This window comes from Gymnoscopelus braueri (genome assembly GCF_963280865.1).
Source record: "Gymnoscopelus braueri genome assembly, chromosome: 15".
Taxonomy (NCBI): Eukaryota; Metazoa; Chordata; class Actinopteri; order Myctophiformes; family Myctophidae; genus Gymnoscopelus; species Gymnoscopelus braueri.
Window position 1 is genome coordinate 19486698 of NC_137620.1, and position 72089 is coordinate 19558786.

Below are 72089 nucleotides of genomic sequence, written 5' to 3' on the forward strand. Positions count from 1 at the left end.
TAAAAAAAAACACAGGGGATTATGTAAGTGATCAACAGACTGTCACCTTACTGCTGAGAATACATGTGAAAAGAGCCACATGACCCCACACACACACACACACACACACACACACACACACACACACACACACACACACACACACACACACACACACACACACACACACACACACACACACACACACACACACACACACACACACACACACACACACAGTACATGCTTATTCAATGAACTTGAGAATGGTTACAACAGACATACACATGACATGGACTGTCTGTTCTTACTCAGGGAGTGTTCAGGGAGATTGAGTTGGTGCGTGTTCGTGTGTGCATGTTAATGTGAGCTTGTGTCTACACGTTAGACTTGGCATGTACTGTAGTATTGTCGATCAAATGAAGTGTGTGCTCGCGCGTGTGCGTATGTGTGTGTGTGCGTGCATGCATGTGCGCACAAGTTTGTGTGTGTGAGGATGCACAGATAATGTGTGTCAGTGTGTGCGCATACATGCATGCGTGCGAGCGTTTGTGTGTGTGAGGATCCACAGATTGTGTCAGTGTCAGTGTGTGTGAGCGTGTGCGTGTGCGTGTGCGTGAGCGTGAGCGTGTGCATGCGTGTGTATGTGCGTCTCTGCGTCTGTGTACAAGGATAACATGCGCTATTTGTGCAGGTCAGGGTTACTTAATGGTTGACTGGTGTTTACATTGGTCATGTATTGCCAAGGCTGTGTACTCGGCAACATTTATCGGAATGACCTGAGCAGGATGTGAATGACCCAGGGATGGCAGCTAAAATGATATGACTGTGAATGACTCAGGGATTAACATAAAGTAATTAAGTTACTTTAGTTAATGTACATAGTTAGGAAGTAACCATGCACATACAGTGTTAATTTAAATCTGAGAGTGTAAAAATGTACCGGTAAGGGTGAAAAATATTTGAAAACAGTGAAAATATACTGTATATATTTGGCCCCTAGACATATTTTTTCACAACTTTTGCCAGAAAAATGCGAGCAGATCCGTTTCACTAAGAATAAATGGTGTAAGTGGTTAACCCATTAAAACCGTGAAAGCATCGGTGTCATTTTAGATTTTTGCGTTGGCTATTCAAAAAATAGCAGATTTACAAGCAGATTTACAAGCTCACAGCGTGTCACTTCGTGCCGCGCTGCAAGCTTGTATATCTGGTCCTTTTGAAAAATCGTGAAAGTGCGAGAACTACTGATTTAGAATGCATTTGTAGAATCGGCCTCAGGTCTTAATGGGTTAAGTGGTTAAATACATATTTTTGCTACTGTATATGGCATGTGTGTACTGCACATTATGTGGGACACCGACCTGCACAGTGACCCTGTGGTAGCCTGGTATCCAGCCTGCTTCGCTACGTTCGGCGGACTTTTTTTTCTCTCTTCGCTAGAAGCGAAGAGAGAAAAAAAAGTCCGCCGAACGTAGCGAAGCAGGCTGGATACCAGGCTGACCCTGTGGTAGACAGGTCTTTGTCACTTTTGGCAAAACAAAATGTTTGAACTTCAGTCATGACCTGATGTCCCAGTGAAACTTCTACAGTGGAGGCCGTTTGGCACAGAGAGGACAGAACACTGTACCGCCCTCCCTTCAATTCTTTGTTCTTATGTAACTATTTGTTCTTGTTCTTTTTTATATTTGTTCTTATGTTCTTATTTATTCATGTTCTTATTTAATAGTTTAAAAAAAGACATACGTAAACAAGGCAGACAAACACAGAGACACAGAGATGCACACGCACGCATGCACGCACGCATGTACGCGCGCACACACACACACACACACACACACACACACACACACACACACACACACACACACACACACACACACACACACACACACACACACACACACACACACACACACACACACACACACACCAGTGTTGGAATAGTTACTACAACATAGTAATATGTTACTTATTACATATTACTTGTTTAAAAAGTAATGCAGTTACTTTACTTATTACTCCCTGCCAAAAGTAACTAGTTACTTATTACTTAGTTACTTTTTTTTTCTCGCCCCCAGTAATTGCATCCTTTCTCCCCAAAAGACTGACTTTGCATTTTCAACATTAGCAGTTGTTTTTTTTTCTCTTTTCTGCAGCCTACATTGTAAAATCCTCATTGTTGATTTAACTCTGAAAAGTGTTCTGTACACATGACGGGTCCATTTGGTTCTATTTGTACACTCATTTCAATTATATTAACACTAAGACTTTTACTGTGTATGAATTCATAACTTACAGACTAAATGAAGTAAAAGTAAAAAAAAATCAATCATTCTGTATGACTGCTGAAAAATAAATAAATATATATATATATATATATATTGAAAATAGCCAACCTACAAGCTTACGGCGCGTCTTCATTGGTTAACAAGTCGCTTATAATAAGCAGACATGGCAACACTGTTTGATCCGGTTTAAGGCCCGCCCTTCCGCAGCTGATAATTCACACATAGACAAGTGCGCAACGTTTCCGTATCCGCTCTAGACCGGATCAGCAAGCAGCCTGCATAGCAACTGGATCCCAACCAGTCTACCATTATATCAATTGACCAAAAACAACACAGGATCAAATAAACACACTCAAACCCAGAGTACCACCAAGGCTCGTGAAAAAAAGTAATAAATTACTTTTTGAAAAAAAGTAAAGGTAATAATATTACTCAAAACGTGAAAGTAATTAGTTACGTTACTAGTTACTGGGAAAAAGTAATAATATTACTTTAAGTTACATATTACTTTAGTTACTTTCCAACACTGACACACACACACACACACACACACACACACACACACACACACACAGACAGACAGACAGACAGACAGACAGACAGACAGACAGACAGACAGACAGACAGACAGAAAGCAAACACAGACAGGCAAATGTATATGTAATACAGGTAAACATGTACATGCACATAGGGCACACACAGCACATACAATCAAGGGCTCGTGGGCTCTCGCCAAGCCAATTAGGCTATAATAACGTGCATTGAGAGCTGCAGAAAGTAACGTCTAAACTGACGCCATTTAGCTGCAGTGAAATCTAATAGACAGGAATGAGGAGTTTCTCAAAGGCCACCGCTATACTACCACCTCACTGTGGCTTGGATCTCTCACAGGATCCAAGCATGCACCTCCTCCAGCCCTTATTCACTTGAAGGCAAGGTAATGAAACGTCACACAACAATAATGATACGCTCATTCCAGGCTCTTGTGGCATTAGCAGCTTGAGAACAGTGGTGGAAAGTAGCAAAGTACATTTACTCAGGTACTGTACTTAAGTACAATTTTGGGGTCTTTTTTTATTTTACTTGAGTATGTCCAATTTTCTGTACTTTTACTTGTAATCCACTACATCTCAGAGGCAAATATTGTACTTTTTACTTTTAGTTACTAGTTACTTTACAAAACATAAATTAACCACTTCAGCCCTAGATACATTTCGTCCATTTGAAAATAGACGATCTACAAGCTCACAGTACGTCGCAATGCGACACATTGGGAGCTTGTAGATTGGCTATTTTCAAAAGGTTTTTACACATTTGAAAACTTGTGAAATGAGACATTCGCATAATGAGTACTTCTACTTTTGGTACTTTAAGTACATTTTGATGCCAATTCTTTTGTACTTTTACTCAAGTAAATTTTTTATTCTGTACTTTTACTTGTAACTTGTTCACTATGCGTTGCAATGTGACGCGTTGTGAATATATAGATCGGCTATTTTTGTTTTGTTTTGAAAATGTCTGAAAATGGAAAAAAAGAAAGGAAGGGAAAAAATGGAACATTTACTAATAAACAACGCGACCCAAAATGGGTCCCGACCCTACGTTTGGGAAACACTGGGCTAAGCGGGTAGATAATGGAACAGGGGAGGCCCTTTGAGGCAGCGGCAAGGGGCATCATGTGTAGAGATGTAAAGAGCAGATCAGATGTTCATTGTGTGAGGTTGGCCAGACCTCGTGCAGATGGAAATTAGATGAGCTATTTGAAGGAGTCCGTGACGCAAGTTATTAGGAGAAACTAACTGCAGGAAGACGGACTATGTGTGTCTTTGTGGCGTGTGTGTGTGTGTGTGTGTGTGTGTGTGTGTGTGTGTGTGTGTGTGTGTGTGTGTGTGTGTGTGTGTGTGTGTGTGTGTGTGTGTGTGTGTGTGTGTGTGTGTGTGTGTGTGTGTGTGTGTGTGAGGCTTCTCCACGTGGGACCAATGACCAGTTTCATTTCACCGTTGCGATGGTTATTGACCATTCACAGCTGTGACCATCTGCTTTCCTCATGGACAAAAAAGTTGTTATCATATCTTTTTTAATATCTGGAGGATGGTCTCCCACGTCTTTTATCCCCTCCAAATTAACCCACATTCAATCAAGCCTCGCTCTCGTCATTCTTTTGGTCTAACCCCAAGGTCCATGGGTAAAATCCCCTCTTACTGTATCGAGGGAGAGCTAAAGGTGTTCATGTTCTTGGGACATGTACATGTTTGAGGAAGATGCACTAAAATCCTTTGAAAAACAAAAAAATGTATCTGGCCAACAACCGATTTTGAAATTATTTACAGCTGAGGTATCTCCTCATTAGCATGTGGGGTTCTCCCTATAGTCATGGGGGTTGAGCATGAGGCTTGTACTATTCAACAAGAACAGCCTGGTCACATTTGATTAGAAGTGGGTCAAATTTCCAGGGTTTGCCAAACATGTTTCTAATAAAATATAAATTATTTAATTCTGTTTCTAATGTGGACCCCCTCCACATTATTTAGGTTGGGTTTGGAAGATTGAAGTATATTTATATGGGGAGGAGGGCAATATGTTTGACGATGGATATCTTCAGGGTCCATGAACATATTTTGGATATTTGCAGGGGCATAGTACTAGTTTTGGCCTAGGTTTATCCGGTATATTTTTGGACTTCCCCCAGACCTTTGAGCCATATTATGAAAGCCCTGGCAGACTGTACACAGATGAGCATTATGGTAAACAGTAGTGATGCGTGGGTCCGTTTTTTTTGTAATACTCTTATCCACCCACGTATGAGAGCCAATCCAACTAGGGTTGGGATCTGTTAGGATTATATCGATTCCGTTTCCTCCACGATTGCCTCTTAACGACCTGATTCCTTAACGGTTCCATTTATATAAAAACAAATATATTCGATTTTGACTTTCATTCAAATTTTTGGAAAAAGACGAATTCAATCATACATACAGTATTGCATACATAATAAGTAGTGAGGTCCAGGGACCCTCTGGGTTACTTGAGGGGGTTCCAAATGGATCCTTACAGGTCTGTAACTCTGAGAGTGAACAAATGGAACCAAATGGACCCATTTGTACACTCTCAGAGTTATGGTGAGAGCGGTGTGTTCCATTTGTACACACCATTTGTACACTCTCAGAGTTATGGTGGTCCTTGACATTAAAAAGTTTAACCACTGCCCACTGACAATAAACCGGTTCCGGAAACTGTTCCAAATGTGATGGAACCGATTCCGGTTCCTCAATGTTGGATCCGGCTCCTCCGATTCCTCCGGTTCCGGATCCCACCCCTACACCCAACACACAAAAATATGAGTTAATCAACCACCTGAACCTGACACACAAGTTCATGTATATTGTTCCCTACAGAATGTATCATTATGAGCAATAGGGGTGAAATGCGGTGATGGTGAAGTTATAGCAGCATACGTTATTCCGGGACACTTTGCTTACAGTTCAAGTAAGCTATTCACATAATGATAATTGAGAATAACAAGATAATTTGTTGCCATTTATTACAGTCTGTTATAGGTCAATAGAGTACACAATGAAGGTATGAGATAAAAAATAATATCAGTTGTTTTGTGAATACACAGTCCACTACTTTTTACAACGTTGCGCCAAAGGGCCTAGCCATCTAGAACAAAGTTTGTCTGTATCTCTGTCTGTCCAGACGATCTTCACGTTATCAGCCAATAGATTGGGATCCAAATCAGCACAAAACATCCCATACATTTGGGTCAGTTGGGTCCATCTAGTTGGGTCTATTTGGGTCTTATCAGCCTTTTCTTACGGTTATTCCATGTTAAGGCATGTGCCTGTCACGTGACCTGTCAAAGTCCCAGAAAAGACGCGTTGTGATTGGCCGGAAAAGACGACCTGTGATATCTGGCCAATCACTGGCGCTTTGATTGGCCAGTAGTCACTTTGATTGGCAGTTGGGACGAACGCTCACCACAAAATATGATTTACGATTCTGTGCCTAACGGTAGCCTACATTACTCGGGCCGCGCTGAGTCGGCAGAATCGGACTTCGCAACGCTCGGCGACTCGCTCGGAGGTGCCTCTCGTGGCTCAGGTCCGGTTCTGACGGCGCGCCTCTGTCGTGATTCGATCCCAGGAGGTTGGTGCTGAAAGTCTAATGGTTAGCAGGGCACGCTGCCGAGGCAGGTGCTGTAATGGGGTTTCGTGCTGTATATCAATGTGACGAATCACCCAAAGGAATGGCTGATAACGGACCGCACATGTGTTAACATTGAATCACCGAAAGAAAAGGCTGATAACACCCAAATAGATCCAACTAGTTGGGTCTATTGGGCCCAACTGGCCCAAGTGTATGGAATGATTTGTGCTGATTTCGAGCTCAATCTATGGGCTGATAAGACGCAAATAGACCCATCTAGTTGGGTCTATTGGGCCCAACTGGCCCAAATGTATATGATGGTGCTGATTGGAGCCCAATCTATGGGCTGATATTCTAGGTATCAGGTGGTGCAGCCTCTGTCTGTCTGTCTTTCTTTCTATCTCTGTCCCCACAAAAGTAGACCAATCACAGCAAACCACAAAGTTCAGATCAGTCTACAGTGAACCATGAGGCCAAGCCCTGAGGTAACTTTATTTTCAACGTTAGCACACAAAGCTCATGTTAGCACATCATTCATATGGAGGCATTGTTCAAAAATAAATTCATATTAGTGTGAAGCCCAATGTAAAAAGATGAAGGAAGGCAATTCTCCCTATATAGTAAGATTGTAGGAATGCTTTCAATTGACATTTTTTCAATGCAGGCTATTTATATGTAGCAGGAATCAAGCCAGTTAGCCAGATAACTGCTAATTAGACATCATTGTCATTGTCAACTTAGATCAAGGGGCTTTGCCACATCAAGCACCATCTATTGGCATAAATTGTAATTACGTTAATTTATTGTTGAGCTTTGATGCAGGCCAGTTGAATAAAACATTCCATTTCTGGAGCCTTTTTCACTTTTCAAACTAGAAAATACAGAATAAAGCAGAACACGGATTTCTGTTTATTTTAAGACATTTGACTTTCTACAACAGCATCAATAATTAAATCTAGGCTAAATGAATTTAGTTTGTTTGTTGTTTAAAAAGTTAGAGCTCTATATTCTGATAGTAATCATTGCTATAAGTGTTTGTTCAGTAACAGGGGTCTCCCCGTCTCTCCAGCTCTTTCATAAACAGAAAATGCATTTACAGGTGCCAATTTGATCCAATCAGGAGAGTGTACCCATTTATCAGCTTAAATGTTTTATGTCTGCTATCATCTCCAATTTATTTCACTTGTTTAGCCTGTGTCCTGGATTCTTTTGGAATTGGAGTCCCAACCTGAGAATGTATATTTTCTGTTTACTAAAGAGCTGGGGAGATGACTCCTGTTATAGAACAGACACTGACTGTATATAGCAATAATCTTAAATCGGAATATAGAGCTATTTAACACTTATTTTAACAAAAACATATCACTTCAAACCTTTAAATGTCATTATTTGGCACTGAGACGAGGATGCCTGACAAACAGGGTCAAAATATTTTCTGAAACAGCCTAGGCCTACAAACTTGACTGCCTATCACTATCACTGTGTTGGTGGCACTGGAACTGGTCGCAGGTGTGAGTGACGCCCAATAGATGGCAGTAGAGATCAACATCAGTGTCCAATGGTTGTGCTGTAATGCTGTGTGTCGTTCAGTTTGTTCTGTTGGCAAGAAGAAAGGATCTGTGCTGTCCTTTGTGATGGGTGCTGCACTACTGTAGAACTGTGAATGTAATTTCAGACAATGCAAGAAACAAGTTACAGTTTACAATAATGCACAGCAGCACGCCATATAGCATACAGTGGTGTACAGTAACTACGTTTTTTTTGATTGATTGAATATTTTATTAGGCAAAAAATGTAAAACAGCACAGTTACATTTAAAATACCTTGTCTAACAGGTCCGTTCATAAAAGTCCTTGCGGACTTGTTTCCAATGAGGGCCTTGGTAAGTACATTTAGTCAAGTACTGTACCTATGTACTGTGTCCAATTTTAAGGTATGCAATCATGAAATGGGACATTCTGCATAATGAGTACTTCCTACTTTTGGTACTTTAAGTACATTTTGATACCAATACATTTGTACTTTTACTCAAGTAAATTTAGAATTTCTGACTTTTACTTCTAATACTGCCGTATTGATACTTTTACTTAAGTAAAAATTTTGATTCTTTTTCCAGCACTGATAGCAAATGCATCTAATGTATTTGGGAATTAGTACTCTAGTTGAGCGGCCCCCCTGCAGTATCCCTTAGGACCCCCTAGGGGTCCCGGACCCCCTGTTGAAGACAGACCCCTGGTCTAAGTGCATGTCTGCGCTGTACAGAATATAGACTGTCCGGTATTGTGTACACACACGTAGATCTGAGTGCAAGTATGTTTATTGCATGGGAGAACGTGTGTGTTTGTGTGCACGTGTACGTGCATATAGATGCATGCATGTGTATTCTATCCGTCCATGTGTTTTTGAATGGGCGGATCCTCCAGACTAACAGGCCTTGCCTTGTTCGCCTCTCTTTATACATGCTACCACTCCTCAGGAAGAATCATGGTCAGGTTGGTGTGTGTGTGTGTGTGTGTGTGTGTGTGTGTGTGTGTGTGTGTGTGTGTGTGTGTGTGTGTGTGTGTGTGTGTGTGTGTGTGTGTGTGTGTGTGTGTGTGTAGTACTGTGCATGTGTGCAGGGTTTGGGGTGTTTTTGTGCACACTTGCAAGAGACATGGAGGTCCCCTTTCCGGCGGTCCCAAAAAAAAAGAAAAGAAAAAGAGAGAAGAAACACAATCTCTTAAGGGTGTGACGGAGAGAGCAACCTGGAACGGAAGACAAGAAAGACAGAGAGAGAGAGAGAGAGAGAAAAGGAAGAGAGAGTGAGGAGTACAGAAAGAAAGAGTGACGGGGGTGGGGTGGTGGGGGGGGGTGGGTTCGTTCGCACCATGTGACGGGAAAACTGCCAGAGAGAGGGATCACAAAGAGGTAGATAGAGGAGGGGGGCGGAGGGTCGGAGATGAAGGAGAAGAGAATCCTTCCGAACCACTTTCTGTGCCAAGAAGTGCACTGACCCGCGCACGTGTTATTTTATTCTTTTCCAGGCTGCTCTTCTCCGCCTCTATCCGTCTACCATCCGTCCCTCCACTGTAATGCAGCTCTTCGTCTAATAATACCTGATTTGTTGCATGCCAGTGTCGCACGGCGAAAATACCAGATCTACAAACTCACAGTGCGTTTCAGGTGTGCGGCACCAGCATGCAACTATAGGTATAAGTCACCCTCGTTTCCCCCCCCGGCACCTGCCCCTGTCTCTCATTTCCTAAGGGTTTGTCTCTCTGCCTGTATCTCATGGTCTCCTCGTCACCCAATAAGCTACTCTTTCTCAATTCATCTCTCTCTCTCTCTCTCTCTCTCTCTCTCTCTCTCTCTCTCTCTCTCTCTCTCTCTCTCTCTCTCTCTCTCGTGATATCAGTTGTTCCGTTTGTCTGACTACAGAACCCATAAGTATATCCGTTTGTCTGACTACAGACTTCTTTTGCTATTGTTTACAATGTGTTAATGTTTAAATGAATATACTGTAGTCGTAGGCCATCACTGATCTGCTCTCACTGATGCCAGTGATGCCATGTGCAGGTTGTAGTGTGTCATTTCAGATATTATTATTTGGACCAGTTTCCCACATGATTCAGACATTCCAGAAACCAAACTTTCTTGGAAGCGAGTAGCTTCCTTCCATCTTTCACTACTGCCATTCATATCTTTTGATTCATCTGGAAGCCCCATACGGCAATATACATTTCCTCTATTGCTGTTTCTGTAACAAGGATCTGTTTATTTTTTACGGTACTGGGTTGTTAACCATGTGCCCGACGCCCACTCACCCAGCCCCCAACCTGGAAAACAAGTGGATCGCTCTATGTCTGGCCTCTACCCTTTGACCTGTCCAACTTGGGTGACCCTACTGGGAGGATGCTCCTGCTGGCATAGCTCTGGGGGACCCTGAGGCACGCAGGCAAGATAGTTATTAAAGCAAATATGGGCCTAAAAAAAGTATGTTTTTGTCTTAGGAGTTCTACGTAAAGTAGTAGGGAGAAAGCTGCTCAAGGATCAGCATATACTTTACACGTAAAAAATGTTTTTCTCACTGTAAATGTCCAGAAAAATAGAACCATAAAGCGTGTGATAGACCATTTTATCCCTCACATTGCCCATATACTGTTCACTGCCCAGCCATAGTTTGGTAACCAGAAGGCTCGCCCCCATTTTTTTTCGCGGACCGCTCGCCACCAGCGGTTCTTGTACTCTTGTATTCGATTTGCTGAGGTTAACGGGATATTTCACTTTCAAAAAAACTTTTGGTGATTTTATCATCTACTCAGGCTTTTGTGAGCCCCCCAGACAGTTTTTAAGTTGCTCGATTCAGTATTTAGATATTTGATATTAATTTTATCAGACACGCCCCCTTCCTATACAAACCCATTGTAACTTCAAACTCCATTTTAACCATGTTAGATTCATCAAAAACACCCGTCCTTGGTTCTGGTGACTCACCCTGCCCTCCTAATGCGTGAGGGGGCCGTGTTTTTCCGAGATTATTTTTCATTTATTTTATTTTATTTTTTTATTGTATTTTATTTTTTCATTTTCCCAAAAAATTATAAAAAATAAATGAAAAAAATATTTGAAAAATCACAGCCCCCTCGCGTATTAGGGGGCGGTATGAGTCACCAGAACCAAGGACGGGTGTTTTTGATTAATCTAACATGTTAAAAATGGAGTTTGAAGTTACAATGGGTTTGTATAGGAAGGGGGCGTGTCTGATAAAATGAATATCTAATATCTAAATATTGAATCAAGTAACTTAAAAACTGTCTGCGGGGCTCACAAAAGCCTGAGTAGACGATAAAATCACCAAAAGTTTTTTTGAAAGTGAAATATCCCTTTAAGGTTAACAATAAGTTTAGGGTTAGGCAAAGTTTTACTGAGGTTACGATTAGGAATAAGATTAGTTTTAGGCATAGTTTTACTGAGGTTACGTTTGGGAATAAGGTTAGTCTTAGGCAGAGTTTTACCGAGGTTACGTTTAGGAATAAGGTTAGTCTTAGGCATAGTTTTACTGAGGTTACGTTTAGGAATAAGGTTAGATTTAGGCATAGTTTCATTGAGGTTACGTTTAGGAATACCTGGTGGCGACCGTTCCGAGGTCGCCGGATTTGGCCTGGGGTGAGCCTGTTTTGGGGCGAGCGTTCTTGTATTCCTAGATATCACAGCATTGTTGTCTCTGAGCCGACCTCGGAGAACTCCGTTTCCCTAAAACTCCTATCCAGAAACACAATCACAATCACAATCAGAGGCATGCACGCACATCTATCTTGATGTCTGTAATTACTCTTTCACGTGTGTCCTATGAGTTTAAATATGACACAATGTTGATACCGGGATAAATCAAATCAATAGATTTCAACTCAATTCTGTTCAATTCAGTCCAGTTCGGTTATTTGATGTCACAAGACAGTTCTGCTTATATCTAACCTCATATACCTGTTACTTTTTATGCGTATGTGTATTATGTGTATATGTACATATCTTAGATTTTTCTTTGACCTGTTTCTTTGCTGTGTTTTTCTCCTTTTTCCTCACTCTCTCTGACCTCCTTTCTCATCTGAAAACAATGAACGACGGAGCTGACATAGGAACAAATTTCACCCACTTCTTTACACCTGTAAACCTTGGCGGTGGCAATAAAATGGATTCTGCTTCTGGTTTGTGAATGAATCTATCTTTTTCTGCCTTTCTCTCTCCCTCTTCACTGCTCTCCGTCTGTCTGTCTCACTCTCTCTCTCTCTACCTCCCCATGCCTCTCTCTTTCCTTTCTACGCACCCACTTCTTGGAAGAAAAAAAGCAGGGGGGAGAAAAAAATGCCTGCCTCCTCCTCGGACGTCCGCCCAGGAAACCGTGGCTGACCCCCACCAAAGGGCCATCCTCACGCTGTGAGTAAACACACATAAACGGGCTGACACCTCTGAGGGGGCCCCAAGCCTGGCCCCGGATATGGGAACCCCACACAGCAGGACCGGAGTGGAGCAAGTGCAGCCCCCTTGTGATGCCTGTTGCAATGCTGGTAGTCAGTGTTGTTTACCTCGTTCAAGATGAGGGAACAGCTATATCGTTGCTGTCGGGGTGGAAACCTCATTATGTCCAAAACTGTTACTTTTCAGGATTCAAGTTCAAAAGTAGCAAAAGTAGCAGATCCACAAGCTTGTGGATCTGCTACTTTTGAAACTTTTGTGAGACGCTGTAGTATGATCAAGTAGGGCATTAATTTATGAAAAAACACACACATTTAAAGGTATCATGACATTCATTTTCACTTTTTTTATTTTCAATGTTTTATTTGGGGTTTTATGACCTCAATTACACCCAAAAAACCTGCACTTAAAACATTCAGTGGATTTTCTGTGGTCTGGGGTTTTCTGAATAATTAGGCTGAAAAGTAATCTGAGCTTGGCCCTTCGACAGTGAGGTCACTGTCGAATAATCCCGCCCACTCTCCTCCCCTCCCCTATCCTTTCCTTTGGGGGGGGCGGAGCAGAGGCGATGATTGACAGGCAAAATCCCTCACCAGCGACACCCGCAGGCAAAGATTAATTTTTTCATTGCAGTTGAAAAGGCTTTAGAAATGTGAGACAAAAACACCTACAGTGGATCACTGGAATGGAATTTTCACTTAAAACTTTTTGTACACTTTTGAAGGACCAGGACAAAGACTTTGAATGTGGTGTAAAAGTGAATGTCATTAAACCTTTAAAGTAGAGATAATATAAAAGTTTCTGCCCGACAGCAAAGAAAAAATTCCTTTTTAAATTTGAAAAGGTTTTCAAAAGAAGCAAAAAATAGCAGATCTACAAGCTGTGAGTGTTGTGAGCTTCTAGATCGGTAATTTTTGCTGTTTTGGAAATAGGGCTTCAGTCATTTAACGTTGATTTGACATTAGTGAATAAAAATAAACCTCTACAGAGTGATGAATCGAATACACAGGACCACAATGGAAAAAGCCCTCATGGCTTTTTGTGTTATCCTTTTAGCATTATTGTATAACTACCTCTGTACTTTTTTAAACAGTTAACAAAGTATTCAATCAATCAATCAATGAAAAATGATGTTAGAGGTTATTTTGCATACCTATATAGCTGAGATTATGGTTTACCCTTTGGTGTGCCTTTGGGCACAAAAAGTTTGAAAACCACTTGTGTGAGACTTATTAGCCTTAATTGGATCAAGACAATCATATGCATTTTATCGAGTCTGACATTTGCTACAGTATGATAAGCAAATTTCAGACTCGATAGAACACATCTATGATAGTCTTGATCCAAGGCTGTGGGACTGTGAGTAGGCTGCTATGTGGGCTATACATGCACATGTGTTCAACCCAGGGGACCCCGGGCCCGGGGGGGTTGGGGGGGTGGCAGGTGGGAGGCGAGATTGATGCGCGTGTGAATCCGGGCCAGCGAAATATCGCATTGTGCCGCGCGCCTCAGATGCGTCTGGCCCCCCCACCGCCCCCCCCCGCCGAGCTGCTCATCAAAGCACGCGGTAAATCTGACTCCCCAGTGCCGACAAAACAAACTTCACATAGGGGGGGCATGAGTCTACAGGTTTCCCCTCTAACTTTTCGAGGAAAAAGGAAAGAATGAAAACAACTGTAATAGACAGAGTTATAGGCAGTTATCTGCTATATAGTGGGCTAGGTTGAAAAGTTGAGAGACATTCCACCACGCGTGGTAACCAACGGTCTAAATGGAATTGTTGTTTTGTGTTTTTATTGAATTATTATTCAGGACTGTCATGTGCAGTCCAACACAACCTCAGCATGAACATGTGTAAAGCCCCACGTTTCTCTCCTCAGCAGGCGGACATCATGGCACTACCTCACAGAGATCTGTGCCGACGACATTATTCAGTCACGGCAAAGGCCAACTTTTTTTAAGCCGACGCAAAATTGCAAGTGGCCAAGAAGTTCAAAGCACAATAAAGGCCCTTTATTGTTTGTGTGTGATTTGTAAATACCTCTGTGTTACAGTGAAATAACTTCCAGGCTTGTATCTTATAACCATCACAAAATTTACATGACAAAGTTGACAAAGGCTGAACAGTTGAAGAGCCACACAACAAGGGTCCCATTTATAGTGTACAGTCAGAGAGAGAGAGGGAGAGAGAGAGAGAGAGGGAGAGGGAGAGAGAGAGAGAGAGATGTCGCACAGAGAGGGTAGGTGGGAGGAGGCTGGGAGGAGAGTTGAATTAATGAATTAAAATGTCCTCAAACACAGTGACCGACTGAATACTTTTTGGTTTATATAGAGGAGGGGAGAGACGGCAGGCCTTTGCGCACAGGAGGCGAGGAGGATGAACAAGAAGAGCGCCTCTAAACTTCTTCTTCTCCCCCTGAACTGAACAGAACACAGAGGGACTCAACAAGTGGGGATGCTGCGAGCCGTGAAGAAACTGTCATCTGGTTACATAATGGCCCACTAACGTTCACCCCGAACCAACCGGCACCGCCAGTGTTGTCACTGCGTAATTCTGCGCGTCTTTTGGCTCGATCGATTATTAGCCTGATTTAAAAGCTTGTTTTCTTTTTCTTTTTGATGATTTTTGACCTTTTTCCCTTTAGAATAGTAGGCTAAGATGACAACGCGCAGAATGAGTGTAGGCCTAATTACAAATGCAAAACGTCTCGTCAACAACACGCGCTTGGCAGAGTTGTCAACAAGTGCGCAAATCTCCGCGTCTCCGCGTCTGTTCATTCATTAAAAAAAAAACAGAACTTTAGGCAACAATTGCTAGGCAACACTTGCTTTGTGTTTATGTATTCATCTGGAGCATAAAATCAACAGACCTCGAAGTATCAGAGCTGCATTCTGCGTGAACGCCACAACAAGGTCAACAATAAGGTAAGAGAAAAACCTCAGCACAATTTATCATAAAGGCCTCAGTTTCAGTTTCAGGGCTGAACTCTGTTTAATGTGTAATAGGATTGACAACAACAGCAAACAAAACATCTTGTCTTGATTCAATTGAGAGTGTTTGGCTATATTTCTCTAAATCCTAAACAGCAGTGAACAATCTTTCGGTTGATTCTGATATATAAAATAGGACAGATTGGGACAAAGGTGCACTCAAAGAGGAAGACATAGAAACAAGTGTGATGATGAACATCTTTAGAGAGAGTCTCTTACAGTACAGAAAATCACAGGCCGTTATACACCTGCAGACGTACAGTAGTACACCTTACTGGTTTGTTACTGGGGGCACGCATTCTCTCAAACATGCCCACAATACAGGAGAGTAGAACCACATACTAGTAGGATTATTAGCCAACCTGCTACCTGTGGAAAGACTCGCAACACTCGCAACACACAATGTGCATCATCATGACCAGTGATGGCTGGTGGTGATATTGGGTGGGTGGGCTAACATAATGCATGTTCATAGTCCACACTGCTGCTGCTGCTGCTGCAACAACAGCATCACATCCCAGATAAAGAGTTTTTGACACTATTCACTATTAATACCTTAGCAATTAAGTGCTCTATAACAGTGATTCTCAAACTTTGTCATGTCAAGGATCCACAAATTAATATGTATTTGGCCAAGGACCCCCATCTGAAAATATTTTGTGTCAGGGACCCCCATACAAGATTTGTGTTGCTAAAATGTTTCACAAATATTCAACATTTGCCATATTTCATGATTTAAAAAAAATACAGTACAGTACATGCTCATAACACATCGCATCATGACATGTTGTGAGCTTGTATGTAAACTATTTTAAATAGCCCATGTAGACAGGTTTAAAGTGGTTTCGATGTTGTATCAACTCATTTTGCTGGGGACCCTCTGGAACCCCTTTAAGGACCCCTGTGGGTCCTTGAGGGGGTTCCACTGCTCTATAACAATATAGATAAGTACCCACAAAACTGGCCTGTTGCCAAAAAGCTCTCTCACTCTCTCTCTCTCACACACACACGCACACACACACACACACACACAAACAGCATTTGTAAATTTTTCTCCGCACACATTCGCACGTGAAAGCAAATGATGCAGGATTGATGGAATAGGCTATATGACTGAACAGAATATGATCTATATAATATAGCCTACAATGCCCTACAAAATGTAATACTAACGGTCATTATAGAAGAGATATATGTAGACAGGAGAGGTAGAGACACATGAGTGTGATGATCTTTTAACCACTTGAGCCCTAGCATCCGACACGTTGTGACCTTTTTTAGGTCTGTTATTTTCTGTAAAGAGATTCGGTGTTGAGGGAACAAAGAGCAGACCAATAGAGGGTTTAAGTACAAGTTTTAACCACGTGGGTTCGAGCGAGTCGCGACCGAAATGTTGTACCTGCAAACCTATTTTTTTCTTTTCTCTTTTGCTTCTCAACCACATGCATCCCTAGCATCCCTATTCTGGGCATGTCATAACAGGTGAACATTCAGTGAAAATAGGAGAACATTCGGCAAAAAATCAGCTTCTAGAGCGGCTATTTTGGGGCGAAGAGTTTTGCATAGAGGTTAAAAAAGGAGGGGACCAAGTACAGAGCACTGGGGGGACCCCGTCAACGAAGTATACAGGGCTTAACCACTTAAACCCCATATGGGTAACCGGAGTCCCTCAGGGCTCAATACTAGTGTCTTTTCTGTTTTGGGTTATTGTGGGGAAAACTTTCACGGAAAATAGCCGATGTGAGCTTGTCGATCTGCTTTTTTCTGTGAAAGCCTTCCCCCACAATAAGGATGCTGGGGTTTCAGTGGTTAAGTGGTTAAGTGGTCTTGACATACTGTAACTTATTTGAAGGTAAGCTCAAATCGACAACCTTTCTGTGATGGAAACACGTTAATCACCATGACATCGAAGTCCGGTGATTTGAGGACGAGAGAGTAAATAATCGTTATGCACCTCCTTATGCTAATGCCATTTAAAACAATCGGGAGAACTCTCGCTGACATTTCAATCCATTGACTATAGTTCCACTGATCTAATTGGAGGCATTTGGAGACGGATGATGACGCAATCAGGTCAGCGATTCAAATCATTTATTTCAAACACGTTGTATGAAAAGAGTTTTAGTAGAGCCTTTAGATCTATTTCATCACCCAGGTAAACCTCATTACCTAGAAGTTATATAGCAGTGGTTCTCAACAATGGGTTCTGGGGACACCCAGGGGTCCTTGAAAGGGTTCCAGTGGGTCCCCAGCTAAATGACTGATAGTTTGGGACCAAAATGAACACTTATTGTGTCTGTAACTCAGAGAAGACACATCCTGTGACTTCATTAAATGACACATGATTTATTCTGAGAGTCACATTAAAATACATGCTTACCATAGATCATTGGTTCTCAAAGTGGGGTCCGGGGACCCCAGGGGGTACCAGGGGGTCCCCAGCAAAATTAGTTAACATAGCATCACAATCATTTTAACCACTTTAACCATATTTTATACTTATTCAAAAATAGCAGATATACAAGCTCATAGTGTAGATCTGCATTTTTTTTAAATCCCCGGCACACACATTTTTTGAGATGGGGGGGGGGGGGGTCCGCAGCCAAATACATATCATTTTGGGGGTCCTTGACATGAAAAAGTTTGAGAACTACTGCCATAGATGAAGTCTGATGGGTTCATTTGGGTCCATTTTTACACACTCGGTAGTAGTATTACAGTAGACTGGATGGGGTGAATGGAGTTCAGTGGAAGAGGCACAGCACAGCAGTAACAGTTGTAATAGCAGGGACCGACTCAGGATCCCACCCATTGGAAAAAAGAGGGTCATGCTATCTTTATCAGCAGTGGTACCATGTTTTTGTCTTTTAGTTTTGCCTGGGAGGTGCTCCTGGTGCATAACCATTATGCGTATTTGTATTATCATATCCATTTTTTCATTTATGTATTGTCATTTATTTATTATTTATATCATGTGATTTTGTTGTGTTGTGTGATTGGTGTCCCTGGATGGGGGGGGTAAACAATAAAAATACAGCTTTAAAGATTTTGAAAATAACAGTTTTTTGGATTGTTTTTTTTTTCTCGCACCAATGTAGCACTATTTCAGCAGAACCCCTGACAGTATGTCGGCGTCGCTACTTGCAATAGTCCGGTCTTTCATTCTTTTTGGCCAGGTGTCTAGATTTGGTGCCCATACCCCCCGAGCTTGGTGTCCTGGTCAGCAGCCCCTAAAACCTGTTCACTAAGCCGGGCCTGCGCGTCGACAGTGGTAAATGTCTATTATCGTTGAAAAACAGCAAGGAAAACAAAAGAACAGTGACTTGTGGGTTTGACTGCATGGCCCTTAATTCTCTGTAGAGTTGGAATTAAAAGTCACAGTTGGGCCCCTAAAATGCACTCTGCTACTAACAAAACACCACACACACAGTCTCATTGAGAAATCCCCCAAGTTTCCTTCATCCACACACACACACACACACACACACACACACACACACACACACACACACACACACACACACACACACACACACAGAGAGAGAGTCATTCAAAACAGTAGTGGAGTAGTGGCTTGATTTACAGTATGGTATAAAAGAAGAGACAGATCATTTAGTCAGTGCCAGCTTGGAAGAAGATGCTAAACGTCACGGTTAAATCACCTTCCTGGCGCTAACAGCTGGTGCTGATTGTCTCATGTAGGTCATCACTGTAACTCTTACTGCTACAAACTCTGGCTGAGGATGAAGGAGGATGACTGCCAGACACACGGACACACTGAGACAAACACCTGGTTGCCACGGCTCCCGACACACCAACTTCCTGGTGTTAACGAATATTGTAAATCTTGTAAAAGCCCAGTGCGGCATTGAACACAACATGAAACATTTTATAAGATTGGATTTGTTTTGGGGGGGTCCAGAATCCGTGGTGGGGTTTTGTTTTGCTCACATTGCGTTGCGATGTGACAGGTTGTGAGCTTGCAGATCTGCCATTTTCATGGACTATAAGCATTTAGGCCTAGGTTTCTGAAGAATTTTCACCTACGGTATAATGACATGCCTAGAATAGGGACGACAGGGTTATTGTGTTAAATGTACGGTACAGTATATCCCCACTGGATAGAACTGTAAAGGTTTTCACATACTGTATCCAGGGGCTCTTTTCCTAGACAGTAAAGAAGGGATTTTTGGTTTGTGCATGTTGATTTTAGTGCACATAGCACATGGTGTGCAAGTGCTGAATTCATAATGGCCTTACACTGAATCGCATGGCATGATATCTCAACCTTTGCTCTGGGTGTGTGTGTGTGTGTGTGTGTGTGTGTGTGTGTGTGTGTGTGTGTGTGTGTGTGTGTGTGTGTGTGTGTGTGTGTGTGTGTGTGTGTGTGTGTGTGTGTGTGTGTGTGTCATTGTGTGTCATTGTGTGTGTGTGTGTGTGTGTGTGTGTGTGTGTGTGTGTGTGTGTGTGTGTGTGTGAGAGAGAGAGAAAGAAACACCCACACACACACACACACAACCTGAACGGAAAACCAGCAGTACCAGGAATCCGAAGAAACAGTTGGTACCCAACTGGTTTGGAGTGTAATACACTACACTGGTTTTGAACCTGTGTGTTAAGCTCACTTAAACGGTTTTCAACGGTTTGCAGCACAGCAGATGTCATCCAGTGTGTGTTTGTTGTGTGTGGAGGTTCTGTTCTTTCAGTGTAGCGCTGTGGGCACTGAGTGGGTTTGTTTTGGGTCTGTGGGGTTCCTTTCAACAACACAGTGCTCCGACTCTTGTGGTGTGTGTTGTGGTGGCCGCTGTGGGCACTGTGCATTTTGCGGACAGAGGGCACATGCATTGAGGTTTGTGCTGGGTCTGTGTGGGGTCCTTTCAGAGCACTGTGCAGGGTGCTGGAGGGTTCTTTGTAGATGTGGACAGTGGATTGGGGCGCCGGTGTACAGGCTAACCCTCCTCTGGAATACTAATGACCACGCTTTTGTCAGCAATCGGTTTCCTCTACCTTTATTCCACACAGCTCCTCTCCTCTTTTCTCCTCTCTCCTCTTTTCTTCTCTCAACTTTTCTCCTCTCTCAACCTGTCTGCCGGCTTTTTTTTTTCTCGTTCTTTCTCTCTCCGCTTTCTCTCTCTCCCTCCTCTTATTCTATTTTGTACGTTTTTAACCCCCCCCCTCTCTCTCTCTCTCTCTCTCGTTCATGTGCTCTCCCTCATTCCTGTCTCCTCCTTTCCCCCCCCCAGCCGCCTCTGTCCGTCTTATGCCCCCTCTCTCTCTTTCACTCCAACCAATTATTATTCCCCTTCTCTAACCCCCCCCACAATGTGAAGCATTACATACTCACACATGATCAAACAGGCTTACACACACGCACACACACACATTTTAACCAAAACACACACACACATTTTAACCAAAACACACACACGCACACGCACACACACACACACACACACACACACACACACACACACACACACACACACACACACACACACACACACACACACACACACACACACAGTGACACTGACGTGCACTCCTCTCCCTCTTTAACTCTCTCTCTCTCTGTCCTGCTCTCTCTCCTTCACTCTAACCCAGTCGTATTTTTCAATGGTGGCTTTTGTCCCTTTCGTCTCCGCCTAAACAAAGGATTCTTGTACACACGGGACAGAGGGTTGGAGAGGGACGATGTGACGGATACACAGACGGAAAGAGAGGAAAAGACACCAACCTTGACGTGCGCCGAAAACTACTGAGTGTGTTCATTTCAGTTCGAGAGTGCACGTGAGAGTGACGGCACGCTTCCCCATCCCCAGTGTCTTTTTGGGATGCATTAATGAGTAAACAAGCAATTAGTGATGTAATCACTGCTTGCTCATGGGCACACCTACACCTAACACACACAAACATTGGTAATTTATTATTATCCATACCCACAGATGTGCACGGCCCAACTACAGTATGTGCAGATTTGCCAAAAATGCTAATATACATCTTAAATGTCAGTTAACTCTGAATTGTTCCCTCGTCTTAATGTAAAATGACCATTCAAATAAATCCTCTTCTAATTTTGGTACATTTTCTGCTGTCTGCCAAGACCATAGTCACCATGTAACTATATACAGTAAATGTCCTCGCCAACATGCTTTGATCTGCGCCAAGGCATGACATAATTGCCATTCACCTTTCTTCCTGATTCCTGAGACCCTGGAGCCTGTCCGCTGATTGTTTGTGATCTCTCCCTGACAACCAAGCAACAACCAATAAAACCCACAGCATGGCCGTCCGTCCGGGCTATGGGATCACGACTACAGATCCCATAGCCCGGCGCCCTAACTACACGCAGACTTGCCAAAAATCACAACTGACATTTGGGATAACTTAAAAAAGAATCAACTTCATCTGTTCCTGCCTAATCCAGTGTGCAATGTGCAGTTTCAGATTGATTGGCAAACCCATTGAGGAGACAAATTGATGCAGACAGTGTTCTTAATTGTATTGTAGGATTTTATAGTACGGCTAATAAGATGTATCCTTCTATGCTTTTCATCACAGATGACTAAGATCAGCCTTCAGAGGGTAGTAAAGCGCACAAAATTGGTCCAGGGTTAAGTTACTCTTTAGCATCGACCTTGCTCTACCAGGTGTTCCACTATTAGTATACTGTATACCGCAATGCCCGGTTTCTTTTTAATCTGCAGACTGTGGTTCCGTTTCTCAGAGGAAGTAACCTTGCTTCGGTTTGTTGTTATGCTAAGCGTTACTTTTAAGAGAAGAAATAACTTTAGAAGAAAAAAAACACAACCAGGCGCTCACAGGAGAAGCTTTTAAGTTAAAAGTGGTTAAAAGCATTCGAGGTGCTCCTGGATCAAACAGGATAAAACATGAAAAAAAGAAAGGATCAACAAGGATCAGGCACCCAATAAAAGTATGAGTGCCCGGATCCTCTGTTTTTTCAAGGAAAAACTTTAGCTGCCTTTAACTTTAAGAGCAAGGCCCAAACTATTTCTGCTCGCGTACAGCTACTTCCTCTGAAAACCCTTGCTCAAAAGCAAACTGGCCCCAGCCTAGCATCAACGTGTACAAGTTACTTTCCGCCCAGTGGTGGAAAGTAACGAAAGCCCTTTTATTTTCTGATTTATATACTTTATTACTAATTTTTTAGGGGAAATGTACTTTTTACTCCTCTACATTCATTTGATACCTTCAGTTAATTGTAGATTGAGATCAGCTATATAAAATATTATCAACAAATACTGTACATTTAGGATGTATTATTATAGATTAAGACTAGACTATAGAACCTAGCCTACAACTATACTAATGCTACTTTTACTTAAAGGGCAACTTTGCCGATTTTGAACCCAAACTCTATTTTAATGTTTAGGACATAATAAACATGATGTTGGAGCTGTGTGTTGGATGATGTGTATTCTGTGTTTTGATATTTTGAACATGATTTCTGCGACTGTGACATTATCGTACAGAATGTCAGTTCTTCCTGGACAACAATGGACTACAGCACGTTTCCTATAGTTCCAGTCTCCTCCAGCTGATGTCAATCACCTTAAGACTGCTCTTACCTTGTCTACCAGCACCTCCACAGTGAAGGGCACCATGACACTCCTACAATAACTTTAGAATATATGTAAACACCATACAACATTAATATTGGCAGACACAATACAAATTATTATTTACCTAAGACAGGTTAAAACAAATGCATAAATAACTAAAAAAATAAAAAATAAATAAATTCAAAACAAAAGCCAAACTAACAACAACAAAAACTCCAGTCACACCTCTCTTCCCTGACCACTTGGTAAAGTCTGACTAGGTGTTTGACAGTCTTAACAAGGTGATTGACATCAGCTGGAGGAGAAGGTCTGACTGGAACTACAGGAGGAAACATGGGCTGTAGTCCATTGTAGTCCAAGGAAGGTTTTGAAAGGAAAAGACGTGCAGTCCGTCCGTTCTCTAGATATAATGCGGCCAAAGTATCGCCAGACTGTCCGCCATTTCCTGTCTGGCAGCCAAATCTCCCGATAACTCCGAGACAGAAACGATACCTGCCGCTGTTTAGATGCCTCAATAAAATGATGTGCTTTGCACATCGAAAAGCAAGTGATTAGAAAACAACCTGTGATATGTCTTCTTTTATATTCCTCAACCGATTATATGACAAAGGTCGTAATCGTTCAGAAACAATGTTTGTTCATGAGCTGGTCTAGCCGGCTCCATCCACTGCAATATAGTTCATTAAACTTCCGGTGCGAGGTTTGCCACCCATGAGTGTCATGTCAATATATCTAGAGAATGGACGGACTGCATTTCTTTTCCTTTCAAACCCTTCCTCGTTGTAGTCCAGGAAGAACTGACATTCTGTACGATAATGTCACAGTCGCCAAAATCATGTTCAAAATATCAAAACACAGAAAAAACACAGAACACACTCCAACATCATGTTTATTGTCCTCAACTTCATTAAAATAGGGTTCGGGTGCAAAATTGGTAAAGTTGCCCTTTACGTAAACGCTAATTCCACCACTGCACAATAAGTTGTATGTATTGAGAGGCCTCGGACTCTATACGTTCAATACATGAGCATGTGTTTACTGTATGTGTAGGCAGAGCAGGGACTGCATGGGGTTCAGAGTTCAGCTGTGTATGTGCACGGCCAATCACACGCTCTTCCCCCTAGACCCCGCCTCCCCTCACCCCCCCCCCCCCCCGCCCTCCTTTCACCTCTTAGTATTCAGAGCACAGACATCCACACAGATCTCTATTCATTCACATAGTGTGAGGCAGCTCTAGTGCAGAGAGAGAGAGAGAGAGAGAGAGAGAGAGAGGGAGAGAGAGAAAAAGTGTGGAGGCACAGAGAGACAGAGGGGGATGAGAGAAAATATTTAGGAAAGGGAGTGAGAGAGGGAAAGAGTAAGGAAGTGGGTAGATAGAGAGGGTAATTCGGTAAGCTATAGGAACAGTGAGTGAGTGAGTGTGAGAGAGAGAGAGAGAGAGAGAGAGGGAGAGAGAGAGTGAGCGAGAGAGAGCAGAGCAAGAGTTGGTCGAGAGGAAGGCTCCGTGAATGAGAGAGAGAGCGAGAGGTCAGAGAGGAGAGAGCGTAGCAGAACGCCTTAGCTTTCTGGCTTTTGTTTTAGTCAGCTATAATTTTTCCTATATTGGCTCCGGAAAGCAGAGGCAGGTTCAGACAAAAGGACCATTTAACCAACGCACGAGTAGACAGAGAGAGAGAGGGAAAAGAAAGAAAGAAAGAAGGAGGGATGAAAGAGAAAAGATTAGGGTGAAGTTGCATACAGTATACACCAACATGTTTGATATCTGCTGCTAAATGTCTCGCCTGCACAAGAGAATGTTTCTAGTCTGCTGCTATTTTACCTGCTACAATATTCCTCCACTAGTTCATTTCTGCCTCATGTGATTGCTATTCACGCACAAGAGACAGTGATTCTATACCTGCTGCTATTTTAAATGCCCAATGTTATTGATATGTTTAAACATGCACTTTGCGTATAATGTATCGCCATTGCTCGTATTATATTAGGAATATCAGAATTGTTGTTTCTTTTGTTTTTGTTTTGTTTCTTTCTCTCTCTATTCTAACCCTTTCTTGAAACTGCAAATGTCACGACAAAGAATTTCACCCACTCAAAACAACTGAAGTTGAATCTCAAGTTGAGGACGCACAGAGGATAGCCCTGCAGTGACAATAGGTGTATATATACTGTATATGGCATTCAGGGGACATTTGGTAAAGACACTCTTGACATTGTGCATCCCAAAGACTTTGAACCCTGAGATCCCCTGACACACCAACATATTCACTGTGGTAAAGTGAGCTTGTACTAGACACAGTGTTGAGCTGTTCAGTGTGCAATAGCCCTTACTAGCAGATCAGGATGAACGAAAAATTTAATAATGTTTATGGTTTGCATGAATATATTTCATCAATTGAAAACATATTTTTTTAATGCCCATCATTAAATAGATTTGATTTCACTTGCTGTTGCTGATTCAAACCATAATGCATTTGAAATTCTGTGCACAGATGTTGTGCAGGGGTGGTAAGCCCAACCACTCTGCCACCACAACCACAAATGCAAACAATTTTTTTGGTGAACGGTTTTGCAGATACTATTGTTGTCTTTGCATTTAATGCCTTTTAAAGTGCAGATTAATTTGACAAATCTAGCCGCAAGTAGTCCCCAGTGAAAAGCTTGATTTGCGAACGAAATGAAAACCTCCATGACTATTAACCGTAAGGTTTAGTACAACTTGTCCAAGTGTGTTCGGTGGCTTTTTAATGACTTTGGACAAAATCGAAACAAACATATGACAGCCGCAACCTCTAAAGATTAAGCAATTCATGTAAAATGTGGTCTACTGTATTTGTATGTACAATATGTGGCTGTTAGTAGACGGTGGTCCTTTAAAACAGTGGTACATGTTACATTGGTCATGGAAAGGAGACAGCAGAGACTGCTCCCAGAAGCTTCCATTCAAAACTGAAAGGCCTCCTTTCTTGATTTTTCCCCCGTTTTTTTTAAGGATCATGAAAAAGCCACACTAGTGAACCCCACATCTCGATTCAGCTGCCGTCCTGTGTGTGCAATGCATCAGACACGTGAGTGAGCCGGCAGCGCTGCACTTTTAATTTGAAAGAGCAGCTGTGACGCCTGGCTGAAAGGGTGTCTTTTATTTTGAAAAGGCCAGCTGCTACCGATGAGAGGAGAGTGAAAGGACAACAGGTCTTAAATTGACCACCTTGGACAGGCACAGCACTGCTTCTGTCTGCTTGAAAAATGTTTGTCACTTATAATCCGTCTCTCTCTTTTTCTCTCTCCCACTCTCTTTTCCTCCCTGTCCCTCTCTCTCTGTGTTGTGTGTTATGTTTCTCTCCTACCAAATGCCATTTGTTTCTGTCATGGCGTGGCTTAATGAAATGGTTCCATTCCCTCTATGTCGCTTCATTCATTTCTTAATATCGTGCTTGCATGGTTTTACCATCCAATCTAAACTGCGTTCTTACCTTCTCCTTATCTCCTTTCTTTCCTCTCACTTCTTTAATTCCCTTCCATCCACCCTTACACCCCATTCCTTCCTTGCACCTTTCTTTTTTTCTCTCCTTTTCACCATCCGTTTCTCCCTCATTTCCTACCACCATCTCTTCCTTCTTCCATTCTATTTTCCCTCGTTTTCACCTTGTCCTTTTGTCATTTCCAACCTCCTTCTCTCCTCTATTCCAATTTCCCTCTTCATTGGCTATTGTCCCTCTCTTATTTCCAACCACCATCTCTTTCTTTTTTCCTCCTTCTCGCCTAACTGTCCTCTGCATTTCCTATCACCTTCCTTCCTTCATTCCATCCTTTCCCCATTCGTCTCGCCTACTGTCACTTCCTACCACCTTCTGTACCTCACTTCCTACCACCTTCACTTCCTTCCTTCCTACCCCCCCTCTCCTGTTTTCCTCTCCTCTCCTCCCTCTCCTCTCCTCACTGCTCCAGTCATGACCACGGCCACCCCGCCCTCGTCAGAGGGCTCCTCCCCGCAGAAGGTGTGCCACTCCCAGACGCAGACTGACATCACCAAGCCCCTGCTGGGGACGACGGCAGGGGGGGCCGGAGGGGGAGGAGCCGCCGGGACGCTAGGGCCCTCGGCGCTGCGGAGGCGGCGGCGCGTCCTCTCCAAAGATGGCCGGAGCAACGTGAAAATCGAGCACGTGAGCGGACGCTCGGCGCTGTACATCCGCGACCTCTGGACCACCTTCCTGGACATGCAGTGGCGCTACAAGCTCTTCCTCTTCTCGCTCACCTTCGCGGGGACCTGGTTCCTGTTCGGGGTGCTGTGGTACCTGATAGCCCTGGTGCACGGGGATTTATTGGGTGAGGGTTTACACAGGACTTTAACTCGTCTTCATTCACCCAACCGAGGGCTTGCTCAGATGGCTTTTTGATGAGCTGTTAGGGGTTAAGTGTCTTGCACAGGGAACACTTTGACACATATGTAGATGGGCGAGCCAAAGGTCAAACCAGTGACCTTACTAGACGGCCTCTCTACCCACTCAGTTACGGACGCCTGTGATAGAAAGACAACTCTTTTACTGATAAAGTAGACCCCCCCCCCTAATGCAAAGCGTCTTTGGGTAGTTTAAATTTAAATTTGAGATATTATAACTATTATTAAAACCTGTTGGTCAACAAGTGGATCTGTGAATTCATCTAATGGCGAGAAGTACGTGTTTACTTTGATTCCCATTCTACACTTGTAGCAGCTTCTCTTCCTGGAGTGCACAAACTAGCACTGTATACATTACATAAATAAGACATAAATAAGACAAAAAACTAACATGAGACTGAGACTCTCAACTACATTCAACATGGATTCAACCTATTTTTCGCATGTCATTATAGGCGAAAATGTATTATTTATTGTATGATAAAGTATAATCCCAGAGAGGACCTATTCGTTTGAGGGAAAACAAAAACGTGTACTTCATGTGCACGACAAGGAGGATCAGGATGGTGACAGACACACAGATGCGTAGCGTGTTCAGTGGTACATCATGGTAGATCAGAGTTTAGAGTCCGGTGCCAGAGGGAGAGATGCCAATAGGACAGGCCAAGATGCAACAGAGTCTCAATGTTCTGTGGTAGCTAATTGAATTAAGACTCCCCAAAACCTGACCCTTTATACTTTCACATGCCCTCGTCCTGTACACTTCCCCCGACGAGTCAACCATCTTGTGTTCGTGATAGAGAATCTCGCTTTAGAATATAATAGAATAGATTGCAGAGTTTTATTGTCCTGAAATGTGGCGATCTGCCTTTGGCTATACAGTGGTTGATTCAGAAAATACTTTCAAATGTGTGTGGCCACAGGGCTATGACTATCGATTATTTTCTTAGTGATTTTTCTTTCGATAACTTTTTTTCAATCAGCTGAATAATTGAGAACTGTGTTTTTTAAATAATATTTTTTGTGTTTTAATATATCAACCAGTGAACACCCAAAAATTATTCATCGTACCATGGTGTTGCGCACAAATGACATAAAATAGCTAATGTACAATTTTACAACGCATTGCGAGGCGACCTTTGGAGCTTTGATCTGCTATTTTCTGTATTTTATTTCATTTGTTTACTATAAAAAAACATTCTCCCCACATAATCAAAACCAATTATTTTATTAAAATCTATTCATTTTAAAATGATATATTAAATCAATTAGTTCGACGAGCTGTTGCACCGCTATGGACAATCACATTTCTTTTGTATTATGCCTTGTGAAAATGATGAAATCTAATTTGGTTTGTCCAGAGTTTGACCCTCCGTCCAACCACACGCCGTGCGTGATGGAGGTGAAGACCCTGACGGGGGCCTTCCTCTTCTCCCTGGAGTCCCAGACCACCATTGGCTACGGCTTCCGCTGCATCACGGAGGAGTGCCCCTTCGCCATCATTCTCCTCATCCTGCAGCTGGTCATCACCATGGTGTTGGAGATCTTTATCACCGGGACCTTCCTCGCCAAGGTAACGCTGTGGAGGAGGGGAGTCCTTTGGTTGGACTCACGCTGGAACTTTAAAGTAATGCAGTTCACAAATGTCACAAATTTGTGATTCAGCAACTGAGTTTGTATACAGTATCATGCGTACAATGAGTCTTGAACTACTTTCAACCTAGCGTCCGTATTTTTGGTATGCCATTATATGCGAAATCTTTCAAAACAAATTAAAAATGTTTAAAAAGGTTAAGAAAGTTTCAGATATGTTTAAAAGGTTCAATTATTTGGAAAATTCCAAAATCTTCCAGAAATAGCCGATCTACATGCTCACAATTTTTATTTTAGGTATTTTCTCTTTTTTTTTATATTCTCACGTGACACTGTCGTACGACAAAGTATAAAATAGGTTTGTAAGGTAGGTTTGTATTTTTGAACTGGTGAGTTTCCTGCACACGATGTTGGAAAATAAATGTTTTCTGGTGACTGCCACTAGTTTGGCTTTGCATGCTTTTGACAGTTGTACAGTGAATAAGCAATCATTGGAATAGCTCAGAATGTCACACCTGTATGACAGCACACAGCAACTCCTTGTCAACATTGTATAAACATTATCTCTTTCTTTCTGACTTTTCCTATCTTATCTGTCAATCAAGGCTGTCAAAAGATAGAAGTTATCTACCACTGATTGCTGATCATTACCACAGGTTATGTTGTGAACATTATGCAGTGTGTGACATATTGTTGGCGAACATTAAAGACCCACCTGCCTGCACATATAAGACATGTGACATAAGACACACACACACCCATGCACGGTGCGGTCTGACAGGAGACAGCGAATGCATGCTCCGTTTCAGCAATGCTCTCCTTAGCGTTCTAAACAATTATACTGTACAAATAATCCACGTATTTACATTCTATGTACAACTTCAGTTGTTGGCCACTGTCCAGTAGCTTTTAAGCCTTTGGAAGCCAGTAACAATGGGGTCACCAAAATCAATAGGGTGCATCCCGCAATCTACCTATTGGATCATGATATCTTGTGTGCAAAGGTGACATTTTGGTCTCAGGGGTGGCACTAGACTAGAGGAATGGTCATCACTTCATTAGAACCACTTTGTCAGAGGAAAGACCATGACAAAATCATTAGGGGGCCAACCAACCAGTAGTTTTAGAGATATCTTGTTTGTCAATCAATCAGTCAGTCTCTCTATCTGACAGTGGATATTTTGAGTGAATGTTTCTGTCTGTTTCTGCCTTGTAGGTAGCAAGGCCCAAGAAAAGAGGAGAAACAGTGAAGTTCAGTCAGCATGCTGTGGTGTCCAGTCATGAGGGACGGACCTGCCTTATGATCAGAGTGGCCAACATGCGCAAAAGTCTGCTGCTGGGAGTTCAGGTGTGTGTGTGTGCGTGTGCGTGTGCGTGTGCGTGTGCGTGTGCGTGTGCGTGTGTGTGTGTGTCTGTGTGTGTGTGTGTGTGTGTGTGTGTGTGTGTGTGTGTGTGTGTGTGTGTGTCTGCAAGGAAAGAGTTCCATGCTTTGCACATACGGTCAGCCCATACATATTGTTCATACGGTAGAATGCTTTAGAATGCCTAGTACTTTGCATCAACATTAATAATTTATCAGGATTTCTCAATAAATGAAAAACACATAGCAACACATCTCCGTTATAGGTGTGCAGAGTAGACTGTGAACGAAGCTGCAGAAATCACAATGTGGTGTTCAATGGTGAAGTCACAGGCTACACGGCATCATCTTCACATACTGTACAGTACAGTGTGTATGTTGACAAACTGGCTGCTTGTGGGCTTGGCAACTTGTGGTGATGGTCTACATTTTCTTTGACCGAATGAAAATAGCCTACTTTATAAATTCAAGTAAAAATGTGCTTGCAAGAATAATGTTTTTTCTTTCCCTTTTTCATTTATTTTATCTTCTTTCCTTTCCTTTCCCTTTCCTTTTCTTTTCATTTGGGTTTGGGATCAAACGCTCTATTCTGTGTTATCTGACTCCCACCTTCTGGGCTCTCCAGGTGACAGGGAAGTTGCTCCAGACCTCCTTGACCAAGGAAGGGGAGACTGTCCGACTGGACCAGAGGAACGTGCCCTTCCAGGTGGACACATCCAGCGACAGCCCCTTCCTCATCATCCCCCTAACCTTCTACCACATCATAGATGACAGAAGCCCCCTCAGAGCCTGGGCTGCCAAAGGTCATACATCAACTATTTTGTTACAGTATACTGACATTGACCTGCCCTCTTGTCTCCCCCTTCCATAGCCTTCGTTGTTCCTCTTCTCCCTTCCTTCCCTCTTTCCTTCCTCACTTGCTTCCTTCGTTCTTTCCTTCCTTGCAACCGGTCCACTCCAAACACAAATCCAACTTCCATGTTACTCAGTTACAAATACCTCCAGTCACTCACAGTTGTAGAAGCAAAAGAACAATACAATACAATTCAGAGGTATTCATCATGCTTATAAACCACAAGCGTTATCTCACATCCCACAAGGTAGTCTGCACATGCAGGTGCTTCCTTACAAAAAAACATTTCCCCTTTTTACTTTTTCAGAAACTCAACTTCCGGTTCATTTTCTAAGCCATCTCTGTGTCGTTAAAGGAGCACTCAGTGCCTCGCGGCCTCGAGAGTCGACGAGTGTGATGTACAAGTTGGCAGGGCGTAGGCGTAGTTGATGGAACAGGTTATCAACTGAACCAAAACAAGCGCTCCCCCCATGATCCTTCTGCACGTCTCAGACAGTTACAGTGATTGGGAAGTGTGCGCCTCAAATACATGCAGCGTGTACTTGGAGATGCAACCGCAACTAAAGATTCATAGCCTGTTGCAAAAATGCTAATAAGTACAGCTTAATTTTGGAAAAAGTTAAGAATCTGCTTTGTCAGATCCCTGCATATGCCAATGGTCAATGCCCAAGTGGAAATTCTAATTAATTTGATTCGAGTAACCAACCCACTAAGGAAAAAGTTCACAAATGTGTGAATTCCTGTCAGTCCCTGCATATGCCAATGGTCAATGCCGATGTGCAGTGCCAGATTGATTGGTCAACCCACTGAGGAGAAAAAATAGAAGAATGGACTGAGAACAGACAGACAGAGTTTTCTCTATTTTATAGTAGGATTATAGGATAGTAGGATTTGAGCGTGTGTGTGTGTGTGTGTATGTGTGTGTGTGTGTGTGTGTGTGTGTGTGTGTGTGTGTGTGTGTGTGTGTGTGTGTGTGTGTGTGTGTGTGTGTGTGTGTGTGTGTGTGTGTGTGTGCGCGCGCGCACACACGCTTCTAGCTCCAATCACGTGCCGTACATTTGCCCGCCCATGGATATCCATGGGCTGTGTTGGCACAAGAGTAGAAGAGGTCTCTCTGCATGGAATGTGTGTGTAAGAGATTGCCAGAGACGCCCCCTCATTAGAACACAATGGCACACAGTCCAGGGTGCAGATCTGCGCAGATCCCGTTACAGCACTACAGACATCTCAGTACCAGCTGATGAGTGCTGAATCTGCTGATTGCTCGATTTTCTACCCATTTGCTGACCCGGCCCATTTTGGTTAATATTGCCATTTAGTCTCCGGGTCGAGTTGACTTGACTTTGTGGTCTGGCGCTGCACTCTTCATCCCCATGTGGACCCTTTTCCCAGCTGCCATTTTGACAGGTAAACGCAGCCTGAAGGTAATAATGTTGACTTCTGGGTTTCATTTAGGTGTTTCTGTGTATGCCAGCGTGAGCTGTCCATGCTGGTACACACAGTGTAAATGAAACACACCCACAGTTAATGTCATAACCTTCAGCTGTTTCCCTGTTAAGATATCTGCTGTGAAAAGGATCAGTAGGCTACTCTTTCCCTTGTCTCTTCTTTTCTACGGTACATCTCTCTTCTCTATACACTTCCTCTCATCACCGTCTCCGCTCCTCTCTGTAACCTAAACTTCCCTTTCCGCCCCTCCATCTCTTGTTTTCATTCATCTCACTCCATCTCGCTACGTCTCTCTCTCTCTCTCTCTCTCTCTTCCTCTCCCCGTATATCTCTCTCCACCCTCTCTGCATTCCGAGGTACAGCACACTCGTTTTGACCCTCTCTGGTTTACAATGCATCCCTCTATACTTAATCCACAATTTGAGTTGAATTAGCTGTAGTTATATTAGGAGGGACTGTGGTCTTTTCTCCTGATCGTATCAATGATAATAGCGTCTGTTTCTATACAGTAAATCCAAATCCCTACTCTAATAGTGTAAGGTTTGATGGCATACCACATCTGAATCCCTCTTTTGGTCTGGTTTTCTATTATAAATCTACAATAGGAAATAATGTCGAAAGGACACATTTTGAGAAAGCAGTTATTAACCACTTTCAACCTGGTGTCTCTATTTTGTCATTATACGGTATGTCATTATAGGCAAAAAATATAAATAAAATAAAAACTTCTGCAGTAGATTTGCTATTTTTCTCTGCATCACTGTCGTAAAAATAATTGTGTTTTATTTTTTGGGGGGGGGGTCCCTGGAACAACATATTGAGATGGGGGTCCGTGGCCAAATACATGGGGGTATTATTTTGGGGGTCCTTGACATGAAAAAAGTTTGAGAACCACTGATATTATAGCAACATAAGTTTAAAATAAATAAATTAGGATTTAGAAGACATTTGTAGAATCCCCAGAAGCAAAGATTTGAGGTAAAATATTCGCCTTTGAAAATATTATTAAAAGATTTGCACACATTTTCAGGATTTTTTCTAAAATTGCAGATCTACAAGCTCATAGCGTGGCACTCGGTGCCACGCTATGAGCTTGTATATCTGCTATTTTTTAAAAGCCAAATAAATCTTAAAATTACACATTTAGTCCAACTCTAAATTTTCGATTCCAATATATGCAGGCTTTTTTCACCAAAACGAATGTCAAGTAACAACATCACACATCTCCTGTGGTGGAATTAACACATTATGCCTAATTTTTATTGTGATGCCCCACTGGATGCATTCATAAATGCAACAAGGCTTTCCAAATGTAAACATTCTCTGTGCAAAATAAGAGAATGACTTCAACTTAAGTTAACTAATGAATAAAAACCGATACTGATATTTTCCGATATAAACTTTTTATGTTAGTACCGGCCGATAATATCGGGGGGCATCTCTATTTATTAACATCCTTTACCATGCAGATTAGTTAAAATAATGCTGTATTCATTAAAATAAGCCAGAGATTATAGCTTTAAATACATATTTGATAGAATTGTACCATCTTTTATAAAGTACACGTTTATACAGCAGTTAGCTCTAGGTCAGAATAATACTATAATGCATAATAACCTCAAATTCTAGTATGTTATGTGCTACATGTGCAGTATTATTTATGCAATTCTACCCCTGCAGGACTGCTCTAGATTTAGAAAGTTCCCTTCAAACATACATTTCTGTTTGAGTATGATTTCCTGCTGTGAATGTATTTTGATCATTGTTCAGCAAGAGCAACTTTCACCGGTTGAGCAGCTCTCTCTCTCTCTCTTTCTCTCTCTCTCTCTCTCTCTCCCTCTTTCAAAAGTAGCGAGAATAGTTGATCTACAAGCTCTTGTGAGCTCTTTTTACATGACACTGTCCTAAGAGAAAGTATGAAATAGGCGGGCATTAAGTTATGAAAATACATGAAAAGATGAACTATGGAGATACAAGCTTTCTGTCTGACAGTGATCTTAGTCACAGCTACACAGAGATTCAACCTGCATGGTGTCTCTCTTCGTTACGGGTCGACCACCATCGCTGTACAATAACGCACATTGTAAAATGTTTGATTATTGGGGCGCACTTTGATACTGATGTGCTTGACTGGTCAGAATTCTGTGCTAATCCGATCAGGGGCTTAGCTCTCCTCCTCCCTGTGAAGTTACTCTTATGCTGGGCACCCCATACGGTTGTGTTCTTGTATGGAGAGACTTTTCATCGCTGTTAGGAACATTGAACGCTAGCTTAGTTACACTGCAACCGAGTGTGAATGTTTAGGACACATTGTGGTGAAGTCATTGCGTCAGAATGGCCAGGGGACAGGAGAGAGACAGTCTATAAGAGCGCTGTCAGGGCTATCCAACCACTGGACTAGAACGATAGAACATCACTCTGTCGCCATGCACTGTAACCTTTATCCTTATTTATTGGGGGGGGGGGGGTCGCGGCCTGAAAAGGTTGAGAGAACCATTGGTATATATTTACCTATTCATCTGTCTGTCTCTCTGTGTCTTACGAAACCCTGTGTTTTTGCCTGAATGAGAGGAGTATTGGGTCCGGGTTAGACTAGAGGGCTGTTTGGACAGATGACCGAGTCTGGATTCTGAGTGAGGCCTGTTGATGCAGGTGTGTGTTTGTTTGAGTGCGTATGCCTTCTAGAATGTCCTTTGTGTAATGTGGTGGGTTGTGTGTGATGATGAATGGAAAGTGTTCATGTGCAGCAGAATACATGTAGTTTAGTGTGTTGCCTTTTCCGTGAAGGATGGGGGAGGGGGGACTCATGTGAGTTGGTACGTGGCTTTTTTTTTTGTGTTTTGGAGATTTTGGGGTCAATAGGACAAAAACACCCTGGCAGGGTACCACCCACCTACACACACACACACACACACACACACACACACACACACACACACACACACACACACACACACACACACACACACACACACACACACACACACACACACACACACACACACACACACACACACACACACACACACACACACACACACACACACACACACACACACACACACACACACAAAACAAAACACAAAACACACACAAAACAAAACATTCTGTAAACCTAGTTCTTAAACCACACAAACCCTTTATTTCCATCAAAGTCTTCAAAAATATGTTGAGTCAAGACCAGAGGATTTCAAAGTGGGAGGCGGGCACCCCCAGTTTCAGGGAAAGCTCAGTGAATGGAAGAGAAAGTAAATATTACTGTTATACGAGTTATGATATGAGTTATTACATCATTTATAATAAATAAATAAATTGCGCTCACGTAGAATAGCCTTGTGTGTGATTTGGTTTGTGTAATTGTTCCATTTTATCCACTTTCCCATAGTCAGCAACTAATAGTTGCCTTAAGACAGACCTTTTTTCATGTATTTGGTCAGTGGACTGGAGTTATGTCAGACGGGAAGATTAGTGTCTATGGGATCAAATACCATAATCATGACACCATAGACATCCAGGAACGGACTGAAACAAAATTAAGCGGGGTGAGGGGGTGAGATGTTTTTCAAAACTTTAACTGGGGGGAATAATTTCGCTGAATGTTTGCCAATTATGACATACAAAGAAAAGGGACACTAGGGTTCATGTGGTTAACAGAAGAATAATACGACAGGGGTGCCTAGTGGCTCAGCCAGTTAATGCACTGACCACATGCTCTTTGTGAGGACCCGAGTTTGAATCTGACCCCTGTCACATCTCACGGGTCTCTGACCTCGGTTTCCTTTCTCTCTCTCTCTCTCTCCTCTCTAAATAAACCATGAAATGCCATCTTAAATAAAACTAAACAGAGGACTTTAACGGTCAGATTGTCATACAGATTGCCTCTTGAACATTTGCAACACGCTGGGATCAATAAAGGGTGGGAAAAGCCAATCGCAGTGGCACTAACATGTTTTTTTTTTGCCCTTTTTGAAATTCCCTCTTGGCCCAGGCAGAATTCAGATCCCAGCATGAAACCAGTTGTAAGCCCCCCAAAGACCAGTACGGTTGAAAGACATGAAGTAACATCTTCAAGTGTCTTCAACCAGTGTTGATTTTGACAGCAAATTTTGATTTAGTTCTAGGAATTACTAGTCTTTTGAATCAAATTCCATTTAGTTTTAGGCATATTTTAGTCATCTGAAATGTTTAAATTTTTGTCTAGTTTAAGTCGACTAAATATCATAAGATTATAGTCGACTAGATCTACAGTTGATTTAGTCGACTAATATGTATTTCGGCGGGCCTTGATGGCTGATTTTACACTTGGTTGTATGCTGAAAATAGCTGATCTACAAGCACACAACGCGTCTCAGCGCGACGCGTTGTGAGCTTGTAGATTGGATATTTTCAGAGCGCAACACCCGAGCGCAACCAAACATAAAATGACTTGTCTTAGTTCTACTGGATCTCTTCTCCACTCGTCCCTCACTAACATTTTAGTCTAGTTTTTATTTGTTGACGAAATTGTCAATATATTTAGTCTTAGTTTTAGTCATCGTAGCTTAGTTTTTATTTCGTTTTCGTCAGTGAAAAACGTACATTGTTTGTCATAGTTTTAGTCGACGCAAATGAACACTGTCTTCAACGCTCTGCCTGTGTCCTCTATAGGCGGCGGCTGGACCGACCCGGAGGTGGCCGACTTCGAGCTGCTGGTGATCCTGAGCGCCACGGTGGAGCCCACCTCCGCCACCTGCCAGGTGCGCACCTCTTACCTGCCCGACGAGATCCTGTGGGGCTACGAGTTCCCGCCCGTGGTCTCCCTCTCGCCGTCGGGGAAGTACGTGGCCGACTTCGCCTTCTTCGACAAGGTGGCCAAGTGCAAGCAGCAGGTACCGAGCCCCTCGCCCGCGCCCCGGCGCCAGGGAGTCACCAAGGAGGGAGGCGGCACGGACCCGGAGAAGATGCGGCTTGAGGAGAGCTACAGGGGGGAGGAGAAGGGGGGCAGAGGCCGGGTCAGAGATAGCAGCCCACATAACGTGCGCATTAGCAACGTGTAAGGAAAGACCACGAGAGACTGTAAGAGAGAGAGAGAGAGAGAGAGAGAGAGAGAGAGAGAGAGAGAGAGAGAGAGAGAGAGAGAGAGAGAGAGAGAGAGAGAGAGAGAGAGAGAGAGAGAGAGAGAGAGAGAGAGATGTGATTGTATACTGTATGGTGTGAGTAAAACGAATGCAAAGATGTGTGTTACAGAAAGAGGGAGAAAAATTATGATGTGTGTGTGCGACTGAGAGCAAGAAATATAAAGGCCTCAGAGATGGTATCAAAGTAAGTTTAGCGTGAAGGAAAAGAAGAGGGCTCGTGTTTTTAACAAAGGGAAACCATGTGACTGACATCACATCACAAAGGTGCTGCTCAACTCAAAAGTAACTCGCCCACGCAAACTGTCTGTCTCTCTCACACGTGACACACATGGACGTAACTAACCCCGCCAGCACAAACACACACACACACACACACACACACACACACACACACACACACACACACACACACACACACACACACACACACACACACACACACACACACACACACACACACACACACACACACACACACACACACACACACACACACACACCCCTGCCCTCGCTCGCCTCTCAATCCCCCTGTGGAGAGCGAGGTTACCGTGGGTGATCCATTTCGAGATGAATAAAACTACAAAGTGAACCTGTACATAGTATGATTGTATGTCTTTGGCATACGGCTGACCACGAAGGCAGCGCCGCTATACCGTACGTCACATTATCCATGTGCTCATCCAAGGACTTGTTGTACTGTAAACAGGGACAAAAACGAAGCGAGAGTTGGCGGTCAGAACTGGAAATCATTGGATCATGGTACTGTCTTTTGTTTCCCCAGTTTGGGATCTACCTGTATTGGCGGTTGAGGTTACTGGAAAATCGCCTACTTTTCTGTTGTTTATTTTCCCACGAAGGATTTTTAATGGAATGTATCATTTTATATTATGTAAAAAATAACAGTTTCTAACGATCATTACTTACTGGTTCGAACACATTGTTGTGTTGGTATGCTCTTTTGACGTGTATGTCTTCACTGGAAGCTATGTTTTTATGAACTGAGGGTAGATATTTAGCAATGTTACTAAAAGCACTTTAACTTTACTGGGAGAATGGTACTTTATCCAAGGAGAATAATTAAACTAACGTTGTTACTTGCATGTATGCACTGTATCAAATGGTGAAGCCCTCACAGTAAAATCCAGAGTGTTAACACTCAGCATTGAAATCTAATTCTGGGTTTTGCTGTGTTCTGGCTGTGTTTGGGAGGGTTTGTAATGTACGTTAGTCTGTACGTATGAGTGACCAATTGTTGAGAGTGTTTACACTGTAATGTATGTGTTTTATGTGTCTTTGTTTCTTATACATTCTCCCCTTCATTCTCCACTCATCTGTGCCTTCTCATTTGGTGAAACAACACTACCTTTTCAATATCTACAACCACACTGATAGCTTTTAACGCGCAATGTGATAAACGAAGGCTACTGTAAAATACAACCATCAAGGTTTTTCTTAATTGCTGTTTTTAGACTCATGCAGAGAATAAGGAAGGCTTTGTTAGTTGTGCCAATAGATAATGTCTATAATCGACTGCCTATTCTTTGTCATGATGACTGGAAGTGTTTTTACCTAATGACATAGTCATTATCCAAGTGACTGTTATAAAAACTAGTGCAGTGCCATTCTGCGCCTGGCTGTTCGAAGCATGTCCATTCGGAGAGCGTACACATTCGGAACGAGGCGCATTGGCTGATTGCATGGCCCCTGGAAGTGCTGCTTGCAGCGCTGTCGAGAACTGCGGTAGGCCTATATGGCTCCTTGCAGTGTTCTGGTGAACCGGTCATCCAATGGACTCCACACTGATTTCCCTTGGGTTAGGCTACTCAGCAATACACACGCCAAGTGTGAAGTTGACTGGATGACCGGTTCTCAAGATATGTAAAGGATAGACAGACAGACATATATATATATTCCTGGAATATATAGACAAATGATTGCTATCACACAATAACAAGACATGCTACTTTTTATGTAGTGTTGTAGAAGGTGGTTCTCGGTTGTCAAAATGTCAAAATGCTGACAGACTTTATTCTCTATTTTAGAAATATTAAATGGTGATCTTCAGGTAATGTCTTTATTTTTTTTATTTTTTTATTATAATATAAAATGGATGCAGCTTTGAAAGTGAATTATTTTGGTACTATTTGCATCACAGTGCTTTCATCTACTTAGCTTTAACGTGACTGGACATTTCAGAAAGTGTTTGCTTTTTTTTTACTTTCAAAAAGTAATTTACGAGAAGTTCATCATTTAATAATTTCAAAATAGATAGATTGTATAAAGCAGGGACTCACAGCAGGTGCTTCCCATAAAAAAAAGTAGGATGAACTTTGTCATATCAACAATTCCTAAACCATGTCGCCATTTTAAAATCAAAATCTTCATATGTAAAGCTCTTCAGCTCTGGTGTTTCAGCCAGAGATAATCCTGTTTCAGACCATTCATTTCTACTTGATCTTTGTGTTGAGGAGTTGTGGTTGTTTATACTGTATGTAATAGTCAAGAGTGAATCAGTCTTGATTCTGGAAGCATATTGATCTAACAGCTAATGTACATGTAAAGTGAACCTTTTAATAAAATGTATATGATTTAAATTTTGTATATGTGTCTGGATTGTATAAAAACTAAAAACTGAACTTGGCACATATGGTCAAACAATTGCACAAATCAGCAAATCAGCAAAAAATGTAGTTTACAACAACACAGTGTTTAAAACCACAGGGTAAGAAGAGGTGGACATAACAATAAAATCAATAAAACTAGGGGGAACCATAATGCAAGGAAAAAAGTTTTTAGCCTAGATTTAAAAATGTCCAAAGAGTCGGCTTCTCTAACAACTGCCGCACAACACCAGATAGCAGAAATGAGCACTCACTTCAAAGCTAAAACACTTATTATTGTAGGTTTTATGACAAAACCCAATTAACCACTTAAAAAACACTTATATTTCGTTGACCTTCTGTACTTGGGTCCCTCCTATTTTTCCCTCTACGCCAAATCTCTATGCCAAAAATAGCTGATCTACAATCTCACAATGTGTCGCACCATGACACGTTGTAGATTGTAGATCTGCTATTTTTGACGAATGTCAATGTTTGCCTGTTATTACAGTAAATGACCAGAATAGGGATGCTAGGGAAATAACAACCTTGCTCATGTTGGTATCATCTCTCAGGAAGTGAAGCAGGAAACAACAGATGAAAAAAGATTGTGCAGCGGTTTGATGAATGATTGTTACCATGGAGACGAATTCCACTTGTCGCACCAGGTACAAAATGAAAGCTACAAGAAAGGTTCTCACATTTACAATAAACAGAGCGCCTACTGTACATATACAGTAAACGCATGCAACTATGGATGGAATGGAAGGCAAAAAAAACCTTAAAAAGATACAAGCAATGAAAGTACCTCTTGCATGACAAATAATTAGATTAGATTTTTTTTTATTTTTTATTACAAAAAAACATTTCCAGGATGAGTATAAGCAAGGAAATAGAAATAAACAAATCATGAAAATGAAACAAATGACACGATAAACCCAGTCCCTCTTTCAACAACATCCCTGGTGTACAGTATACCGATTACCGAAAATACCCTTTTATTTCATACCCACCTGTGACCTGACTTATACTGTAGCTGAGGTTGAAACCGTTTTGGTTTCCTGTTTTCATACAGCTGAGAGTGTGTCAGTAATGTGATCTGTGAAGAATATTGATCAACCAAACTACCCAGAGGAACAAGAATGATTCTGTTTCTGAGCTGTTTTTTCATTGCCGGTAAGACAAATAATTTCTATTTCCATTTAAAAGCTAATTAAATCCAGATTTTCTTTTTTTCTTCCCCACTATTTACATAATCTGTCACACATCAAGCAGATTGTGTGAGGAGAAGACAATGTTATTATTGTAACCCACTGTTATTATTGTAACCCACTGTACATTGCTCAGTTTGGGGTAGAAGATTGAAAACACTTGTTGTCACTCTTTGTCATCTAATGACAACAACTAGATGACAAACAAATGTGCCTTAAAATACATGTATATGCGAAGGCCTTAAAGGGCTAAGACACTTTGGTAGAGGTTTGGGTTGTGTAGTTAATCTAGTCACCTTGCCAAGACGTAACTCCAAAGGTGGACAAGCAATCTAAAATAATTGCTCCATTGATTAGAAATTGATCATTCAAAGTATGCTCCCCATCCATTGACATCCATTGTACAGTGAAGAGGCTCTGGAGGCTCTCTTTTAGCCTTTTAACGAACGGAAAGCTGATTCTCATTTGTATTTTAAAAACAAATAGTATCGAGTTTCGTGATGTTCTATATTGTCAGAATCAGCTTTATTTGCCTTCGTTTATGGGCTAAATGGGGAGCATATTTTGAATGATACATTTCCAATCAATGGAGCAATTATTTTAGATTTAGTGCCCACCTTTGGAGTTACATCATGGTCTACCAAAGTGTCCTAGCCCTTTAAGTAGTAAGCTTTGAGTGTTTGCACCCTGGGTTTTTAGTAATATATAGATATACAGTAGTAGGCTTCTAATTTTCAGCAGGACTATAAATCTCTCACTGTTAGTCAAACATACACTTTCCTGTGATGTGAATTAGGTTAGTGAGTGTAGTAGTGAGGTCCAGTCTACAAATACCTTCCTGAGATATGACTAATGTGTTATTACAATGATATTATTATCATCATCATCATCATCATGAGTTTGAGTTTATAATAGTTGAGAGTAATATACTGTATTATATTATAATTTTAGACCCTAAATTAATCATCTCTGTAGGGCAGCCTATTGATCATTCCCATCAAAGTGAAAATCTGTACTGTACTGTAGTAGTAAGATTTAAAATGATGTGTGCCGTGCAATATGTCAGAATAATATCCTCATGCCAAACAGTACATTGGACAGTAAACCCCATGTGACCTGTAATGGATTCTAATGGAGTTGAGAAACAGATGGAATGCATATAGTGATTCCAGATCACTGTTTAATAGAACAAACTCAACTCACAAAATCAATGATTTTGTTCCCACAAGATGAGATAATGAATGAATGGATTGTTGGCCTCATCCAATATTAAAAACCCCAAGCTGTAAATTTGCAGAAATTAGGTGCCATGTGGGTACTCATCTTCTGTGGTGGAAGAAGTACTCTGTCTCTGATTTGATTCAAAAGTGGCCTACTGGTAGCGTGCACAAGAAATGTGTCGCTGATCGCTTCAGTGGTTGGAGATTAACCCTGGGCAAACAGACAAACAGACCCATTTGTAGACAACTTGCCTCTACAGAGTCACAAAGTTAAACAGACACCAATATACAGCCAGGGGGTACAATGTCACATTATTTACCGTCCCTACTGACAATAAATATGAGGGCCATAGTGTTATTTGGGGGTTTACCCCATTCAAGAGCAAAATGGCCACTACTGTATGTTAATCTGACAAGTCTCCTTTGTACAGCAACACAATGTGAATCATGGATTCTACTCTATTTCTTTCTCTCCAGAACTCATGGCAGAAAACTCTCCAATTGTGTATTATGGGCTGAAGGGTGGCTCAGTATGTCTGCCAGGTAGACTATCTTCAACTACAGTGGAATGGATGATCAATGACAATGACAAAAATGTGATTGTTGATAATAATGGCGCCATCAACCCCAGATACACAGATAATGTGGATTATAATATTGGCAACAAATCTCTGTGCATCAGGGAACTAAATGATAAAGACAGTAACGTCTATACTGTTACAGAAACCAGTGGTTTTAAAAGACCGACAGTTACCTACAAGCTGATAGTACAAGGTAGGTTTTATATTTTAGCTGTGTGGACTTCTCTGCTAATGCTAATCTGGTTGATGATGATAGCTATGTTACAGTGAGGTGGTCATCATTGGAAAAATAATCCTGATAGGTCCTTCTTCACCCCAAAGGGGTTTATTTTATTTTTTTAAGGGATTTTTGTCCAATAATGACATGGCATTGAGCAAATTACTTAAAATAAGTCCTGGGTTGTAGCTTTAAAGGGATATTTCACTTTCAAACATGTTTGGGGTAATTTTAACGTCTACTCGGGCATAAAAGAGCACCCCAGACCGTTTTTAAGTTGCTTGATTCAGTATTTAGACATTTGATATTCATTTTATCGGCCCCTTCCTATACAAACTACACAAACAAAATATTGTAACTTCAAAGTCCATTTTAACCATGTAAGATTCATTGACAACACCTGTCCTTGGTTCTGGTGACTGATATTGTCCTTCTAATGCGTGAGTAGACCATGTTTTTGCAATTACTTTTTTATAGTTATTTGGGTCTGGGCACTTTAGGCTCTGAGTAGCCTGACGGTGCGTCCCTGTCTTCGAGTCCCATTCCTGACGACCTTTGTGCTGCACGTCTCTCCCCATCTCTCTCTCCCCGTTTCCTGTCCATCTCTACTGTACGCTATCAAAGTCAGAGGCAGAAAAGGCAGAAAAGCCTCAACAGATATCAATATCAATATCAGACACCAGAACCAAGGACAGGTGTTTTCGATGAATCTATCATAGTTAAAATGGACTTATAAAATGAATATCAAATGTCTAAATACTTAATTAAGCAACTGGGGTGCTCTTTTATGCCCGAGTAGACGTTAAAATTACCCCAAACATGTTTGAAAGTGAAATATCCCTTTATGTTATCATACAGTACTATAGCACATACACACACACACACACACACACACACACACACACACACACACACACACACACACACACACACACACACACACACACACACACACACACACACACACACACACACACACAAAACAAACTGTGCACTAAAACAAACTGTGAAAACATCAGGCTATGAGCTGAGCTACTAAGGGGACAGAAAAGTACAATTTATGCATTGAAAGAAATTGGTGAACACAATGTATTATTTCTTCTTCTCTGGTTATTGTAGAGGCTGTATCTAAACCAGTTATCGAGATGATTGTTCTCAACTCCAACGCATCTACTGTACACTGCAAAGTGACGGTCAACTGTTCCGTTCATGACAACTGGCTGTGGTCTGCCTGCACTGAAGGTGGCTGTGATGGTGGGACATCTCAGAGGTCATTCAACAAGGTCAACATCACCATCTCTGTTGACAACGGGACTGTAGTGTGTCATGGCAACAATCACGTCAGCGCGAGTAATAACTCTCAAAGCATGACATGTAAGAGACATACAGTACATAACTTCTTTATCATCAGCTTCCTGTCTCTCTGCACTCTAAACAAAGTTAATTATTAAAGTAATTATTATTCAAAGGAGCACTAAGTGATTTTCCATTGCGTTTTCCCCAAGATTCTAAAACTACTGTTTTTGGACTCTATACTGACACCTATTGGAATGGTAGCAGCTCAGCTTTCTTCTCATATATTGTTGAGATATAGTATTCATATATTGTTGTCCAGTTTATTTTTGCACTAGCTAGATGTGTCTATCATTTGATAAAAATCAGATGAAGCCCTTGTCACTGCCATGCTGAAAACTTGGTTTGTGCGGAAACCCATGTTGAATTTGTGTTCAATTACTGACAATGTGTTTGTATGTTCCTTCAGGTTTCAATGAAAATAAGACTGAAAACCCAAAGACATTACCAGTCATAATGTACATCATTCCAGTAGTAGTAGTTCTGTTTATACTGGTATCGATCTGTGGGTTAATGGTTTACTGGGCTAAAAGGCGCCGCTTCCTCCAAGGAAATAAACAGCAGGTAAGTTTATTTGTGTAGTAGCCTACTACGTGTAAAATGTGTACACTGTATATGACAGCTAACCATCTTTTCGTTTGCACGCATGGAAAACATTATTTTTTTTTATTACGTGACACTGCATATTTAACGGGAACCACTATTTGTAACTATACCTTTCAGGACGGGAACCCCTTTTGGGGTTCTTGTTGCTATGTACAGTATATAGCAACATACATTTGTTGTAATCTTTGAATAAATATTTGAAGTTTTTCAGAAAACTTAGGTCAGGATTTAGAAGGCGTTTTTAGAATCAACCTCAGGTCTAAATGGGTTAAACAAATAACTTTGCAGTATCTATATCTATCTATTGGCTGAAATCATAATAATTCAAATAAGTTTAACTTTCACACTGACAAATGTTTTGTAAGAGCACGTGACCTCAGCTTTGGAACAAAATCATATTTTATTTTTTCTTCTTTTTTTTCCCCTCAAAAAAGTGCCCTAGTCCTGACAATGGGTTATCAGCTCCTCAAGAAGTTGAAGGGCCACCAGTGGAGGCTCGACACCATCTTCATGCCCACAGTGTATCTCCTTCCACAGAGGTCGACACTGTGTATGAAAATGTAAACACACACCAAGCCACTGTTACAGCCACGGCACCACAAAAGGCAGCGAGGTCTGACCCGTCCCCAAGTGTAGACACGGTGTACTACTCTTTACAGTTACCGGTCAGCAACGTCCTGCCGGACGGTCGCAGCAAAACAAAGGACAGGCAACATGCAACAGCCCGCACTTCTGAAGGAGAGGATGCACAGCGGCACAACACAGCAGCACATGTTGAGTCTGTCTATTCTACCATTCAGCCGGTACGGACTCACCCAGAGGAAGCAGACAGCACTACCGGGGCTGATGTCTGACTAGTGTCAATATCATGAAATCTTAGTTGATGATTCATTGTCATACAAGTAATTGCATTTAAAGCTTATGTAAACAATGTGTCACCTTGTGAGCTTGTAGATTGGCTGTTTTCTTAGTTTTTTCTAAGATTTGCACATTCTAAATATCAAAAATAGGGACACCACATGGTTAAAAGAGCGTGGACAACGACGTGGTAATAATGTACTGTATGCAATCATTATGTAAATATGACATTTCTGTTCATTTCATCAAGCTGTTGTCATACAGATGAACGTAAACAATTTATTGTACGAAATAATTGTGATTAGCTCAAATAAGTGTGATCAGGCAGGTGTTACAATTGTGACAGGCCTAGAAAGCGCCTCATCGGGGAAAAAAACGGTACAATCAGTGGTTGGAGATGTGTCAGTCGACTGTGACGTAATGGCCACCAGTGGTGGAAAAAGTACTACATTTTTTTTACTTAAGTAAAAGTATCAATACTGCAATGTATAAACACATGTAAAAGTCTGGTAATCAAAATTTACTTGAGTAAAAGTACAAAAGTATTGGCATCAAAATATACTTAAAGTACCAAAAGTAAAAGTACTCATTATGCAGAATGTCCCATTTCAAGTTTTCAAATGTATAAAATGTATAAAAATCGTTTGAAAATAGGAGATCTACAAGTTCACAATGTGTCGCATCGCGACGCATTGTGAACTTGTAGATTGACTATTTTCAAATGGCCGAAATGTAAATAGGCATTAAGTGGTTAATGTATGTTTTGTTCAAAATCTACAAAGTAACTAGTAACTAAAGTTTTCAAATTGTTTAAGTAAAAGTATAATATTTGCCTCTGAGATATAGTGGAGTAGAAGTAAAAGTACTGAAAATTGGAAATAAATCGTACTTAAGTACATAGTACTTGAGTAAATGTACTTAGTTACTTTACACCACTGATGGCTATCACCAAGATGAACAGAGAAGCAACTCACTCTAAGGTGTGAAATGAGACCACACTGTAGGCCTACAGCATACTCAAACTTCTTAATGTCAAGGACCCCCATAACTGTGAGAGTTGGAACAAATGGAAGCAAATGGACCTTATACACCTGTAAGGGTCCATTTGGAACCCCCTCAAGGAACCCTGATGGTCCCTGGAGCCCTCTTTGAGAACCACTGCTGTATGGGTCAGTGCAGAACCCAAAAGCTCTAGCAGAACAAGAGCACCATCAGCAGGGCAACGAGGGGATTGCAGCTGAAAAGGTGTGTAAATAAGGCAGGCAAAAGACAGCATCACCAGATGGACTCTTCAGGGGACAAGGGTTTAAATGAGTAAATGTGATATATCTGAAGTACTTTAATAATAACCCTGGGTTTATAGGAGAATTCAGAGATGCATGCGGCCATAGCTGAGTGGTTAGTGAGCCCGCCTAGGGAGCCAGAGGCCCTGGTTGCCCCAGGCACGATTCCAGGCCACGCCAGCATATGTGTCGATGAAAAGAAATTTGTCCCTGAGCAAGACTCTTAAAGGTTTCATGACGTTCAGTTTTACCACACATTAAAAGTCTTTGTCATGGTCCTTCAAACGTGTATAGAAAGTTTTAACAAAAAAATCCACTCCATTGATCCATGGCAGGTGTTTTTCTCTCACATTTCTAAAGCCTTTTCAACTGCAATGAAAAAAGAAATCTTTGCCTGCGGGTGTCGCTGGTGAGGGATTTTGCCTGTCAATCATCGCCTCTGCTCCGCCCCCCCACCAAAGGAAAGGATAGGGGAGGGGAGGGGCAAGGAGGAGAGTGGGCGGGATTTATCGGCTGTGACCTCACTGCCGAAGGGCCAAGCTCAGATTACTTTTCAGCCTAATTATTCAGAAAACCCCAGACCACAGAAAATCCACTGAATGTTCAAAGTTCAGATTTTTTAGGTGTAATTGAGGTCATAAAACCCCCCAAAAAACATACAAAATAAAAAAAGTGAAATGAATGTCATAGAACCTTTAACCCCTAATTGCTCACAGGCCCTCATTGGAAACAAACCCGCAAGGACTTTCATGAACGTCCTGTTAAAAGGAATTATCCTTATGTGTGTATCATAGGCTTATATGAGACAATTTGCAATGTTGTAGTGAACATTTATTTTGGAATAGTTTTTAAAGCATATGTTTCACCTCATATTCTTCCATTTATTACACCTCTTTTCGTTTTTCAGTGAATTTGTAGTGTGGTATTGTAGAGAATTTGCTACATAGGATGTCTGTCTTCCTCTCATTCAGTGTTGTGACTATTCTATGTATTACATATGGTTGTCGTAAAAATAATGCATACATCCTCAGTGATGTACATATGACATTATTGTAGTGTACATGTTTGTCTATATTATGTGTCTTCTAAATTACATATCTTATGAGGGTTATGGGTTACTTCAAGATCTTCAAGAAAATTTGATTAAGGAAACAACCTGCTCATTCAACTGATTGGGAAATTCTCTGAACATGACACGCAAAAATTGCTGTGGCGTAGGAGGCAAGCTGACTAGAAATGGGGTTGTCACTCATTGAGTTTGTCTGTTTGTGAATCCCTACCACATGCCATTGATGCCCTAAACTCACCTACCAAAGCTGCTACACCACCCTGCTACTAGAAACTACCTTGAAACCCCCAGTAAACAATCATCACCTGGCAACATGGCTCCCCTACTATTCCGCCCACTGATTGTAAAATGCTGCTGTAGGTTTGCCTTCAATTCCAGTTTATTGACATCTCATGACATCTCATGTAGCAACAAAATTATAAGTGTCATCAATGCAGTACAGTACAAAACGTGCAATTCATAAAAACATTCACTAATAACCCACCCCTCCACACACACACACACACACACACACACACACACACACACACACACACACACACACACACACACACACACACACACACACACACACACACACACACACACACACACACACACACACACACACACACACACACACACACACACACTCCCACACTGCCGCAGCAGTTATACAGTGTTCAGTTAACAATCCATTGATATAGCAAAGTGTATGACAGTTCCTAGCTTCCTACCATTTAGGACAAGGTTGTTAATAGACTACACAGTGTTGTTGAATCTCCTCTCTATAGGCGGTGCCGTTGTCAGATACCACTGTGGTGTCGTCCACAAATGTAATGATGGGTGTTGGGATTCGTGGACAGGCGCACAGTGATGGGTGAATAGGTAGTATTGGACCGGCTCAACACACATCCTTGGGGGCATCTGTGCTTAGGGTCAGGGTACAGGAAGTTAAGTTCCCCAGCCTGACAGTTTGGGGCCTATTAGTCAGCAGGTCCAGGGTCCAGTAGCAGAGTTGAACTGATACCAAGATGGTATAGTTTTGTGACCAGCTTGGTGGGGGTAAGATAGTGTTGAATGCAGAACTGTAATCAATGAATACCATTCTGGCATATTATTGTCCTTCTGGATCAGGTGAGTGAGGGTGAGATGAAGTGCAGTGGAGATGGAATCCTTGGTCGGAACGATAGGTGGATTATTAATGAATTATTGATGCACACCCCCATTATTCGGTGTGCATCGAATAATGGGGGGATGGTGGCTTTGATGTGGGTTCAGCACAAGTTTCTCGAAGCTCTTCGTTATGATAAGAGTGAGAGCAATGGGACGGTAATCATTCAGAGAGCTTACTAATGATTATTTGGGCCCGTGGATAATGGTGGTAGTTTTACGCACATCAGCACTGTTGCTAAGGCCAGTGACAGTATGCTACTAGTAAACAACCCAGCCAATTGGTCGCCACATGCCATGCCGTCGGGGCTGGCTGCTTTGTGTATTACTCTATTTAGAGGACCTAACCTCAGAGGTGGACAGGGTGTGAGTCTGTCGAAACAGGCATATACTTTTACTACGTTCCAAAAGTGATCATAGCAAATACTACAATGCAATAACTTGTCAGATAGCATGTTAATTATTTTGGATTTCTCTTTTGTCTTATACACAACAGTGTTAACAACACAGGACATCATGGCTAGGCAGAGAAGAGGCGAGCAAACCACAACAGGATGCACACCCTTATAACATAACTTTTACCAGAACTGCACAGCACTACAATGTAATGCTCCGATTGATGCGCATAGACATGTCAGTTTACACACCAACACTATGAACTGCCACAACATACCAGTGCTCATTCTCAAACACATTAACCCTGCTCTACTCACCCCTGCCACAACATTACAACTGCTCACCTACACAAGGCAGCCTGGAGTTAGGGTCCTAGCATCAAGTACCATAGACTGCATACAGTATACATTCCATTGACTTGCCCCTTGCCACTGTTGTAGTGCTACTTTAGAAGTGGGGGAGCGGCCCATAACACACGTGCGTGCGCACATGCACGCGTATTCACACGTGCGTGGACACACACACACACACACACACTATAAAAACATGCAGACGTAATATGAAAACACTAGTGACAGCGCACCTTGACCACTACACTACATTACATTGCATATGTTATGAATAGCATTAAAATGTGAATTACATCAATACATTTGAATGACAAAAATATACATGTGAGCCTATATGCATGGCAACAAGTGCATGGCAAAGGGTGTATTTCTTCCAAGCAAAAGTCTACATTTGTGTTGGAAGTGAATAGTTTCAAGTAGTTAGAACTACAATTTATATAATTTATCTGACGCGGGGAGATTACACAGGGAGATTATCTCGGCAGCATTGTACTTGTTATCGTGTGACCCCGTACCAACCACGATGCACTGGTCAATTTGTATGTCCCATCCATAGCTTATATGCGTTCATTGAAGGAAGTTTACATGTTTTTGCTGCTGCTGAATGTTATGATTGTCAACACAGAGAAGGTTGTCCGAGTGAATATCATGGAAAAGTGGAGATATTTGACTAAATACACGTATTCTGCCGGAACTTTTAGTTAAAACAGCTGACCCAAAGTCGTGCAATTAATTATGGAAGAGTAGCCTATCCTACACAAGGAGCACTGTAAACCCTCTAGGAAAATGCATTGTGTTTTCTCTGGCTGTGTATGTATTTAATAAATGCAATGTATGGAATTTAAGCTGCAACTCTACTGACAAACGGTAAGACAGAATGTAGCCTGTTTATTAAGCTGGTTTTAAGGCCACTAAAACTGCAGAATGAATTAACTGCTGAATGGGGTTTGACCAGAGCGAATTTCATTTACTTTCATAGGCGCTGACGCTGACAAGATCGTCAGTCAGATGAGGGGATTAAAGCATTACCCTTACCTTGGGCCGTTCATTTTGCTCTCAACAAGACTTTTTTCACCATAACTAAGGACACAGTTTTGTTGTGCTCACAGCCCAAGCCCCCAGAGCCACAGTAGAACAGTGAAGCGGCCCAAATCTGAGAATGCAATACTTCCGCATTTAAAAAGCCACTGCGCATGCTTCTACCATTTGAAACCCTAGTGCAACCATAGTCCATATTCACACGGCGGCCATTTTGGAATTTAACATAGCGTTGCTGTGGCAACTGGGGTGGCAACTGGGGTGGCATTTCATTGACTTAATGGCAATATGGCCGCCGTGTGAATATGGTCTATAGCCTGGGCAGCATTCCTTTTCGGGTATATGATCCGGTCGGGAGCGGAAGTAGCCCCGACCGGATCGCGACAAACCGGAAAGACGTCTCACCCCAAAATAGGTCCGTCCTATAAAATCCTTGATGCGGCGTAGTTTAGCTTATTTTTTAAATATAAATGTGAGTGTACTTTCCGGAGACTATAGTGTCTGTATTATCCGTATTATCCCACGGGGAAATTCTATTCCATTTAAATAGGGATTGGGGAACCAAAACAAAGCGGCACCGCAAAACCGGATCGCGACAATCCGGAAAGAGGATTTTTTTTTTTTTTTTTTTCAGTAGGCGTTGCCTAGACCGGATCATATGGGTCTGGTCGCAGCACAATTTACGGTACACTAATTTGACATAATAAGCCGTTATTACAAATAATGTGTTTCTTATTAGCAATAATGTTTTTTTATTAGAAAGAAACAAACGTTGTTATACCCTTATTGTCCACTATTATCCCTTAATTATGTTCTAATTAGAAATTGAATGAAACGTAACAAAAGGTGTTATTAGAAATGGTGTTCTCTGCTATTAGACAGAAACAAACACAGTTATACTTTAATTATGGAACATAATTCCTAGAGGCTAACAAAGCCTAATAAGACCTAACAAAGCCTAATAAGAACCCTGCAACTACTAACTACACGATGTGATGTAAGGGTTTCGTTAGAACAAATGTGTTCTTTATTAGGCCTTTATTTAATGTTATTTCCACTTACTTCAAGTTACTTTACATATAATTACAACAGAACTGTACCGTAAATTGTACATCAGCCATTCCGGGCTAACTTCATGACACATTATATTCTTTCTACCTTTTTTGCTTAATGAAAATTATTATGTTTGTAACCCCTGGGTAATTTCCCCAGCGTTAATATGTGCCTATTTCAAAACCTTAGTAGTAGGCAGGCAATTTAATAAGTCAACAGGTCTTTAGAAGTTAGTACCACTTTAAGAGATCAGTCTAACTTGTAGCTCCGACGGAACCTCTCCTATGAACCTCTCCCTCCGCTGTATAGCTCCGAGATGAGGTTCCTCGTTTCTCGGTGCCGTTTTAGCAGAACATTGTCACACACTTTACATGTTTCTTACCCCTTTCTGCACATCGCATCCAAAAAGTAAAGGTTTTCTGCCATGCTCTCAGATGTTTTAAGTTCTAGCGCACAATAAAATCTATCCAACGAGTTGAAAAAAGTATTTAATTTGCCTCTGTCCTTATCCGGTTACATGTTTTTAAGACATTGCGCAAGACTCGAGTTGCGCCCGTAGAGATTACTGATTCCCCTACTGGTCAAATGTTGAATTGCATCTTCTAATGCAAAATATAATGGAACCCGGCTGAGGACAGAGGCGAATTAAATACTTTTTTCAACTCGTTGGATAGATTTTATTGTGCGCTAGAACTTAAAATATCTGAGAGCATGGCAGATAACCTTTACTTTTTGGATACGATGTGCAGAAAAGGGTAAGAAACATGTAAAGTGGAAAATGTGCGACAATGTCCTGCTAAAACGGCACCGATAAATCTCGGAGCTATACAGCGGAGGGAGAGGTTCCGTAGGGGCTATCTAACTTGTTGACTGATTGGTCTTTATGACGGTCCATCACTTTTCCAAGCATATGATTGGTTGGGGCGCGGGACGTCCTGGGATGTGTGCGTGCTTAGCCAATTTTAGAGGGAGAGGTCTTGGTGTGTCTGAAGGACTCACATAGTGTATTTAAACGGGAGCATTACGTGACAATCGTACCACTTAGTGCATAAGTGATGAATGAGTTTACTCATCTGTATTGATAGTGTTTAATATTTATCCTGTTTGGAGTCAAGACGAGTCCTGGTTTTAACGTTACTGTAGTAAGCAGGCGTCTCAAGTTACACTGTTGTTAGCCTCTCATGCTAGCTGAGCTAACGTCCAGTGTGAGAAGCAACACCGGGATCGTTTTGGAATATAAAGACTTTCGGACACTTGTTTTATATATTTTATTCAACGTTTGTCAGAGAAATGTATTATTGTTAATTTAGTCCGGGAGTCAAAGGGTGATTTTTGGCTGAACATGGTTTCGTCGGTTAAAGTTTTTTTCTCAACTGATTCTTGCTGCTGGGGGTCCCCTCTTAAGGATTCAAGAGGGTGCCCAGTGAAAAACCTTGGGCATTTTTTATTATTAACCCCTTAATGCCCAAAACAGTAAAAATTCACCCAAAATATACTTCTATGGTATTTCATGCAAAATACTTGATCTAAATGCTTAAATTTGGTTTCTACAGTGTGTATCCATGTAAGTGGATGTGTACAGTGCATTAGATTTAATATTTATGCATTTTTTAATATTAACCCCTTCCTTCCTAGATCTGCTTTCTACAATAGTGGAACTTGTTTCCTTTTGGATGAATGCACATTAACCATTTCAGGCCTTCCATCTTGAGCATCCTGCACAAAAATATCTACAGAACATATTCCCCTGGGGGGGGAAAAGAAAAGAAAAAAACATTAAAACAAATATATATATTAATTATATATATATATATATATATATATATATATATATATATATATATATATATATATTATATATATATATGCCGTTATATATATGCTATATATGTTATATATGCCGTTTTTATTAATATATTATGAATTAATAACACATTAATAACATATTAATAGCACATTAATAGCACAAGATAAACACAATTCCTACATGTGTAACTTGTTCCTGCTTTTACCTAAAACTTTGGGTACCCGTGAGGCAGGCCCGTCCGTCCGTTCGGGCGGGCCTTGAGTTTATTGGTTCCGACCGGAGACGCCCCGTCCCGGGGCCAGAGCCCGAGGGGGGAGAGACCAGAGACGATGAACACCGTACGCCCGCCGGGCCCAGGATAACACGTCAAGTTTACAAGGCCCACAGGCCCGCCGCCCCCCACAGAGAGAGAGCGACGGGGCAGGACCAGAGTGACGATTGCGGGATTTTGCGATGGCCGCGAACGGCCACCACAACCATGCCTGGGCTTCGGCTAGGCGCACGGACGCCCGTGCGAGTTTGACAAGGCCTTTGGGCCGGAAGCCGGAGGGGAAGGCGGCTCACGACACGGGCGATACTTAGCCCCCCGCGAGGAGGAGCCAGGCGCACCGCGCCACCGCCGACACCGACACCCGCCCGGCCCCGGACCGCGGCGAGGGTTTTCGTGCCTCCAGACCCCCGCGCGAGGGTGCCAGACAGAACGGTAATGATCATTCCGCAGGTTCACCTACGGAAACCTTGTTACGACTTTTACTTCCTATAGATAGTCAAGTTCGGGCGTCTTCCGAGCGCTCCGCCGGGGCCGTGACCGACTCCGGCGGGGCCCGTCCGAGGACCTCACTAAGCCATCCGATCGGTAGTAGCGACGGGCGGTGTGTACAAAGGGCAGGGACTTAATCAACGCGAGCTGGTGACTCGCGCTTACTGGGAATTCCTCGTTCATGGGGAATAATTTAACGTGGCCCGTTACGCAGCTGTTTGGTCGGTCGCCGGAGTACGCGACGCAAGCAGGGTTTCAGAAACGGAGTCTCCGGAGCGCGACTTTGCGACCAGGGAGAGAATTTCAAAGGAGGGGGCCAGGGCAGAGCTTCGTGGGCTCCACGAGGACCTCCAGGGCGCCCGTCCGCCCGGCCGTGCCCGACCGATTTCATGGTTCTCTCCCCCCTCGCGGGGAGGGGGGAGAGGGACCCACGGCCACCACCACCGGGCGCCCCGCTCGGGCCACCCGGGCCGCCCCGAGACGGAGCCTCGCCCCTCGACGGCCAAGCTCCATAGGTACGTTCTGGAACAAGTCGGCGCCTCGCCCGGGAGACTTTTTCACAGGAGGGAGGCAGGGACGAGCCATACACCTCCTGGGCCACGGGGAGGGGACAGGGAGGTACGACGCGGAGATCCAGGAGGAGGGGGCCCGCGCCGCCACCCGAGACGGAGCCTCGCGCTGGGTATCGCGACGGCCAAGCTCCATAGGTACGGTCTGGAGCGAGTCGGCGTCTTGCCCGGGAGACTTTTTCAAAGGAGGGAGGCAGGCACGAGCCAGACGCCTCCTGGGCTACGGGCAGGTGACAGGGAGGTACGACGCGGAGATCCAGGACAAGGTACCCCTCGCGGCGCCGACACTGCCCCAGGACCATGCCCCGGTTCCGGGCATGGTCCATAGCTACCCGCTGGCACCAGTGGCCACTTTCCCCCCACGCGAAATTTCACGCAGGGGAGAGGCCGTGAGCCCAGAGCTTCCTGGGAGCTCTGGACTCTGAAGAAATCCTGGCTTTTTTCCAAATCCTCCAGGATTTGGGGCCTCTCGCGGCGCCGACACTGCCCCAGGACCATGCCCCGGTTCCGGGCATGGTCCATAGCTACCCGCTGGCACCAGTGGCCACTTTCCCCCCACGCGAAATTTCACGCAGGGGAGAGGCCAGAGCCCCAGACCTCACGGGGCCTGCAAACACAGTGCGATTTTCACACTTTTTCCCGGGTTTTTCGGCCGCAGTTTGCCCGGGCAGCCACCCAGGGACCCGGGGGGGGGGGACCCGGGGGGGGGGGGGGGGCACCGACGCGTGTGCACCCCCGGCCCGGATCCAACGAGCCCTTCGCTGGCGCCGGGTGACCCAGGGTCTGGGAGGTACCGCCCGTGTTGTGTGCTATTTCACAATATCACAGTTTAAAGATGAAGTTGTTCTGGGAATGAAGGGGTTAATATTTAAAAGTTTACTAATATTAAATCTAATGCACTGTACGCATCCACTTACATGGATACACACTGTAGAAAGCAAATTTTAAGCAATTAGATCAAGTATTTTGCATGAAATACCATAAAGTCTATTTTGGGTGAATTTTTTGTGTTTTGGGCATTAATGGGTTAATAATAAAAAATGCCCAAGGGATTTCACCGGGCACCCTCTTGAATCCTTAAGAGGGGACCCCCAGCAGCAAGAATCAGTTGAGAAAAAAACTTTAACCGACGAAACCACGTTAAGCCCCATGACTCCCGGACTAATTGTCAAGGTTTGTTTGACCTTAAATCTTTTCCCCCTAAAGTGCTTAAAATAAATGTGTCCATAATACTGGATTTCATTGTCAAAATGGCTTATTTTGCAGTGAGTGAAAATAAAATAATAAGCTGCAACAATTGTTTCAATGTATTAAGCTTTCCGAGTTGATGTTATGATCTATACAGCAACCAGCCAAGGGTGTGTTTAGGCTATTTTATCTTCACCTAGCCAAATGTATTGAGAAAGTAGCCTAAGTTAATGTGCCTCATGTTTTATAATATGTAATAGTGAGCAGTATAGCATTCATGTGCAATGGGCTTCCATAACATTTCTGAAGCAGGTAAGTTATTTGGAAGTAGGCCTACAGTTTGTCAGAAATTAGACTAATAATCAGCGAATATTGATATATAACGAGCATGCATTCTCCTTTCATGACGTTAGCATGGACTGGCTGGTGTACAATTTACGGTACAGTTCTGTAGTAATGAGAAGTAATTTGTTCCTAATAACAATATAATAATTTGTATTAAGCAAAAAGGTAGGCAGAAGTATAATGTGTCATGAAGTTAGCCCGGAATGGCTGATGTACAATTTACGGTACAGTTCTGTAGTAATGAGAAGTAATTTGTTCCTAATAACAACATAAAAATTTTTATTAAGCAAAAAGGTAGGCAGAAGTATAATGTGTCAAGACGTTAGCACGGAATAGCTGGTGTACAACTTACGGTACAGTTCTGTAGTAATGAGAGGTAATTTGTTCCTAATAACAACATAATAAGTTGTATTAAGCAAAAAAGGTAGGAAGAATATAATGTGTCATGAAGTTAGCCAATCTGGGACCACGTCACATCTGTTTTGATGTATTTCTCTCTTTGACACTGTGTGTGGAGTGCGAGCTGTCATGACAGCTGATCAAGCTGTCATGTGCTGCTCTCTAGTGGCGGATTTGTGCGCTGTCTTTAAAAAAAGCTCTCTGATAATATATTTTCATGAAAATTTACAAAATATAAAAATAAAAAACACGAAAATTGCTGGCACTGGGGAGTACTTTATGAAAATACTCTGGCAGTCAAAGAGTAGGGATAATAGTGGAAAATAAGGGTATAACAACGTTTGTTTATTTCTAATAAAAAAACATTATTGCTAATGTGGAGTTTCACTAGGAAACCGCCCGACAGGTAGGCACCTCACCAGGGAGAAACAGTGGGAGAGAGACAGAGAGAGACCTGACAGACAGCACCACAGCCTAGGCCACGTCATTGAGGGGTACCTACCTCTCCTCATCATGAATCAGCCCCAACTCAGCGCACCTGTGATGACTGGCTAGGTGTGGCACCCCAAGCTACAAACACAAACGCTCTCTCTCACTCTCCACTGGCTCTCCTGGTGAATGGACAGGTGCTCGGGCTGTAAGTGAGAAACTCCACTATATTTCCCTTTACAATGTGACATTGACAGTGAAATTGAAGACTAAAAGAATGTCTCTTTTACTTTATAGGCAACCTGCGGAACGTACTGAACAATGCATGGATTATGAATGTATATGGAAACCCCGACCCCGGGAAGAACCTGTGATACATGTTTTGAGTTGAATTATGATTTGAAGTTTGAAAAAGAAAACACATAAACAAAGCTCTCGGAGCCAAACCTTGAATAAACGCCCTTTATTGGGTTTGTACCCTGCCTCATTGTGTCTTGGCCTTGATCAGTGTCCCACACTAATAAGAAACACATTATTTGTAATAACGGCTTATTATGTCAAATTAGTGTACTGTAAATTGTGCTGCGACCGACATATAAAGGTAGACGCCTCCTCCAGCCCTGACGCGTCTGTTTCTCAGGCGCCATTTTGGAGAAGGCAAGCTTCCTGACTAACTGGCCAATCACAGCATGTCTTTTCCAGGACTTGGCAGAATCTAGTTGTATAAAAATATAACGGGATATTTTTATACAACTAGCTTCTGACAAGTCCCAGAAAAGACGCGCTGTGATTGGCCAGTACTCAGGAAGCTTGCCTTCTCCAAAATGGTGGCCGCGATACAGGTTGCTCCAATAAACTGCAGAGGCCAATGTCAAAAGGTATCAAGGTTTCTATATCTATGAGCGCGACTGCTCGGTGCTCAACTAAGTAGAGCATTCTTCCGGGTGCTTCTAACACCAGTGAGCAACTTTCATTGAAATAAATAGCTGGGGGTGGGACTGTCCGCCCACTAGATATATTATAACTCTATGATTATAACTCTATGGCACAGCCTGACTCAAGTTTTAGGATCCCATCTCCAGGATACCGTATTTAGGACAGATCCTAGCCCGAAGGGACAGTCAGCCGTGGATTTTATTGGTTGCTGTTGGTTGTCAGGGCGATATCACAACCAATCGGTGGACGGGCTCTGTCTGGCCTCGTCCGCTGAAGGTTGTGCTGACAGCTTTGTGTCAATGTAACATGAAAACAAACTAAAAAAAATTGACCAAAACGCAAATCCTATTTTTAGAAGTGAGGAGACACGGCTCCCACTCCACTACACCCCTGCCCCTTGCCTTTCCAAAGCTGCTGCACCTACAGTACCTGTTCCATGGCCCCACCCAGAATACAGCAGAGACCTACTATAATAATCACCTGCCAAGTCAGCTACAGTACATACACAGCTACATCACCCTGCTGCTTGTCACTATCTGAAAGCCACAGTCGACCACCATCACCTAACAGCATGGCTCCCCTACACTTCCATCTACCCATATTACAATGTGGCCTTAAATTTGCCTATTCTTTTTCTACATCACACAGCTATAGTATAGCCCATATTACAATTCATACGGTTCATTGTTATTTTTACTTTCTCTTTTGTCTTATCAACAACAACCAGGACAAGATGGCCGAACAACCAAGTTACTCTCATACTTCACAAAGAGCATGTGGTTAGTGAACACACTTACTGCACAACCTAACGGATGTTTTTCAATTCACAGCTTTTTCTCATATGTTTTGCCATTGTCACACCACCCTACATTTATTTCCTGCAGATGTTCTCTTAGAGAGGACATGAAATGGTCGTCGGATGGTGGCAGAGTTTTGACAGCAATCTGTGTTGAATCTGTCTAAACAGGCATACACTTAATCATTTTACTACATTCCAAAAGTGATCATAACAAATATTACTATGCAATAATTTGTCAGATACAAAGCTTATTAATGTATTTTGGATTTCTCTTTCGTCTTATACACAACAGTGTTAACAACACAGGACATCATGGCCAGATAAGAGAAGAGATGAGCAAACCACAACAGGATGCGCATCCAACCACACGTGTCCTTGCTAATGTCATCTACTTTTGCCTACTCACAAGGCCTAAACAACTGCACAACTTGTATACCTGTATGCCTTTGCTATTTGTATGCCTTTGTTTTTAAACCCTGTAGCACTTTGAGATTTGTAAAAAAGTAAAGTGCGTTACAAATGTATTATTATTATTATTATTATTACATACATTTTACCAACACAGCACTGCAAAAGACGATTGATGTACATAGACACGTCAGTTTAGACATTAACACTATGAACTGCCACAACCAGCTCTCACTGCTTATCATCAAACATATTTACCATGCTTTGCTCATTACTGCCATAACATCACAACTGCTCACCTACAGTACAGTATACAACACAGCCTGGAGTTAGTACCATAGACTGCATATCAGAATCAGAATCAATCTTTATTGTCACATTACATTACAAGTAAGGTGGGTGAAATTCTTAATTGTGCAGGTTCATCATTGCAGTTTAAAACAGCAAATACTGAAGCGTACACAGCTGCAGCCCAGCATCGGCACCGCCTTAAGTTTCCCTCCTTGCTCGAAGTGAGAGTTCCACATGCATACCTTCATAAGCACGCGCACACGCACACACACGCGCACACACACACACTGACACACACACACACACACACACACACACACACACACACACACACACACACACACACACACACACACACACACACACACACACACACACACACACACACACACACACACACACACACACACACACACACACACACGCACACACACACACACACACACACACGCACGCACGTACTATGTGTGACTGTGGTTTGACACACGCTGCTTCCTTTGTGGACAGTGAGGACTCTAATACCAGCCTTCAGTGTTTAATGTAGGTTATGTTAGAGTCTGTTTTCACTCATAATGCTCTTAAATGTATTTTAAAACAAGTTATCCATAATAGAATAAGAATTCTCTATAATGAACACAGACCTTTCATGCTTAGTATTCACTACAGTTTGTGTATCTCATAACCAAATCTAAAGACTAGAACATAATCTTGTAGTACTTCACACTGATACTAAAACAGAGGTAACAGGTCTTTTGAATAAGGAACGCCTGTTTGAATGGGTTTTCTGGGTGACAACACATCACACTGGACTCCAAATATTTATTGAACCATGTAGGCCAAGCATTTATCAACCATGAGGTCTTACTCTTTGACAGCAACTTGCCCTTGGAATGTTCCTCATTTTCTCACTAGAGACACTGATTTCACTCACCATTTCCCCGAAACTTAGTTGAAAAAGTCCTTTTGCACACCTACTGAAGGCCTACTTACGAGGACAGGTGCGTAGGAGAGAACAGCCAATGTGGAGAAAAAAGGACATGTCCCGGTCAAGTATCTGATGAAGGTCACTTGGACCGAACTGTTGATCCTCAATAAATATTTTCTTCGTAAGTGAAGACGGTTTACAGGACCTTTCCTTTTTTATCCACATATTCTAAGCAAAACATTATAAAATCAATTTTATTCTATGTTAACCTGCCTGCAGCAATGTGTGACAGGAATAGTAATGTAATTTATCCTGTCTGTCTGTGTACGCTATCTGTGTGTCTGTTTACAAAATAACTCAAGAACAAATGTGCGGATTTTCATGAAACGAGGAGAAAAGAAAGATGAAGTTTTGTCCATTGGATTCCTCGTAAATCAAGTGATGTATTTATTGTATGAGACATCACATAGTGTAGTCTCTCTCTCTCTCTCTCTCTCTCTCTCTCTCTCTCTCGCTCTTTCACACAGCAGTAGTTATAGCTCACTGCAAAGGAAGTAGAAAAGGTTTTTCATCTGAGGAAAGGATGGGGCACACACTGCCCTATGTGCTCCTCTGTGAGTATATCACTATTATTACTACTAGTAGGTCTATTAATCTAGTATTTGAACCATTTCAATGAATACATGGCTGTACTTAAACAAAATGTAGTTAAAGTTAAGCTGCTGACACAGTAAAATTGTGTCAATATAATCAATGTTGTACTTTTTTTTAAACTAGGATCTCCACCAATATTTTCACCTTGCTATAGATTTATAAGTTCAACAATATTATGTGAATTTAACAGTCATGATGCAACTATATACAGTACAAAGACACTCTATAGCGTCCACTCCTATAGTATAACACAATTTATTTAATTATTTTTACACATTACCAAAGCTGCAAAACAATTGATGGATATTTTTAAAAAAAAGCAAACTGACCCTAAACCAGTTTTTTTTTTAAAGCAGGTACTTTTGAAAACTTAAGGAGCACGTCACCCATTTTCAAACTTATCTTCATATTAATAGTCCTCACTGATGCTCATTATAAGATGGAACCATTACATCATTTATTATGGCGTTGATATTAATACATTGTTAGCAGAATGGACAAATTATTGTTGTTTGTCATTTGTTATTGAACTTGAGTCAACTGTTGTCCATGTTGGTATCGTATTAATTAGGAATAAAATACTGATATTAATGCTTAGCTTCATATTATCTCATCAAATATCTTTCAGTGCTGAGTAGCTTCCTCTCCTATGGACACAGTCAAGGTGAAGTTTGATTTACTATCTATTATGTTTATTCACTCAAAATCATATTTGTTGTGTGCATGCCTGCACGCGTGCTTGCGTGCACTTGCACAACCGAAAGGTTTAAGCAGCTTCCTAAATTCATAGCTGAAATGTGTTCAAAGATAATATTTTACCTATTGTACAATTTCATCTTTTAGATTTAGTTTGAACGTAGATATTTTATGGTTTCACTCAAATGTATTAAGTGATGAATATGGGTCTATTCATTGTCATTAACAGAATGTAACTATTGTTCTTTAGTGGATAAGTGGTTAGCACTGCTATAGCAAGAGCAGGGGCGTAGCCACGGGTGGGCATAGGTAGGCCTGGGCCCACCCACCTGGCTGTTGTGCCCACCCAAAAAAAAAAAAAAAAAGAAAATGTAATATATATTCACCCTAATATATTCACCCAATCCGCACAAAACCGCCCCAAAAACTCCCAAATCCGCACAAAACCGCCCAAAAAAATCGCACTCATGCACGCGCACTGCGCGCGCGTGCGTGAGTGCCCACCCACAAATGCCCAGGCCCAGCTGCTGCCAGCGTTCTGGCTACGCCCCTGAGCAAGAGTATGTTTTTTCTGTGTGGAACTTACTTGTTCTAATGTGGGTTTCCCCCAGAAATACATGTTAGTCCTGCAGGTGCTCTTGACCAACGGTGACCTTAGAGTTGGATGTTGTACCCAGGTCCTGCACAGTGACTTCTATTAGTAATCCCAATAGTTAGGAGGATGGGTTAAATACAAAGGATGAATTTACCCAGAAGAATCAAAGTACATTTATTTCTCAGCTTAACTGTGTGTTACTTCTACAGAGGCACCTGTGCCTGTCCTCAGCAGACACCCCGACTGGCCCGATAATTTCCTTGGAGAGACTGTTACTCTGAAATGTACGATACAGGAAGGAGGTGCCTATGATTGGAAGTACACATGGTGGAAGGATAACAATATCCAGAATTACAGAGAATTAGATGAATATGTGATAAGTCCTTCTGAGAACTATCCCAGTGGTGAATACAAGTGTCTAGGTCAACGCAAACATGACCAACAATTATCCAAATACAGCAATCCCATCACCATGACTTTTAAAGGTATGGATACTCTGTATAGTTTTGATGATTCTATACTGTGCTTTCTTCACACAACTGCTTCCATTCCTCCACCTTGTTGACTGCTTACAATAAATCACATCAAGTTTGTCCATATATCAGCATTTGTATCTTCACGTTGTAATTACGACAGAAAATAGGACTCTCTTTCGACTCTGTGTATTTATGTTTTTAATTGTACAAACTACATTCCAGTTAAATGTTTTCCTATTTGACTTGCTAATCTGAACAACAGAAAAACCAAAGGCCACACTGAAAGCTGCCCAAACAGACATACCTGTAGGGGGCAGTGTTACACTGACCTGCTCTGTGGAGGGGTCATCTGGATGGAAATACGTGTACCAAGATACCACAAAGTCACTGATCAAGCAAGATGGTAAAGGACGAATCATGCTGTCAAAAGGAGGATTTTACTGGTGCAGAGGAGGGAGAGGAGAACCCGTTTACTACACTGAATACAGTGATACAGTCACCATGACCAGAATCGGTGAGTAATCTTATTTGCTGTTGTATAGTATATATGTCACAGGGAAATTGGCATTCCAGGGAAATTGAAAGAGGAGCGCTCGCTTTTAGGCGCGGGGCTTCGGCGCGAGGCGGGGCTTTTCGAGACAGGGTTTTTTACGCGAGGCTCGCGAGGAGGAGGAGGAGGAGGAGGAGGAGGCGCGAGGCGGGGCTTTGATACAAGGCGGCGCGAGGAGGAGGAGGAGGAGGCGCGAAGTGGGGCTTTGATACGAGGCGGCGCGAGGAGGAGGAGGAGGCCTGAGGCGGGGCTTTAATGCAAGGCCGACCTGGCTTTTGTTGTTCCCGTGATAATCGTTATTGTCCATGACGGAGGTGCGCCGACTCAGCAGAGCTTGAGGCCGAGCAGGCGCGAGTGCCCGCGGCGACCGGCCGAAGGGCTGCTAGTCGAATCAGCGCCGTCCGAGTTGTGAACCGATAGGGGGAGAATATATCTTTTCAGGGTTACAGTCTATGGTTACTATCCAGTGTCCACGACGACACACATGTGTGTGTGTGTGCGTGTGCGTGTGCATGTGTGCGCATGCACACACGCACACGCGTGCGCACACATGCGTGTGCATTTGTGCATGCACACACATGCACACGCACACACGCATGTGCATGCGTGTGTGGATTCAGTGTGGATTCAGTGTGCATTCATTGCCCTCTAGCGTTGGTTATACAGAATTGCCTGGGGGGGCGGTGAAAACAAGCGCTCCTATTCCAATTTCCATGGAATGCCAATTTCCCTGTAACATATATATTTATATATATATATTGTTTTTAAACATACAGTGGAATAAAAAAAAACATATTGCACATTTTTACAGCATGGCTGAAGGTCAAGCCATCCAGAATAAGGTCTGTCTGTGTACAGTGTTCATGCCATAGTGAAAGCTCTATTGTAGAAGTATAGTCTATGTAAAACTTTGTTGGGATTTATTTTTCAGTGAATCTCTAAATTATACATAGTTCTTGGAAAGCAGTTTTGTACTTCTAGGTGTAGACACTATAGTTGACATGCCCACAAGCGACTAGTACATCAATGTGACAATGATGCCATCGGGATTTTCATTTAAATTGTGACTTTGCCACTTAACACAGCACTGTGATTTGTGCAGCTTTGTTCAAGAACTGTACAACTAATAACTAGCTGTCATCAGCTAAAGATTGGACAGGGAGGTTGGTTGTTGTTAAGACTCTTATGTCTTGTTTTGTTCTGTTTAGAATCAAGCTTACAGTATTTGTATTTCTTAATGTAAACAGTGGGCAGTAGATCTGTTGTGATCCTGCAGCCCAGTTGGCCTCAGATATTCAGTGGAGAGACCATGACTCTCAAGTGTGAGATACAAGGGAGAGATGACACCGAGTGGAATTATGAATGGAAAACAACCAGTTCATCTTCAGACAGACCAGTAAACCAAGCTGAATTCAGGATCAACAGTGTCTCTGTGTCTCACAATGGAGACTACAGGTGTAAGGGCCGTCCCACAAATAACCTGCTGTCTTCAACATGGTGGAGTGATGCTGTTAAATTGACTGTGTCAGGTAAGTCAGAATATATCTCAGTTATATAGAAAATATTGTGAATTATCTTTTGTGCGGCCTCCAGAAATTGCATGAAACATCAATATCTTCAACAGCATGTCCTGTCAAACAGTAAACAATGTCTTAATCCAGAGATACTATATGTGCTTTCCAACAGACAATCCACAGTCTGTTTTGAGTTTGTCTCCACGATGGTTGAGTCCTGGAGACTCTGTGACTCTGAGCTGTGATGTTAAAGAATCATCTGAAGGCTGGATGTTCTACTGGTACAGAGCTGTTCCTACACCATTATACTACTCCTACACTTATGAGCTCTTATCTGGTAGCCACCATGAGACTGTAGAGAGATCCTACATAATTCATGGTGCTACAGACACAGGAGGATATATGTGTAAAGCAGGGAGAGGAGACCCAGTTCATTACACTGAGGACAGTGAACCTAAGTTTGTGTGGTCTAGTGGTGAGTGTGACTCATCATTCATCTGCCCGTAGAGCTGAGGCTAGCAAATTCAGTATCTTCCTTTAAATCACCTCTAAAGACCTATTTTTATGTTAAGACCTTTTCCTAGTGCCCCCCCCCCCCCCCCCATTATTTAAATTTTAACTGTTATTTCTTCTGGTATTTTTGTTTTAATTTCGTTACCCACTGATTTTGTGTTGATTTTATGTATGTGGTTTTAACCTGTATGATTATTGTATGCTTCTCTTTTACCTGTAAAGCACTTTGCAACCTTTTGGAAAAGCGCTATATGAATAAATTCATTATCATTATCATCCTTAAATATTCTAGGTTGTTTTCTGAACAACCCACAGGACGTTCTATTTGTATATTTCATATTCTTGTTCTCACTTTTCTTGAGTTTAGTTTACTGTGTAACACTGCTCTTAGTTTGACCTCTACTATCTGCTGTGTTGTGTTTTAGATCTTCATTCTTCAGCTTCTCTCACAGTGAGTTCTAACAGAACTCAGCACTTCACCTCTGAGTCTGTCTCACTGAGCTGTGAAGGAAACTCTACTGAATGGAAAGTGAAGAGTTACACTGATCGATTGAATGAGATCTCATCCAGGCGTTCAATGACTGGATCTACATGGAGGATCAGCTTTTTACGTAAAAGTGACACTGGAGTGTACTGGTGTGAGTCTGGATTGGGAGAGTACAGCAATGCGGTCAACATCACAGCACATGGTGAGTCCAGTTACTTCATTCAGTTACTACCTAACAATACTGCAGCATTCCATCAGCTCATTAAAAGCGTGTTTTTGTATTTTCTCAGTGTGAATTCTAACATGTGGACTATTACTGTTTTACAGATGGTTCTGTCATCCTGGTGAGCCCTGTCCACCCTGTGACTGAGGGACATTCTGTGACTCTTCAATGCAAACACAAAGTCTCACCACTCTCCAACGTGGACTTTTATAGAAATGATGAACTGGTCCAAAATAAAACCAATGGAGAGATGATCATACCTGCTGTATCCAAGTCTGATGAAGGATTCTACAAGTGTAACTATTCTGGAGGAGAATCACCACAGAGCTGGATGACAGTGAGATGGCAGAGTGAGTATACTGACAATAATTTACATTACCTTTGTTTTGTTTTGTTTTGATTTATTCTTTTCATGTATTACACACACATGTATTTACCGGCATTACTATGTAGTGTACGAATTAGGCGAAAAAACTAAATTGTCCTACTACCATCACACAGGTTTTAATCTTGACGGAATACAACCTTAAAAGGAAATCCATTAAAGTGTTCTTAATTACTTTTTTTTATTTCAGCTGTAAACTATTACACAGTCAATATCAGATATGACAGCAGTCTCCCAGGTTTATAACAGTTCAATCAAAATGTATTGAGGCATACACTATAGCCGTCATGTTAAATGATAAAATGAATTGTTCTAATACTAATCTATTTTCATTGCTGTCATACTGTCTTATCCTTCAGTGTCGAAACAGAGTTCTTCACATGTTGTGGGACTGATTGTGGGACTTCTTGTTGTGATTCTACTGACCATCCTTCTGCTCCTGCTGTGTCGATACAGAACATCTAAAGGGGAGAACATTAAATGGATTACATCTAGATTACAATCACTCACCAACTGTCCTTAAATGATACTGATTACAATTTAAGCAATTTAAAGGTTAAAAAATATGTTTTATTTTTATTTACAGATCCATGTTGTGCCAGGTAAGCAGTATTTCTCTGTCTATTCATCAACATGACAGCAGTAGATTCCATCTGGTTGTCTACTTCATTTCTGATAAATATACTTTATATATCTTTATCTTTTAATTACAGACACGTTCAGTCTCAGGGAACCGATCAGAGCTCAGCTGGAGACCAGCGGACCAATGAAAGTGGGGATCCAGATGATGTGTACTACCCACTGCAGCATGGTCAGTCTTTGAACCGAACCTATCATGTTGGTTAAGGACACTTCTGATAAGTCCTTCGGACAAGGATAACTGGTTCTAATTTGAATCTAAAGACATTTAAAACTGTGTGAAATAAGTCTACTTGATAGCAATCATTGTTATAGATTGTTCGTTCAGTAACAGGGATTTCCCCATCTCTCCAGCTCTTTATGGAACAGAAAATGCATTTTCAGTTCGGGATACCAATTTAATCCAGTCAGGAGAGAGAACTCAGGTTACAGTATAAACAAATGAAATTGGAAGTGATGACACAAAGAAGGAATGGGAACACTATAACATTTTAGATAATAAATTGGTACTCTCTCCTGATTGGATGAATTTGGTTACTGAACAAACACTCTAGCAATGATTAGAAGTAAGAAGTAAGACCTGTTTGAAGTAACACAAATACGTAGCCTACACATTAATACTATATTCTGTTTACCTCTAGGTGACACAAGCGTTTATGGAGAAATCAATCACGACTATGAAAATGGTACAGTACATATTTTTAAAGCTTAAGTCCAATGCTTTCGTTTGGTTTTATAGTGGAATATTAATGTTAAGAGTGTAATTTTATCAGGTTAAAATGTATCACTAGATTGTTTTTTTTTGTTTTTGTTTTCCCTTTCAGTGGGGTGAGGGCTTCATGGCCCTCTGCAAATGACTCTGTTCACAGGACAGTTTTGTTTACTGTGTGCCAATGCCACCACCTCGTTCACAGGAGGTGGCATAAACATTTGGCTTATATGTTTTTACTTTGAACTCCAGACTTACGATGTTGTTAAAATAACAGTGAGGGTGCTTTTCACCAACATTATACATTGTTAATTGCGTCCTCACTCCTTACAGTCTGCTATCTAACTCATGTTCTTCCCTTTAACTGTGTCACTCACTGCATACATTTTGGTAACAGATAACTGTTCCATTAATTCAATCAAATTGGGTATTAAATTCATTTCCAGAGGCAAATTAGTTATCTGAAATGGTTTAATTATCTGGGATACTAGGAGAATAGTTTCCCAAGGGGAATTTGTTTATTTTCACAACAGCAGTTATAACATTTTGGATAACTGTACATAAATATGGTTAGCCACTTCTCTATATTATTTAAAAAATAAAATAAAGCAGATTAGAAAGAACTTTAATTTCAACATTAGATGGATAACATTTAGACTACAATCACTCACCAACTCTCCTTAAATTATACTGATTACGTCCTTGGTTCTGGTGACTGATATTGTCCTTCTAATACATGAGGAAACCGTGTTTTTTCAATTACTTTTTTTATATATATATTTAAATGAATGAAAATAAATAGATACAATAAATAAATTAAATAAAACTAGAAAAAGTGCTTCTTGGAGCACAGGTCTCCGCCTATAGAGATCATGTGTACCGATTTGCGTGAAATTTGGATACAATCTGAAGGCTTAATATCAAAAAATGTGTTTTACATAAGTCTGCCTCCTGGTGGCGCTATACAGTATAAACAAGTGAAATTGGAAGTGATGACACAAAGAAGTGAGCAGACATTTGAAACTGGAAAATTAAATTTAAGCTGATAAATGGGTTCTCTCTCCTGATTGGATGAAATTGTCAACCCACCAGAAAATGTATTTTCTGTTTATTATTAAAGAGCTCGAGAGACGGAGAAACCCCTGTTATTGAACAAACACTGTTAGCAATGACAACTATCAGAATATACTGTAGAGCTTTAACCTTTTCACACACACAAAATCGTTTTATTTTAACCATAATATATCACTTACACTAGCTGCCTTTAAACAATGAATGTACTTTTTGAAGTATATTAACGTCTGTCAGTTTGTTTTGTGTTCCTTTTTCCTAAATAACTAAATTGAAATGCATGTTTGAAATGTTACAAATAAGTACCACATTAATGCTATATTTTGTTTACTTCTAGGTGACACCAGCGTTTATGGAAACATCCATCACTCAGATGACTATGAAAATGGTATTTGATTTGGTATGTTAGGAGGGTCATTTTATCAGGTTAATATCACTAGATTTTTTGTTAGATTTAGTTTTTTAGTCTTCAGTGGGATTAGGGTGCATGGCCCTCTGTCAATTACTCTGTTCACCCAGGAGGTTTGAAATTTGGAAGAAAGCTGTATCTTAGACGGAAATGTAAATTCAAAAAACTATTCGGTCTATAATGACATGCCCAAATTGGGATGCCCTGGTTAAAGTGATAAAAAAAAAAATATTTATAAGGCCTGGACCTCTGGCGTAGCCGTCAGGATTCGGAGTCGAACCCGCGACGCGCTTTCAGGCTCAATATAGCCTGACAGCGCGTCGTGGGTTAGACTCCCGATCCCGACAGCATGTCACTCCCCTTTCTCCCCATTTCCTGTCAAATAAATGCATAAAAGTCCCCAAATAAATCCTTAAAAATATAAATATATACAACAAGATTTTTTAAATAAGATCTTCAGTAGGCTGGATCTTTAAACTTTTATAAAAGTTTTGGTTGTGTAGTTACTGTAGTTACAGTACCTTACCATGATGTAACACCAAATATTGGCAAGATATATTCAATAGTTGATGATACAAAATAGTCTCCCCATTGACTCATATTCCATTGAGAAACTTACCTCAAAGTGACACCTAATAGCACACAAACAAACGTGAAAAAAGTAGATTCTGCCAAAGTATAACGTTACATAACCGTGTTCAGGGTTTTTATGCCTCCGCCGGTAACAGCCATTTACTACATACTGTATACTGTAGCTGCTATATGAGTCTGGACAGATACAGATGTAAATGACAACTGGTTGGTGAAGGCATAACCACGATGCAGTATTTCTAGTTTAGAAAGAAACATTTTAATGTTTTAATACTATTTTAATTAGGATTATCTGCGACCAAATGTTAATGTGTGTGCAACATAGTATCTTTATCAATCACTGTAAATAGATCGGGGTGAAAAAACACAAACCAAATCTCTACCAAAGTTTAATTCTTCTTCAATTGTTCTCATATCCAATTGTTTGTATGAAAATACAGCAAATTAGCATCAGAGTCCATAATTAGCCACATATATTTGAGGCCAAGTGGATGTTGAGGGAGATTCCAGTGAGCAGAGATATCTGTGCTCTTAATCAGTGAATGACAAAACTGAATGAGATGTGAAATACATTTGACTTGTTCCAGGAAAAGCAGTGGATAAAATATGTTCTAGCATAATGTTCAATGACAGAGTATCCTGTTTTAAATGTATATTGTTACTCTGTTTCAACTCCTCAGATACAGACGTGTAGGGCAACCCAACATGACACGTGTGTGGATCTTCAGCAACAAATGCAGGGTAACATGCAGGGCCGGAATTTGATCTTTTTAGTATTAAATATGTAGTATAACTCTCAGTGAAATAAATGATTGGTATTTACAAATTACCAGTATTTGTACAAACTCCTGAAAAGGAGTTAAAACGTTCCTACTCAGAGTAACTGGACTGGTGAAGATGGGGATGGGGACTCAGGAGGAGTTAAGAATTCAGAATCTTGACAGTAAAATAGATTTAACTGTAATTCTGTGCTCTGTCTCATGACCTCATGTCTGACTGTAACTGTTGGCCCAAACAGTGTGTG

General features: G+C 41.8%; 2 protein-coding genes across 2 annotated transcripts; both read left to right on the plus strand.

Annotated features, from left to right (window-relative positions):
* Positions 1-14922: 14922 nt before the first annotated feature.
* Positions 14923-37629, plus strand: kcnj10a (potassium inwardly rectifying channel subfamily J member 10a; the record flags this gene model as incomplete). The annotated part of the gene is made up of 6 exons (XM_080451609.1): positions 14923-15296; positions 26888-27265; positions 28700-28911; positions 30148-30279; positions 30917-31094; positions 37241-37629. Exons 2-6 carry the CDS (start codon positions 26890-26892, stop codon positions 37627-37629), a joined length of 1287 nt encoding a protein of 428 aa, XP_080307735.1. The 5' UTR covers positions 14923-15296; positions 26888-26889.
* Positions 37630-41274: 3645 nt separating this feature from the next.
* LOC308101831 (uncharacterized protein) lies at positions 41275-48202 on the plus strand. Its single transcript, XM_080451332.1, has 5 exons — positions 41275-41486; positions 43219-43515; positions 44659-44913; positions 45302-45456; positions 45933-48202. The coding sequence occupies exons 1-5, from the start codon at positions 41453-41455 to the stop codon at positions 46350-46352; spliced, it is 1161 nt and encodes a 386-aa protein (XP_080307458.1). The 5' UTR covers positions 41275-41452; the 3' UTR covers positions 46353-48202.
* The last annotated feature ends 23887 nt before the right edge of the window (positions 48203-72089 follow it).

What these genes read in the sequence shown, in the direction of transcription:
- LOC308101831 (XM_080451332.1), top strand. Translation starts at nt 41,453, where the DNA reads ATGATTCTGTTTCTGAGCTGTTTTTTCATTGCCG. An exon ending in CTACAAGCTGATAGTACAAG is followed by an intron (nt 43,516 to 44,658) that starts GTAGGTTTTATA and finishes TGGTTATTGTAG; the next exon opens with AGGCTGTATCTAAACCAGTT. An exon ending in TAACTCTCAAAGCATGACAT is followed by an intron (nt 44,914 to 45,301) that starts GTAAGAGACATA and finishes ATGTTCCTTCAG; the next exon opens with GTTTCAATGAAAATAAGACT.